This window comes from Oncorhynchus masou, chromosome 9 (genome assembly GCF_036934945.1).
Source record: "Oncorhynchus masou masou isolate Uvic2021 chromosome 9, UVic_Omas_1.1, whole genome shotgun sequence".
In the NCBI taxonomy this organism is placed as follows: domain Eukaryota; kingdom Metazoa; phylum Chordata; class Actinopteri; order Salmoniformes; family Salmonidae; genus Oncorhynchus; species Oncorhynchus masou.
Genome location: NC_088220.1, coordinates 60,322,210 through 60,394,298, shown reverse-complemented (window position 1 = coordinate 60,394,298; position 72,089 = coordinate 60,322,210). Strand labels below are relative to the sequence as shown.

The window sequence follows — 72,089 nt, the reverse complement described above, 5'->3', positions numbered from 1 at the left end:
GGTCACCCTATCCATCTCTTTACTTGAAGATACTTTATTCTCCTTGCTCTGCTTTTCATGTGTTATTCTTAGGGCCATGAGTCTTTCTCAACCACATGACCGAGCCAGGAATAACTCTAGGTCCTAGTAATACTGTTCCACTACTCCACTGTCCATCCAGGCTATGCAGCCAGGAGACCCTCACTATTTTCGTGTCTGGCACTTTTTTTAATGCTCTGCTACAGAAGAGTGTTTTCCCTCCAGCTTCAGTATTGCGCTCATATGAGAGTAGCGAACTCCATAGCCTCTACCTCTGAAATCATAGTTCCATTCTTTCCCCTCCACTGTAAATCCCAGGTGCATTCTACCAGTTCATTTGTCAGCCCTCATATCATAAATATTTAATGTGAGTATTGTACAGGTGCCATTTTTTATGACGGTGGTATTGGCTAGGAAAATAAACATTCCTCCATGCCTGGTTGTGGCTGAAATGGAAAGCTACGTTTGTGTCTACTCATATAGCTCTCTCTCTCTCTCTCTCTCTCTCTCTCTCTCTCTCTCTCTCTCTCTCTCTCTCTCTCTCTCTCCCTCTCTCTCACACACACACACACACACACACACACACACACAAAACAAGCTGTCTCCTACAGTAAGCCACGACCAGTGTTTAACTTGTCCAGGTTCAGTCATGCAACTATGGTGAGAACAAGAGGGAGCAGTGCAGTAGTTATTAATAATGTGCCCCATGTCAGATAATAGAATATTGAAGCTACAGCTTCAGGCCTAGAGAGTTGCTGTGTTTTAACAGAGATGCTCACCTCTCCTCAACAAGCTCCTGGTCTCTGACCCCTCCTGTGGTTTTACTAGCCTTCTCTTTGGTGTGTGTCTCTCTCTGCCAACATCACAGGGTCTCTTGCTGGCTCTCTCACTGTCCTTTGGCTGTCGTTAGGCCAAACACACACACACACACAAAAACACACACATGTATGCACACATACACACATACAGCTCCGTACAACCATACAGAACAGAGATCCTGTTTCAGTTGAGAATCGTCATCACCTCGTACACTCACAGGAGCCAGGGCCAGGCCAGGACAGAGAAGTGTGTGCTTTTGATAAGCATGGCTGGCTGTATTTTCCTTGGCCCAGTCTCTCATAGCTCTCTCCTAGCTGCCCTCTTAGGCACAGAGAAGCCATACTGCAGTAGTAGTAGTTGTACTTTCCTTCCCAGAGAGATCCCCCCCCCTTTTTTGAGATGGAAGGAAGAGAGAACTCTAATCAACTTGTGAGGCTTAACCCCATCTGTAATCTCTTTCTAGCTGCGATCCCGAGCCAACACTTGCAAACGATTACCCTGCCAGTACCCAGGAGGCTCTCTGATTGGCTTGTTTGGTTAGTCTAATCCAGGGAACTGCTACAGTCTCCTCTCCGCGGCTGACTAGTGGCTGGCTCGGGAGTTGGGCTGAACTGAGTGGAGGTTGTCTGTTATGAACCCACCAGTCCCAGCTCTCAGCTCTCTCTGTACTGTAGATGTGAGGTGTATTAGAACCAGACGTTGAGGGGTAGAACATTAGAGTTATAATGTGGTGAGGCAGGGAGGCAGTGAGGCGTACTGTGGGGGGTACACTGCTGCTCCCCAGCCCTCCCTCCCCATCCCCCTCCCTCCCTCCCCATCCTCCCTCTCTCCCTGTCACTGGGCTGTTCAGACAGACGCCACTCCACTCCTGAACCAGCCTGGCTGTCTCTACTGCTGGCATCTCTCCCGGCTAAACGCAGGCAGGACTGGGGAAGTCATCCTCTCCTCCCTCCCCCAGTGCCTCGTTCTATCAGAGGAGGTGGTTTGGCTTGTGCTCTAACTCAGATAAACAACACAGACGAGAAGAAAATACTCCCTCCAACAACACCTGGTGTCCTGTACTGTTACTGTCCTGTACTGTTACTGTTACTGTTACTGTTACTGTACTGTTACTGTTACTGTTACTGTTTATGTTCTGTACTGTCCTGTACTCTACTGTTACTGTTACTGTCTTGTACTGTTACTGTTACTGGTGTGTCCTGTACTGTACTGTACTGTTACTGTTACTGTTACTGTATTGTTACTGTTACTGTACTGTTACTGTTACTGCTACCTATGGTTACTGTTACTGTTACCATCCTGTACTGTACTGTTACTGTTACTGCTACCTATGGTTACGGTTACTGTTACCATCCTGTACTGTACTGTTACTGTTACTGTCCTGTACTGTTACTGTTACTGTCCTGTACTGTTACTGCTACCTACTGTTACTGTTACTGTTACTGTTACTGTTACTGTTAATGTTCTGTACTGTCCTGTACTCTACTGTTACTGTTACTGTCTTGTACTGTTACTGTTACTGGTGTGTCCTGTACTGTACTGTACTGTTACTGTTACTGTATTGTTACTGTTACTGTACTGTTACTGTTACTGCTACCTATGGTTACTGTTACTGTTACCATCCTGTACTGTACTGTTACTGTTACTGTCCTGTACTGTTACTGCTACCTACTGTTACTGTTACTGTTACCATCCTTGTACTGTTACTGTTACTGTCCTGTACTGTTACTGTTACTGTGCTGTTACTGTTGTGTCCTGTACTGTACTGTTTGTTACTGTACTGTTACTGTCCTGTCCTGTCCTGTCCTGTCCTGTTACTCTTACTGCTACTGTCACTGTCCTTTACTGTAGTGTCCTGTACTGTACTGTCCTGTTACTGTTACTGTTACTGTTACTGTGCTGTTACTGTAGTGTCCTGTACTGTACTGTTTGTTACTGTACTGTTACTGTCCTGTCCTGTCCTGTCCTGTCCTGTTACTCTTACTGCTACTGTCACTGTCCTTTACTGCAGTGTCCTGTACTGTCCTGTCCTGTTACTGTTACTGTTACTGTCACTGTTACTGCCCTGTACTGTACTGTAATGTCCTGTACTGTACTGTTACTGTTACTGTTACTGTACTGTCCTGTCCTGTACTGTATTGTTACTGTTACTGTTACTGTACTGTCCTGTACTGTACTGTATTGTTACTGTTACTCTCCTGTATTGTTACTGCCCTGTACTGTTACTGTTACTGTTACTGTACTGTCCTGTACTGTAATGTCCTGTACTGTACTGTTACTGTTACTGTTACTGTACTGTCCTGTCCTGTACTGTACTGTACTGTACTGTACTGTACTTTACTGTTACTGTTACTGTTACTGTACTGTCCTGTACTGTATTGTATTGTTACTGTTACTCTCCTGTATTGTTACTGCCCTGTACTGTATTGTTACTGTTACTGTAACTGTTACTGTCACTGCCCTGTACTGTACTGTACTGTCCTGTCCTGTTACTGTTACTATCACTGTTACTGTTACTGTTACTGCCCTGTACTGTTACTGTCCTGTCCTGTACTGTACTGTACTGTTACTGTCCTGTCATGTTACTGTTACTGGTCTGTCCTGTACTGTACTGTACTGTACTGTACTGTTACTGTTACTGTCACTGTCACTGTCCTGTACTGTTACTGTTACTGTTACTGTCCTGTACTGTTACTGTTACTGCACTGTACTGTTACTGTCCTGTTACTGTACTGTACTGTTACTGTCCTGTACTGTTACTGTTACTGTACTGTACTGTTACTGCACTGTACTGTTACTGTTACTGTTACTGTACTGTACTGTACTGTTACTGTTACTGTACTGTACTGTTACTGCACTGTACTGTTACTGTTACTGTACTGTACTGTTACTGCACTGTACTGTTACTGTTACTGTACTGTTACTGTTACTGTACTGTACTGTTACTGTACTGTACTGTTACTGTCCTGTACTGTTACTGTTACTGTACTGTACTGTTACTGCACTGTACTGTTACTGTTACTGTTACTGTCCTGTACTGTTACTGTTACTGTACTGTACTGTTACTGCACTGTACTGTTACTGTTACTGTTACTGTACTGTACTGTACTGTTACTGTACTGTACTGTTACTGTACTGTACTGTTACTGTCATGTATTGTCCTGTACTGTCCTGTGTGGGTTCTCGTTCATACTAGTGGTACTATCCAAAATTATCCCACAGGGTACATGCTAAAATACATTGGTCTAACTAGAAGGGTAATTTTCCTGAAGTCAAATTGTGTGCTTGCTTCAGCTGTCCAAAAGTAATTTACGGTAGTGGAATAATAGTATTTTTTGAAGTCAACATCCAATGTCCTCCAAAAGTTAGTGAGTATTTTCTTGTCTAGCTCCTAAGATTATTGTGTCTTCATAGGCGTAACAGTGAAAGATCCCCTTAAGACAAACTGTCTAACCCAGACATCCTCTTCTTTTATCTCCCTCTCTGCAGGTGACAGCGACAGACGCGGACGGTGGCTCCTTCGGCTCCATCAGCTACTCTCTGGGGTCAGGCATCAACAGTGCTGTCCCCTCCCAGTTCTCTGTAGGGAAGGAGACAGGACAGATCTGTACCAACGTGGCTCTGGACAGGGATCAGGGACCAACCAGCTACGACTTTACTGTCACAGCCGTGGACGGGGTGAGTCTCCACACATCTCCCACTGTATCTCTCCACCCTCCTAATCTCTCCTTCCCTCTGCACTCTTCCCTCCATTTACCCTCCACTAACCATCTCTCCCTCCACCTTCCTCAACCTCTCCGGAACAAGTCCAGCAGTGGACTTTATTATTTATTATGGAGTTTATTCTTCTCCCCTCCTCCATATCTCTCCACCCTCTTCTCTCTCTAGACCCCCTTCTTGGCTATCTCTCCACCCTCTTCTCTCTCTAGACCCACTTCTTGGCTATCTCTCCACCCTCTTCTCTCTCTAGACCCCCTTCTTGACTATCTCTCCACCCTCTTCTCTCTCTAGACCCCCTTCTTGGCTATCTCTCCACCCTCTTCTCTCTCTAGACCCACTTCTTGGCTATCTCTCCACCCTCTTCTCTCTCTAGACCCCCTTCTTGGCTATCTCTCCACCCTCTTCTCTCTCTAGACCCCCTTCTTGGCTATCTCTCCATCTCTCCACCCTCTTCTCTCTCTAGACCCCACCCTTTCTCTCTCTAGACCCCCTTCTTGGCTATCTCTCCACCCTCTTCTCTCTCTAGACCCACTTCTTGACCCACTTCTTGACTATCTCTCCACCCTCTTCTCTCTCTAGACCCACTTCTTGACTATCTCTCCCCACTTCTTGGCTACCCTCTTCTCTCTCTAGACCCCCTTCTTGGCTATCTCTCCACCCTCTTCTCTCTCTAGACCCCCTTCTTGGCTATCTCTCCACCCTCTTCTCTCTCCCCCTAGATCCCCACCCTTCTTCTCTAGACCCCCTTCTTGCTATCTCTCCACCCTCTTCTCTCTCTAGACCCACTTCTTGGCTATCTCTCCACCCTCTTCTCCTCTAGACCCTTCTTCTATCTCTCCACCCTCTTCTCTCTCTAGACCCACTTCTTGGCTATCTCTCCACCCTCTTCTCTCTCTAGACCCACTTCTTGGCTATCTCTCCACCCTCTTCTCTCTCTAGACCCCCTTCTTGGCTATCTCTCCACCCTCTTCTCTCTCTAGACCCCCTTCTTGGCTATCTCTCCACCCTCTTCTCTCTCTAGACCCCCTTCTTGGCTATCTCTCCACCCTCTTCTCTCTCTAGACCCACTTCTTGGCTATCTCTCCACCCTCTTCTCTCTCTAGACCCACTTCTTGGCTATCTCTCCACCCTCTTCTCTCTCTAGACCCACTTCTTGGCTATCTCTCCACCCTCTTCTCTCTCTAGACCCCCTTCTTGGCTATCTCTCCACCCTCTTCTCTCTCTAGACCCCCTTCTTGGCTATCTCTCCACCCTCTTCTCTCTCTAGACCCCCTTCTTGGCTATCTCTCCACCCTCTTCTCTCTCTAGACCCCCTTCTTGGCTATCTCTCCACCCTCTTCTCTCTCTAGACCCCCTTCTTGGCTATCTCTCCACCCTCTTCTCTCTCTAGACCCCCTTCTTGGCTATCTCTCCACCCTCTTCTCTCTCTAGACCCACTTCTTGACTATCTCTCCACCCTCTTCTCTCTCTAGACCCCCCTCTTCTTGGCTATCTCTCCACCCTCTTCTCTCTCTAGACCCACTTCTTGACTATCTCTCCACCCTCTTCTCTCTCTAGACCCCCTTCTTGGCTATCTCTCCACCCTCTTCTCTCTCTAGACCCACCCTTCTTCTCTAGACCCACTTCTTGCTATCTCTCCACCCTCTTCTCTCTCTTCTTGACCCCACCCTTCTTCTAGACCCACTTCTTGCTATCTCTCCACCCTCTTCTCTCTCTAGACCCCCTTCTTGGCTATCTCTCCACCCTCTTCTCTCTCTAGACCCACTTCTTGACTATCTCTCCACCCTCTTCTCTCTCTAGACCCCCTTCTTGGCTATCTCTCCACCCTCTTCTCTCTCTAGACCCACTTCTTGGCTATCTCTCCACCCTCTTCTCTCTCTAGACCCACTTCTTGGCTATCTCTCCACCCTCTTCTCTCTCTAGACCCACTTCTTGACTATCTCTCCACCCTCTTCTCTCTCTAGACCCACTTCTTGACTATCTCTCCACCCTCTTCTCTCCCACTTCTTGATATCTCTCCACCTCTTCTCTCTCTAGACCCACTTCTTGGCTATCTCTCCACCCTCTTCTCTCTCTAGACCCACTTCTTGACTATCTCTCCACCCTCTTCTCTCTCTAGACCCACTTCTTGGCTATCTCTCCACCCTCTTCTCTCTCTAGACCCACTTCTTGGCTATCTCTCCACCCTCTTCTCTCTCTATACCCACTTCTTGGCTATCTCTCCACCCTCTTCTCTCTCTATACCCACTTCTTGGCTATCTCTCCACCCTCTTCTCTCTATAGACCCACTTCTTGGCTATCTCTCCATCCTCATCCAATGTCTGCATTCCCTATATAGTCCATTCCTTTTCACCAGAGCCCTATGGGAATAGAGTGGCATTCTAATCTCTCCCTGTGAGTACATTAAACTCCTGACAGTGATCTCTTAAAGCAGTGTTTTTCAGAGTGTTTATAACAGCAGGGTTAAAAGAAGAAAAACTCCAGCACACTGGTAATATTAATGCTTCCAACAATTGAATGGATCTTTTTAACCGACATTTCACAGCAGGGTTCACAGCAGACAAATAGCTAGCAGAACCCTGGCTATTAGACGCAGCTATAGAGCCAGCGCCAGGATAGCTAGTAGAGAGGGGAGCAGCTCCCCAGCCAGGCAGAGCAGAACACAGCAGCGCAGCAAATCTGTCATTAGTGCAGCCAAATAAAATAGTCTGAATGAGTCTCCCTGGCAGGGCTGTGCTATGAATGAATCTCCCTGGCAGGACTGTGCTTTGAATGAGTCTCCCTGGCAGGACTGTGCTTTGAATGAGTCTCCCTGGCAGGACTGTGCTTTGAATGAGTCTCCCTGGCAGGACTGTGCTATGAATGAGTCTCCCTGGCAGGACTGTGCTGTGAATGAGTCTCCCTGGCAGGACTGTGCTTTGAATGAGTCTCCCTGGCAGGACTGTGCTATGAATGAGTCTCCCTGGCAGGACTGTGCTTTGAATGAGTCTCCCTGGCAGGACTGTGCTTTGAATGAGTCTCCCTGGCAGGACTGTGCTTTGAATGAGTCTCCCTGGCAGGACTGTGCTATGAATGAATCTCCCTGGCAGGACTGTGCTTTGAATGAGTCTCCCTGGCAGGACTGTGCTTTGAATGAGTCTCCCTGGCAGGACTGTGCTTTGAATGAGTCTCCCTGGCAGGACTGTGCTTTGAATGAGTCTCCCTGGCAGGACTGTGCTGTGAATGAGTCTCCCTGGTAGGATTGTGCTGTGAATGAGTCTCCCTGGCAGGACTGTGCTGTGAATGAGTCTCCCTGGCAGGACTGTGCTGTGAATGAGTCTCCCTGGCAGGACTGTGCTGTGAATGAGTCTCCCTGGCAGGACTGTGCTGTGAATGAGTCTCCCTGGCAGGACTGTGCTGTGAATGAGTCTCCCTGGCAGGACTGTGCTGTGAATGAGTCTCCCTGTCAGGACTGTGCTGTGAATGAGTCTCCCTGGCAGGACTGTGCTGTGAATGAGTCTCCCTGGCAGGACTGTGCTGTGATAGCATCCTGTAGCGCCACACGCCAAATCATACTTAAAAGTAAAAGGGTAGAAATTAATGGAAATCACTGCAGTCATGGTAAAGCAATCAGATAGAGAAGAGAGAGTGATAGAGCGAGAGAGAGAGAGAGAGAGGGAGAGAAAAATGCATACAACGTCTAGCAGACTGGCAGACAGTCAGATAGACAGACATGCAGACAGACAGACAGAAATGCAAGCAGGCAGACAGTCAGTCAGTCAGACACAGACAGACATGCAGACATACAGACATACAGTCAGACAGGCAGAGAGCAGTAATATTTAATAAGTTGGACCGCTGCTCCTCCTCCTCCTTCCCCCACCCTCTCATCAGTCCGGCCAAATGAAAAGCCTGCTCTGTATTCTGTTCAGAACGAGCCGCCAGGGAAACAGAGCTCTCTGCTCTGTGGCAGTAGCGAGCCCTCTCAACCCCCACAGATCCTGACAGATTGCTGTTTCCCTGGGGAAGCTATCAATCTGTATCCCTCCACCAACCTGCCAGGACTAGATTTCAGAGTCAGACGTTTTTAACAGGGTTCCTGCTGATTTGAACTTTCTCCATTAATGTGGTCAAATGTGTTTGTTTACCACTTAGTCCTGCTGATATACAACAGCATGCAAAGTCTAGTAGAACAGAGAGCTTTTTATCCTTAGAAGAGGTGCAAACCCAACACCTAACTCACTACAGCTGGGCTTTGATATAAAGGGGGAAAGGTGCTCAGCTTAAATGAAGCATGTTGAAATAAAAAACTTTCCTACCCCAGGACACTTCATGTGGTGACTGTCCCAGAAAATTCTGGATTTGTCCATTGTTTTATTATTGGTTTCACATAAATCTCCAACAAACCAACACAGAATGTCACTGATACTTCTAACACATTCCAATGAGAGTTGTCTTTTTGATTTATTGTTTGATTTTCCTTTCTGTTCCCCTGCAGGGCGGTCTGAACTCTGTGGCCTACGTCAGGGTGGACCTGCTGGACATCAATGACAACAGACCAGTCTTCTACCCTGTGAGCTACGCCGTCAGCCTTAGCTCCCAGAGTGCACCTGGCACTTCTGTTGTCAAGGTTACGGCCCTTGACCCCGACACTGGGGAGAACGGGAGGGTCACATACCGAACCGTCCCCAGGGGCAACTCCCCCTTCTTCACCCTCAACAAAGACACAGGTTGGTACTTTTACTGTAATACAGATTTAACAACAAAGACACAGGTTGGTACTTTTACTGTAATACAGATTTAACAACAAAGACACAGGTTGGTACTTTTACTGTAATACAGATTTAACAACAAAGACACAGGTTGGTACTTTTGCTGTAATACATCTTTTTAATTAACAAAAAGACACAGGTTGGTGTTTTTACATGTATTACAGCTTTAAAGTGTTCACGGTACAGGCTCCCCAAGGCCCCCCCCCCCCCCCCGCTCAACTCAAAAGGTGGCGCACAGAATGCAAAAATATTCTTAGAAATATTTAACCTCCACACATTAACAAGTCCAATAGCTCAAATGAAAGATAAACACCTTGTTCATCTACCCAGTGCGTCAGATTTCTAAAATGTTTTACGGCGAAAACATAGCACATATTTATGTCAAACCACCACAAAGACACAGACGATATACAGCCATTTTGTCGAACAAAAGATGCAATCACAAACGCAGGATTAAAAGAAAAATAATTCACTAACCTTTTGAAAATCTTCATCAGATGACAGTAATAGGACATGTTACACAGTACATTTATGTTTTTTTCAATAATATGCAATTTATATCCATAAATCTCCGTTTACATTGACGCCATGTTCAGAAAATCCTCAAAAATGTCCGGAGAAATTATAGATAGCTCCTCCAGATAACAGAAATACATATCATAAACTTTGACTAAATATACATGTTCTACATATAGTTACAAAGATACACTGCTTCTTAATGCAACCGCTTTGTCACATTTATTTTTAACATTAAAGAAATCGTTCACTATGCAATAATCTGAGGCGGCGCTCAGACGTAAGCAATATTTCTCCGCTATGTTGGAGTCAACAGAAATACAAAATTACAACATAAATATTCCCTTACCTTTGATGGTCTTCGATCAGAATGTAGTGGAAGGAGTCATACTTCGTTTTGTTTCAAGTCGTGTGTCTTTGTATTAGCATATGCTACCACTTTCAGCTGAAATGCATCCAAAATTACTTCTGGTCCCGAACAGTTGCACATCAAAACTTCAAAATTACATATTATATGTTGACTAAACTGGTCAAACTAAGTGCAGAATCAAGCTTTAGGATGTTATAAATGTACAAAACAATTGGCGATTCAACCGGACAAAAGCAATTCTTCTCAGACAATCTGGAACAGAGGAATGACTGTATTTTCTCGCGACACCCACTCTTTTGCCTCCCAAAGGGTCAAAGCTCGCGGGATTTGCACAATTAAACGCTCTACTGAATGAGGACATCTAGTGGAAGACATAGAAAGTGTTTCCAGATCCATAGCTGGTTGGGAAGGGTGGGGGCGATGACGTCAAAGTTGGCCCAACTTTCATGTTTCCAAAACTAGTTTGGGAGATTGGCTGCCCTGTGAGTTCTGCTATACTTACAGACATAATTCAAACGGTTTTAGAAGCTTTAGAGTGTTTTCTATCCAATAATAATTATTATATGCATATATTAGCAATTTTGGACAGATTATTTTTCAGTTTACTATGGGCACGCAATTCATCCAAAGGGAGCAGTATTGTCCCGAGCCTTAACAGGTTTTAACAACAAAGACACAGGTTGGTGTTTTTACATGTAGTACAGCTTTAACTATGAACAAAGACACAGGTTGGTGTTTTTACATGTAGTACAGCTTTAACAACAAAGACACAGGTTGGTGTTTTTACATGTAGTACAAAGACACAGGTTGGTGTTTTTACTGTTTAACAAAGACACAGGTTGGTGTTTTCACATGTAGTACAGCTTTAACAACAAAGACACAGGTTGGTGTTTTTACATGTAGTACAGCTTTAACAACAAAGACACACGTTGGTGTTTTTACATGTAGTACAGCTTTAACAACAAAGACACACGTTGGTACTGTATTAACTTCTTATATAGTTACAGGTGTATCGAGGAAAAAGGCATTCTTGTATTTTCCACCATGTGTTTAATGGATCTTACAGATGTCAGATGCCAGATGCCAGCGCGCTGGAATTGAATTTTCCTGGAATTAAATAAAGTGTGTATGTTTGTGTGTGTGTGTCCATCCTCATGTCTCTGTGTGTGTATTTGGAGCTGTGTCTGACCTTGACCATTGTGATTTGTGTCCTTTCTCCACCAGGTGTGATCTCCCTGTCCCGGTCGCTGCACGGCAAGGCCAACACGGTGATCCCCATGGTGGTTTCAGCCCAGGACGGAGGGGGTTTGGCAGCACTGGTCAACGCCCGGGTCAACATCAGTGTGGTGGCAGGCCTGGTGGCGCCTCCTGTGTTCGAACACAGCCAGTACAGCTTCACTGTATGTGAAAACGTACTGCGAGGGACTGAGGTTGGCATCGTACAGGCCATCAGTAAGAACGGTGGGTGTGACTTGGATTTGGAACTTCTGATTGCTTAAGGACCGCTAACACCTGTTTGAAAGTATGCATATGCATATGCATGTGTGAGTGTGTGAGTGTGTGTGTGTGTGTGTGTGTGTGTGTGTGTGTGTGTGTGTGTGTGTGTGTGTGTGTGTGTGTGTGTGTGTGTGAGTGTGTGAGTGTGTGAGTGTGTATGTGTGTGTGTGTGTGTGTGTGTGGGCAGCATGTGCTGAAAGGACTCACTGGGGCATTCTGTGCTCCCTCTGTGCTCCCTGTACCAGTTGTTCAAATAGGCAGCGAGCCACTGTACACACCTCGTTTAGAAATCACATTAATCACACATTCCATCCCAGGACATTGTTTTTATAATCATTACTTTGGATATTTAGGACTCTGTCACAGTGTAAAATCCTTGACAAATGACTGAGGGGGAGTATATTGTAACTGAAGTGCTCTCTGCCTAGTCTGGTTCTGGTCTCCTCGTCTGGTCTGGTCTGGTTCTGGCCTCCTCATCTGGTCTGGTTCTTGTCTCCTTGTCTGGTCTGGTCTGGTTCTGGTCTCCTCGTCTGGTTCTGGTCTCCTCATCTGTACTGGTTCTGATCTCCTCGTCTGGTCTGGTTCTGGTCTCCTCGTCTGGTCTGGTTCTGGTCTCCTCATCTTTTCTGGTCTGGTTCTGGCCTCCTCATCTGGCCTGGTTCTGGTCTCCTCATCTGGTCTGGTCTGGTTCTGGCCTCCTCCTCAACACTTATAATACAATATGGCAGACCTTACAGAGAGAAGTCATTTAGTTATGGCTTGAGAAATGACTCGTTAATACGGATGAATAATATTCTGTACATGATGGTTCTGGTCTCTTTGTCTGGTCTGGTTCTGGTCTTCTCGTCTGGTCTGGTTCTGGTCTCCTCGTCTGGACTGGTTCTGGTCTCCTCGTCTGGTCTGGTTCTGTTCTCCTCGTCTAGACTGGTTTTGGTCTCCTCATCTGGACTGGTTCTGGTCTCCTCGTCTGGTCTGGTTCTATTCTACTCGTCTGGTCTGGTTCTATTCTCTTCGTCTGTTCTGGTTCTGGTCTCCTTGTCTGGTCTGGTTCTGGTCTCCTCGTCTGGTCTGGTTCTGGTCTCCTCGTTTGGACTAGTTCTGATCTTCTCGCCTGGACTGCTTCTTGTCTCCTCGTCTGGTCTGGTTCTATTCTCCTCGTCTGGTCTGGTTCTATTCTCGTCTGGTCTGGTTCTATTCTCCTCGTCTGGTCTGGTTCTGGTCTCCTCGTCTGGTCTGGTTCTAGTCTCCTCGTCTGGTCTGGTTCTATTCTCCTCGTCTGGTCTGGTTCTGGTCTCCTCGTCTGGTCTGGTTCTATTCTCCTCGTCTGGTCTGGTTCTATTCTCCTCGTCTGGCCTGGTTCTATTCTCCTCGTCTGGTCTGGTTCTATTCTCCTCGTCTGGTCTGGTTCTATTCTCCTCATCCGTTCTGGTTCTGGTCTCCTCATCAGGACTGATTCTGGTCTCCTCGTCTGATCTGGTTGTATTCTCCTCGTCTGGTCTGGTTCTATTCTCCTCGTTTGTTCTGGTTCTGGTCTCCTCACCTGGACTGCTTCTGGCCTCCTCGTCTGGTTCTATTCTCCTCGTCTGGTCTGGTTCTATTCTCCTCGTCTGGTCTGGTTCTATTTTCCTCGTCTGGTCTGGTTCTGGTCTCCTCGTCTGGTCTGGTTCTATTCTCCTCGTCTGGTCTGGTTCTGTTCTCCTCGTCTGGACTGGTTCTATTCTCCTCGTCTGGTCTGGTTCTGGTCTCCTCGTCTGGTCTGGTTCTATTCTCCTCGTCTGGTCTGGTTCTGGTCTCCTCGTCTGGTCTGGTTCTATTCTCCTCGTCTGGTCTGGTTCTATTCTCCTCGTCTGGTCTGGTTCTATTCTCCTCGTCTGGTCTGGTTCTGGTCTCCTCGTCTGGTCTGGTTCTATTCTCCTCGGGTCTGGTTCTGTTCTCCTCGTCTGGTCTGGTTCTATTCTCCTCGTCTGGTCTGGTTCTGGTCTCCTCGTCTGGTCTGGTTCTATTCTCCTCGTCTGGTCTGGTTCTGGTCTCCTCGTCTGGTCTGGTTCTATTCTCCTCGTCTGGTCTGGTTCTATTCTCCTCGTCTGGTCTGGTTCTATTCTCCTCGTCTGGTCTGGTTCTGGTCTCCTCGTCTGGTCTGGTTCTATTCTCCTCGTCTGGTCTGGTTCTGTTCTCCTCGTCTGGACTGGTTCTATTCTCCTCGTCTGGTCTGGTTCTGGTCTCCTCGTCTGGTCTGGTTCTATTCTCCTCGTCTGGTCTGGTTCTGGTCTCCTCGGTCTGGTTCTTCTCTCGGTTGGTTCTATTCTCCTCGTCTGGTCTGGTTCTATTCTCCTCGTCTGGTCTGGTTCTATTCTCCTCGTCTGGTCTGGTTCTGGTCTCCTCGTCTGGTCTGGTTCTATTCTCCTCGTCTGGTCTGGTTCTGGTCTCCTCGTCTGGTATGGTTCTAGTCTCCTCGTCTGGTCTGGTTCTATTCTCCTCGTCTGGTCTGGTTCTGGTCTCCTTGTCTGGTCTGGTTCTGGTCTCCTCGTCTGGTCTGGTTCTATTCTCCTCGTCTGGTCTGGTTCTGGTCTCCTCGTTTTGTCTGGTTCTATTCTCCTCGTCTGGTCTGGTTCTATTCTCCTCGTCTGGTCTGGTTCTGGTCTCCTCGTCTGGTCTGGTTCTATTCTCCTCGTCTGGTCTGGTTCTGGTCTCCTCGTCTGGTCTGGTTCTATTCTCCTGGTCTGGGTCTGGTTCTATTCTCCTCGGTCTGGTCTGGTTCTATTCTCCTCGTCTGGTTCTGGTCTGGGTTCTATTCTCCTCTGGTCTGGTCTGGTTGGTCTGGTCTCCTCGGTCTGGTTCTATTCTCCTCGTGGGTCTGGTTCTGGTCTAGTCTCCTCGTCTGGTCTGGTTCTATTCTCCTCGCCTGGTCTGGTTCTGGTCTCCTGGGTCTGGTCTCTGCCTGGTCTCCTCGTCTGGTCTGGTTCTGGTCTCCTCGTTTCTGGTTCTATTCTCCTCGTCTGGTCTGGTTTCTCCTCGTCTGGTCTGGTTCTCTCCTCGTCTGGTCTGGTTCTGGTCTCCTCGTCTGGTCTGGTTCTATTCTCCTCATCTGGTCTGGTTCTGGTCTCTATTCTCCTCGTCTGGTCTGGTTCTGGTCTCCTCGTCTGGTCTGGTACTATTCTCCTCGTCTGGTCTGGTTCTATTCTCCTCGTCTGGTCTGGTTCTGGTCTCCTCGTCTGGTCTGGTTCTGGTCTCCTCGTCTGGTCTGGTTCTATTCTCCTCGTCTGGTCTGGTTCTATTCTCCTCGTCTGGTCTGGTTCTGGTCTCCTCGTCTGGTCTGGTTCTATTCTCCTCGTCTGGTCTGGTTCTATTCTCCTCGTCTGGTCTGGTTCTGGTCTCCTCGTTTTGTCTGGTTCAATTCTCCTCGTCTGGTCTGGTTCTATTCTCCTCGTCTGGTCTGGTTCTATTCTCCTCGTCTGGTCTGGTTCTGGTCTCCTCGTCTGGTCTGGTTCTATTCTCCTCGTCTGGTCTGGTTCTATTCTCCTCATCTGGTCTGGTTCTGGTCTCCTCGTCTGGTCTGGTACTATTCTCCTCGTCTGGTCTGGTTCTATTGTCCTCGTCTGGTCTGGTTCTATTCTCCTCGTCTGGTCTGGTTCTGGTCTCCTCGTCTGGTCTGGTTCTATTCTCCTCGTCTGGTCTGGTTCTATTCTCCTCGTCTGGTCTGGTTCTGGTCTCCTCGTCTGGTCTGGTACTATTTTCCTCGTCTGGTCTGGTTCTATTTTCCTCGTCTGGTCTGGTTCTATTCTCCTCGTCTGGACTGGCTCTGGATCTTGTCATCTCACTTCAAAAGATACAAATAAAATAAACTCACACACACAATTGCATCGGTATTCACAAACATGCACTCAAACACTCACACACCCACAAAAATACACACACACACACACACACACACACACACACACACACACACACACACACACACACACACACACACACACACACACACACACACACACACACACACACACACACATTTGTGCTACACACACATCACAACTGCTGCTACCAGACTGTTATTATGATTGATAAATACTGCACAGTTCAAACACTTGCCTCCCTTCCCCAATACACGTAAAATATTGGACTATAAATGGTTCCTTCCGGTATTATACTTATGCTACGATATGTATTCTTTTCTACTGATCCATTTACTTTATGTTCATATTGTTATCTTTTATTATTCCTTATGGTTGTTGCTTTGTGAAATAAAGAACCTGCAAGGAGCCATGTGTATCCTGTACATAAGGGATAATAAAACATTCAACTTCCCCTGTCTGTTCCCAGGCGGCCCCAGTAAGGACATCCTGTACACCATCTCCTCTGGAGACCCTGCTGGCTACTTCACTGTGGACCCAGAGAGTGGTGCCCTGCGGACCAGCCTTCCTCTGGACCACGAGGCCCAGCCCTCTCTAACCCTGGAGCTCCAGGCTCGTAGCGGCAGCCCCCCTGCCTTCGGTCAGACCCACGTCCACATCACCATCCAGGACATCAACGACAACGCTCCTGTCTTCATGCCCTCCTCTTCTGAGTCTCTCCTCCTCCCGGAGCACACAGAGATAGGGACCGTGGTCTACAGAGTCCAGGCCAAAGACCGGGACTCCGGCCTCAACGGCCAGATGACCTTTGATCTTTCCTCCACCGCGACCTCAAGCGGAGGTCAAAGAACCTTTTCCATGGAGCGCAGCACAGGGGAGATCCGGCTGGTTGGTGGGCTGTCATACGACGTAACGCCGCGTTACGACCTGACGGTGACAGCTAAAGATGGCGGCGCGCCGCAGCTGAGCTCTACCATGATGCTGGTGGTGCACGTCCAGGCGGAGAACGACCATGGTCCCGTGTTCGACACCCTGACCTACCGCGTGGAGCTGAGGGAGAACACGCCGCTCAGCACACGCTTCCTACAGGTATGTCCTCTAGATTGTTCAACTAACAGCCAACAAAAATGTCTTCTAACTATCCCTAAACGTAACATCAGCCAGCTGTTATGTATCAACAGAGTTGCAGTTGATCGGTTGTTGATAGTTTGAGTATCTGCAGATCATCTGCATGGGACTATCCAAATAAAGTGGAACCCTTTATTGTCCCCAAGAGGAAAATAGACTTGGAAAAAACTCTGCTGTATGTTAGAAAATGATATTGAGGGCAGGTTTCCCAGACCCAGACTATAGTAATCCTTCCCTGGAGTAACAACAATTTGAATTTCCATTGAAAGCGATTTCTGTTGTCCAAAATAGGCTTCATCTGTATCCTGGAAACCAGCCCAATATCTGCTGCACATCATGTATACTGTTCATCCACAGGTTGAAAGGGGAACATTGTCTTGGACACATTTTTCTGTATATAACAATAGACATAATATCTCACATATCAAATAGAACTGTCAGTTCTGTAATGTTTTGTATGTATTTCTGATGAATTACTTAATTCATCCATCTACAGGTGCGAGCTCTGAGCCTGGACACCACGGGTTCAGGGTCCTCCTCTCCACTGGCGTACTACCTGAGACCTGACGGGGACGCAGCAGGGTTTGGCATTGCGGCAGACAGCGGCTGGCTGTTTGTGAAGAGCGCCCTGGACAGAGAGGTGTGGGACATGTGACAGGAAGATATATAAACTTGTCCAGACCCGCACACTGAATGCTTCTTAGCCACTTTGATTGATATCGATCATGTTGGTCTTATTCATCTGACATTAGACTTCTTTAGAAGCCTGAAAACGTCTGACAAACTTGAATTGAAAGTGTCATGTCCTTTAAAAGTGTGTCCATGACTTTTGCCCAGGTGAAGGATATGTACATGTTGATGGTTCTGGCCACGTCGGGCCATGGGCAGCTGAAGAAGACGGGCAGTGCCACGGTGAGGGTGTCGGTGACTGATGAAAACGACAACTCACCTCGTTTGACACAGGAGAGGGCTTTCCTGGCCGTGAGAGAGAACCTTCCGGCGGGGTCAGGGTTCGGACGGGTTTCGGCTATGGATCGCGACTCAGGGCTCAACGGCAGGCTCAGTTACAGACTCCTACACCCAGACAGAAGCTTCCAGATCAACTCACACACAGGTAGTTCAAAGACTGGTTAATGAATGGACTAAAAAAAGATACACTGAGTGTACAAAACATTAACAACACCTTCGTAATATTGAGCTGCACCCCCCCACACACTTTTTGCCCTCAGAACAGGCTCAATTTGTCAGGGTATGGACTCTACAAGGTGTCGAAAGTGTTCCACAGGGATGCTGGCCCATGTTGACTCCAATGCTTCCCACAGTTGTCAAGTTGGCTCGATGTGGGAGGTGGACCATTCTTGAGACACACGGGAAACTGTTGAGCAGGAAAAACTCAGCGGCGTTGCAGTTCATTACACAAACCGTTGTGCTTGGCACCTTCTACCATATCCCATTCAAAGGCATTTTGTCTTGCCGATTCGCCCTCTGAATGGCACATACACAATCCATGTCTCAATTGTCTCAAGACTTAACACACTCCGTGTATAATAACGTTATATTTACCACAGGAACTTCAGATGTGGCACTCAGAAGACACACAACACCACCATTTACATGACCATTCACCCTCACACATTCTCCTACTGCAGCTCCCTGTGCTGTATGTTCTCTGTGAAAATAAATCAGGTTAGCTGCAGTGTTGAGTGTCCTGCTGGGCCCTAATTGGCCTGCTGTGAGATTGTGTGTAGCCGATCTCGAGATATTTCGAGATAACTCTAACCTTCACTGCAGCTCTTCAGGTTGCTGCCTGTGTGTGTGTGTGTGTGTGTGTGTGTGTGTGTGTGTGTGTGTGTGTGTGTGTGTGTGTGTGTGTGTGTGTGTGTGTGTGTGTGTGTGTGTGTGTGTGTGTGTGTGTGTGTGTGTGTGTGTGTGTGTGTGTGTGTGTGTGTGGGGGTGATCAAAGATGACATGCTCTCCCTTTAATTTCTCATCATTACTTCTCTCCCTCCCGTTTCTCTCACTCTCTCTCTTTCTCCCTCCTTCCTCTCTCCCTGTGTCCTCTCCCTCTCTCCCTCAGGTGAGATCAGTACCCGTGTAGGTCTGGACAGGGAGCAGCAGAGTAGTTACCAGGTGTTGTTGGTGGTCCAGGATGGAGGTACTCCCCCCCGCAGCGCTACAGGGACAGCCTTCATCACCGTCCTGGATGAGAACGACAACACTCCCTTCTTCAGACACAGCCAGCCTGGCAGAGGACTGACCATGCAGGTGATACTGCGTCCCAAATGGCAGCCTATTCCCTATATTGTACACTACCTTTGACCAGGGCCCTTAGGGCATTGGGTCTCACATGATATGTTAGTGGTCAGCGTTGAGAAGGAAACAAGTCACCGTTTTACCCTGTGATTTCATTCCGTAGGTGATGGAGGGCCAGGCATCAGGTCTACTGCTGGGGAAAGTACAGGCCAAGGACCCTGATGAGGGAGAGAACGGCACTGTGTACTACTCCATGTCAGGTGAGAGAGTGATGGAAGAAGGAAGAGAGAGAGGGAGAGAGTAAGGGAGGGATTGTGTGTAAGTTAATGATTGAAGAGTAATTTGCTATTTTCTGCCGTTGAGTGATTATGGCAGGAATGCATTGTTTTCTTCTGGCATTGTTTCCAAAAACAACTCTGTGTAACAATTTGTAGCTGGACTCACTCACTCACTCACTCACTCACTCACTCTGTATCGCTCTCTCTCGGTCTCTGTTTTTCTTTCGCTCTCTTTTTCTCCCTCCCTCCCTCCTCTACAGGTCCCAGAGCAGAGCGTTTCTCTCTGAACCCGACGACAGGTGAACTGCGTTCCTCCTCTCCTCTGAGTCACTCTGACAGAGCTGAGTACAGCTTCACTGTGACCGCCACTGACCGAGGCCAGCCATCTCACAGCGCTACCTGTACACTACACATACAGGTGAGACCCCTAACCCCTAGCCCATAACTCCTTCCCTCTCACAGCGCTACCTGTACACTACACATACAGGTGAGACCCCTAACCCCTAGCCCATAACTCCTTCCCTCTCACAGCGCTACCTGTACACTAAACATACAGGTGAGACCCCTAACGCCTAGCCCATAACTCCTTCCCTCTCACAGCGCTACCTGTACACTACACATACAGGTGAGACCCCTAACCCCTAGCCCATAACTCCTTCCCTCTCACAGCGCTACCTGTACACTACACATACAGGTGAGACCCCTAACCCCCCATAACTCCTTCCCTCTCACAGCCCATAACTCAGGTGAGACTTCCCATAACTCACAGCGCTACCTGTACACTACACATACAGGTGAGACCCCTAACCCCTAGCCCATAACTCCTTCCCTCTCACAGCGCTACCTGTACACTACACATACAGGTGAGACCCCTAACCCCCCCATACAGGTATGAGCCCTACCTCAGACTGCTATCTCCTCTCCCCTACCACCTTTCTTCTCACAGATCTAGCTGTATCCTAATCATAAAGATCAGAAAACTACTAGATTATAGCCAACACCAATCTATCAAATATCCCATATTTAACTAAAGTATTGGGAGAAGTACTACGTCAAGCTTGCTCTAGAAGTCTGGCTCTAGAAGTCTGGCTCTAGAAGTCTGGCTCTAGAAGTCTGGCTCTAGAAGTCTGGCTCTAGAAGTCTGGCCCCTCACAACAAAGTCGTTCCAAATAGATGTGGCAGTCTGATTTCTGACAACCGTCCTTCCTTCCTTCCTTCCTTCCTTCCTTCCTTCCTTCCTTCCTTCCTCACTTCTCCTTCTCTGTGACTTTTCAAAAGAGATGGAAAACTACAGTAGGTATGAATCAAGTGCTCCCATCTGGCCCATGATGATCACCAGCTGTGATTACTCTGATCAAGACCATACTGAATGACTTCAACACTTTTAATACAGTAGCCTCACTTCAATACGACACCGCCTGGGATATGCACCCACATAAAATACACCATTCAAGTTAATTTAATTAATATTTAATATACAACTAAATAGTGACCGGCCAGGCCAGCACAATGGAAGGAACTCTGTCGCTGTAAATCCAATATGCATCCCAAATGACACCCTATTCCCTATATGGTGCACTTCTTTTGACCAGTGCCCTATGTAGGGAATAGGTTGCCATTTGGAATGCAGCCCGGAATCTCTAAGGTTCCAGGAAAATAGAAGGGTCTTGTAATGGCTGCAGTAAAACAGCGTCTCTGTGTTCCTTATTTCTTTTCTTTTTTTCCTTCCCTCATTTCTCCGTGAAGAATGTGAGTAATAATTAGTGTGTAATACGATTTAACATGGCTGTGTTGTTCTTGTCTGTTGACATGTTTCTATCAGAGCCCTCATCCAAGACAAGTACAGCAGTAGGGACAGGATATGATCTCACAAATTCTAACGCTTGTTGACATTCAATTTGGAGTTAATTAATAGATTGTCATATTATGTTTCATAAAGAGCATGGGCTGTTTACTGACTGCCAACATAGTGGTGCTGTATAGTGTACCTATGGTTTATCAAGGTATTGTAGGTTGTAATTGTAATGAATTAAGCATCAACAAGTATTTGCTGAGGAGAAAAATGGATAAGAGTACAAAACTATTTTATTTTCCTTCCTCTCTCTCTTTCTCCTTGTCTTGCTCTCTCTCTCTATTTCTCCTGGTCTAACTCTCTCACTTTCATTCATTTATTCTCTCTCGCTCGCTCTCGCTCTCTCTCGCTCTCTCTCGCTCTCTCTCGCTCTCTCTCGCTCTCTCTCGCTCTCTCTCGCTCTGTCAGATATTTAAACCCTGTGACTCCATCCCCTGCTTTGAGCGAACTGAAAAACAGGCTTATTAGAACAATGTGGTATATGTGTAACTTCTGGTGCCTGTTTCCATACAAAGGGAGCGATGTGTCAAAGCTGAAGTCTTTCATGTTCTTCTGATTGGTCATCAAGGGAGGTGTAAAAACTCAATACTGTAGAGTCCAGCCCACTGCAGTGAGATCTGAAAGCTCACTACAATTTCCTTTTTTGATTATGTTGACTTTTATCCCTTATTATTTTTCCTGGCAGTGACATGCCTATCTGATTAAACGTGATTAGCACTAGCAGGCCTGTTGTGGGAGTTTGTAAAAAACTCTTAAAACGTTCAGTTTCTTTTATTCACAGTGAGAAAAGAGAGTGGGAGGGGGGAAATCTGTTGCAGGTTCACAGCGTCCCATTGAATATTTGGATTCTTTAGCGTTGTTTTGGAAAATGTAGCTCCAACTGCCACAAGGCATGTATAATGGTCTTTATTAGACACATAGCGTGAGTCTGCTGAGTGTTAATGGTCAGCTATCTTATGGATTATCATTCATGTCAATGATTTTCATAGTTGCTCAAAATTTTCCTCAAAGGTTAACAGATTGTTTGAAGATCCCAGTTATATAAATTGATTAGCTAGCTACTAATTTTGTCCTCCAGCCGGCTCTCGCTATTGAACCTGGTGATGAAGTTAGCTACCTACAAACCTTTAACACCAATATATTGATGATATATGCTTACCATATCCCTATGGCTCTGTCTATAGGTCCTGAGTGGTGTATTGAGGATATACGGTATGCTTACCATATCCCTATGGCTCTGTCTATAGGTCCTGAGTGGTGTATTGAGGATATATGGTATGCTTACCATATCCCTATGGCTCTGTCTATAGGTCCTGAGTGGTGTATTGAGGATATACGGTATGCTTACCATATCCCTATGGCTCTGTCTATAGGTCCTGAGTGGTGTATTGAGAATATACAGTATGCTTACCATATCCCTATGGCTCTGTCTATAGGTCCTGAGTGGTGTATTGAGGATATACAATATGCTTACCATATCCCTAATGCTCTGTCTATAGGTCCTGAGTGGTGTATTGAGGATTTACAAAATGCTTACCATATCCCTAATGCTCTGTCTATAGGTCCTGAGTGGTGTATTGAGGATATACAATATGCTTACCAATTCCCTATCTCTCTGTCCACAGGTCCTGAGTGCGAGCAGAGCTCCTTCCAAAGCCAACTCCCTCTCCATATACTTAAACTCCGTCGAGGAGGCCAAACCGGGCTCTGTGATTGGCTCTGTGAAGTCACATGATAGCTTAGAACTCCTTGAGGCTAGTCAGGTGACCTATACGGTGGTGGGCGGGTCAGACCGAGACGGAACGTTCATGGTGGACCGTCAGACAGGTGACGTGTACCTGGCAAGGGAGCTGGACTACGAGCGATCTGCCCGCTACACACTACAGATAGAGGTGGACGACTTCTCCATGACATTACCCAGCAGCCACCTGGTGCAGCTGGACATCGAGGTGAAGGACAGCAACGACCACGCACCCTACTTCCCGGAGGACCCCGTTACCATGGTGATACCTGAGAACATGGAGCCTGGGGCATCCATCTACACCTTCCAGGCCTCGGACCAGGATGGATCAGGACCCAACAGCCTGCTGACCTACTCCATCCTGCACCAGGTAGGGTTTGGGGGTTAGGGTTAGGATTAGCAGGTTAAGGTTAGGAGGTTAGGGGTAGGACCCACAGGTTAGAGAAGCAAAAATCAGTAACAGATACATTGCTGTTTCAAATTTCAGACCGGTGGTGAAAATTGGAGATGTACTCACTGGCAACTAGACCATCTCCTGCCGTTGTGCCCTTGAGCAAGACACTTAACCCCTTAAACTAGTGGTTTAGGGAGTAGAGCAGAATAATTATTTATATCTCTGCAGATGAACTAATAAAGTCATTATCTTCTGTATTCTCTTCTGTTTCAGCACCCTGGACTAATAAAGTTATATTGTATTTGACTCTATTCCAGTACCCTGGACTGAAAACATTATATTCTATTCTACTCTGTTCCAGTACCCTGGACTGATAAAGTTATATTTAATTCTACTGTGTTCCAGTACCCTGACCTCCCTGACATCCTCACCCTTCACCCTTCCACTGGCGTCCTGACCCTGACGCAGGAACTGGACCATGAAGTTACTTCCTCCCTCATCCTGGTCGTACAGGCGACAGACTCCGCCCTGAACGGCAGCCAGCGGCGCTGGGGCTCCGTGACAGCGAGGGTGTTTGTGACAGACGAGAACGACAACGCTCCAGTGTTTAGCTCGCCTTCCGCGGTCAGTGTCATGGAGGACCAGCCTGTGGGCTTCGTGGTTCTCTACGTTGTGGCGCGAGATGCCGACCAGGGGGAGAACAGACGGGTCAGCTACTTCATCGAGACTGGCAATGCTGGAGGGACGTTCAGCCTCAACCCTAATACTGGTGGGTCATATAAAGAACTCCTAGTGTGATGGAAGTGGCTTGGTGAGCCACACTCACAGAAAGGTAACCTAGTCTGAGACCTGAATACTTTTGTCAGCTCCCCAAGCTAATGCCTAGGCTTTAGCTCAGCTGGATAACACAGCCTTGTGGCATGCAGGGGACGAGTTCAAACCCAGTCGGTAACACTGGCACGAGAGCAATCATGTAGTTGCCAGCTGTACTGTAAACACATGGTGTGATGTCAGAAGGCTATTGGTACCATATTACTAGCTTGCATGTGGTTGAGTCTGTGAGAGAGTCTCATAAGGTTCAACCTATAATCAGGCCGCAGCACAGTTAAAACAGTATAAACAGGGAAGTGTGAAGAGATGTCGTGTGAGAGACGAATCAGAGTTAACGAAGTTACCCCAGTACATTGCGTATGCCTGCCTACCTGAGCGCTAAACCCGACCACCACCAACACTGCTGCAGCTGTAACAACCACCACCGCTGTAAGTAACGATCCAGCTATCTGGCTGCAGATACTTTTTCCATAGCAGAAGGCCGCAGCGAGTGTGGCTGGCAGTGAACATACACTGCTAGACACGCAACGGGCAGGGCTGCCGTGCTGCACTGAGATTACACACACACACAAACACACACCAGGCCTGCAATGCATCGCTGAGATTACACACACACACACACACACACACACAAACACACACACACACCAGGCCTGCAATGCATCGCTGAGATTAGGGCTTCCCTCTCCTTCTCGTTACCTGGCCCTGGGAGCAGTGGAAAGAAAGGGCACAGCACTGACTCCATTTCAATGTCATGCTTTAATGAGCCGCAACCGTCAAAGAGAGAGTGAGGCGGGAGGGGAAGGAGGGATGAGGGGGGTTATGTTGGTTCTGTTTTAAGTTTTGGGGTTTGTTGTTTTCTCTCTGTATCTCCGTACTTACTGAGATAACTTGCCCCAGAGCCTTTAGTATTGTCAGAGTTAGTGGCTGGAATAGTTTCAGCCGTTGTGACTCCTCAGTGATCCCGTCCTAAGCCTGGTCACTAATAACACATGGGGAGAGAGAGGGAGAGAGAGAGAGAGAGAGAGAGAGAGAGAGAGAGAGAGAGAGAGAGACATGGAAAACATATTTTGGATGTTTCCAATTCCAGTCTCTTTGGTTTACGTAGTGTTTTATTGTGTATGTATGGTTGTATTAGAGTAGAGCAGTCACAGTTCTGAAGACTGAGGTGAACTAAGGTAAAGATGTTTCCTTGCTCTCACATGTTTCTTCTCATGTTAGACATTCTATTTGTTTCTTCTATGAATAGGATTAGTCTAGGGAACAGTCTCGTCTTACACAAATTGATACAAATTGAAAACTTTCAGGGGCAAATTTTCAGGCCTAGATTAAGCCTACTCCTGGACCAAAACATATCCTAAATAAAGAGGTTTAATCCAGGAGTTGACTGGGATTCATCTGGATCAAAGGGAAACTCAACACACATAGTTTGATGATTAAATATTTCCATTGAGCCCAGAGGTGGAAAGAACCCTTAATAGAGTTAGGAGACACCCATCCTCCACCCAGAAGGATCCACGGTTACCATGATCTGTAGTAGGCTTCTCCTACACAGCTCCCTGTTGTACTGGTGTAATGGGAACCTAACCAAAACAGAATGTGTAGAGATGGGACCGTTTCTCGTGTCATCGTAGACCCTGGCCTGGGCCAGTGGACAGGATAGGACAGGAGCAGACCAGGTGGTCAGAGGATTAACTCACGCCATTAACTGTCATTATACTGACTAATTACCTGCATTGCTGGAACCAGTTCAAGATGGGCAAGGCATGAACGTACACACACACACACACGCACGCACACACGCACGCACGCACACACACACACACACACACACACACACACACACACACATATACTGGAACCAGATCAATATGGCCGCCCTCTCTCTGTGACACACCTGATAGATCTTGACAGCTTCTGTTTTCTCCTCAGCCGACCAGGGGATTCCTTGGTTCCTGATTGGTGGGGCAGTGGGGGAGGGGTGGAGCCAGGGTCAACGCATGTCTCACACACCACAACAAAGACCAGAAGACCAAACGGCAAATAGTGTGCGTGTGTGTGGGTGTTATCAAAGTCTCAAAAGAGGGACTGAGTCACACACACAAACACACACACACACATGCAGTTGTAATCGCTCCTTTAATGGTTCCCAGCAGTCTGAGGTTGGGGTTCTTTGGTGTTTTGTTTCTGCCTTTCATGGGAATAGATCCACACACACAGATGACTGGGTGAACAGGGTGGGTGGGTGTGTGTAAGTAAGTGAAGCTCTTGGCAAGGAGCAGCGCTTGGCCTCCGACAGAGAGGGAGGAATCCCTGGTGAAAGATGAAGCTACCAGAGAAGTGAAGCTAGCAGTGAAAGCTGAAGCTAGCAGAGTTGTGAAGCTAGCAGAGTGTTGGTGCTAGCAGTGAAAGTTGACACTAGTGGAGTGTTGGAGCTAGCAGTGAAAGTTGAAGCTCGCAGAGTGTTGGAGCTAGCAGTGAACGTTGACGCTAGAGGAGTGTTGGAGCTAGCAGTGAAAGTTGAAGCTAGCAGTGTGTTAAAGCTTGCAGTAGAAGTTGAAGCTAGCAGAATTGTGCTGGACCACAGGGACCTTTCACAGGGTGTGACTGCACAATAGGTAGGGAGAGGGACCAGCTGAGTCTGCGTCCCAATAGCACCCTGCATCCCAACTAAGTTCACTACTTTTGACCAGGGCTCTCCCTAGGCTCTCTCTCCATCCTTGAATATGTATCATCTCCTCTCCTCCACCCAGGCTCAATCTCTAGCTCCTCTCCTCTCCTCCACCCTAGGCTTCCTCTCTAACTCCTCTCCTTTCCTCCACCCCAGGCTTCCTCTCTAGCTCCTCTCCTTTCCTCCACCCTAGGCTTCCTCTCTAACTCCTCTCCTTTCCTCCACCCCAGGCTTCCTCTCTAGCTCCTCTCCTCCACCCTAGGCTTCCTCTCTAATTCCTCTCCTCTCCTCCACCCTAGGCTTCCTCTCTAGCTCCTCTCCTCCACCCCAGGATCCTTATCTAACTCCTCTCCTCCACCCCTGGCTCCCTCTCCTCTCCTCCACCCCTGGCTCCCTCTCCTCTCCTCCACCCCAAGCTCCCTCTCTAACCCCTCTTCTCTCCTCCACCCCAGGCTTCCTCTCTAATTCCTCTCCTCTCCTCCACCCCTGGCTCCCTCTCTAACCCCTCTTCTCTCCTCCACCCCAAGCTCCCTCTCTAACCCCTCTCTCTCCTCTCCTCCACCCCAGGCTCCCTCTCTAACCCCTCTCCTCTCCTCCACCCCTGGCTCCCTCTCTAACCCCTCTTCTCTCCTCCACCCCAGGCTTCCTCTCTAGCTCTCCTTTCCTCCACCCCTTCCTCTCTAGCTCCCTCTCTAACCCCTCTCCTCTCCTCCACCCCAGGCTCCCTCTCTAACCCCTCCCTCCTCTCCTCCACCCCTGGCTCCCTCTCTAACCCCTCTCCTCCACCCCCAGGCTCCTCCACCCCTGGCTCCCTCTCTAACCCCTCTTCTCTCCTCCACCCCAAGCTCCCTCTCTAACCCCTCTCCTCTCCTCCACCCCAGGCTCCCTCTCTAACCCCTCTCCTCTCCTCCACCCCTGGCTCCCTCTCTAACCCCTCTTCTCTCCTCCACCCCAAGCTCCCTCTCTAACCCCTCTCCTCTCCTCCACCCCAGGCTCCCTCTCTAACCCCTCTCCTCTCCTCCACCCCTGGCTCCCTCTCTAACCCCTCTCCTCTCCTCCACCCCTGGCTCCCTCTCTAACCCCTCTTCTCTCCTCCACCCCAAGCTCCCTCTCTAACCCCTCTCCTCTCCTCCACCCCAGGCTCCCTCTCTAACCCCTCTTCTCTCCTCCACCCCTGGCTCCCTCTCTAACCCCTCTTCTCTCCTCCACCCCAAGCTCCCTCTCTAACCCCTCTCCTCTCCTCCACCCCAGGCTCCCTCTCTAACCCCTCTCCTCTCCTCCACCCCTCTGGCTCCCTCTCTAACCCCTCTCCTCTCCTCCACCCCTGGCTCCCTCTCTAACCCCTCTTCTCTCCTCCACCCCAAGCTCCCTCTCTAACCCCCTTCTCCTCTCTCCTCCACCCCAGGCTCCCTCTCTAACCCCTCTCCTCTCCTCCACCCCTGGCTCCCTCTCTCCACCCCTCTTCTCTCCTCCACCCCAGGCTCCCTCTCTAACCCCTCTCCTCTCCTCCACCCCTGGCTCCCTCTCTAACCCCTCTTCTCTCCTCCACCCCAAGCTCCCTCTCTAACCCCCCTCTCCTCTCCTCCACCCCCCCAGGCTCCCTCTCTAACCCCTCTCCTCTCCTCCACCCCAGGCTCCCTCTCTAACCCCTCCCCTCTCCTCCACCCCAGGCTCCCTCTCTAACTCCTCTCCACCCCAGGGTCCCTCTCTAGCCCTCTCCACCCCTGGCTCCCTCTCCTCTCCTCCACCCCTGGCTCCCTCTCTAACCCCTCTCCTCTCCTCCACCCCAGGCTCCCTCTCTAACTCCTCTCCTCCACCCCTGGCTCCCTCTCCTCTCCTCCACCCCTGGCTCCCTCTCTAACCCCTCTCCTCTCCTCCACCCCTGGCTCCCTCTCTAACCCCTCTCCTCTCCTCCACCCCTGGCTCCCTCTCTAACCCCCTCTCCTTCTCTCCTCCCTCCCCCCAGCTCCCTCTCTAACCCCTCTCCACCCCAGGCTCCCTCTCCTCCACCCCAGGCTCCCTCTCTAACTCCCTCTCCTCCACCCCTGGCTCCCCCCTCCCCTCTCTCCTCCACCCCTGGCTCCCTCTCTAACCCCTCTCCTCTCCTCCACCCCAAGCTCCCTCTCTAACCCCTCTCCTCTCCTCCACCCCTGGCTCCCTCTCTAACCCCTCTCCTCTCCTCCACCCCTGGCTCCCTCTCTAACCCCTCTCCTCTCACCACCCCAGGATCCTTCTCTTACCCCTCTCCACCACCCCAGGGTCCCTCTCTAACTCCTCTCCTCCACCCCAGGGTCCCTCTCTAACCCCTCTCCTCTCCTCCACCCCAGGGTCCCTTTCTAACCCCTCTCCTCTCCTCCACCCCAGGCTCCCTCTCTTACCCCTCTCCTCTACTTTTCCAGGTTCTCTGTCTATCCTGAAGCCCATCGACCGGGAGGAGCAGGTCCTGTTCAACCTGACCATCGTAGCCCAGGACCACGGGGTACCAGCGCTCTCATCCAGCCAGCTGCTGTCTGTCCAGGTCATCGACGTGAACGACCAGGTGCCCTGGTTCCAGGAGAACCAGTACCAAGCCCAGATTACAGAGAACCAGCCTGCAGGAACCACTGTTCTGGTGGTGTCGGCCTCCGACCTGGACCAAGGTGAGAGATGCTAGGCTTGAGCTCAGTGGGCTAACACAGGAGATTCAGTCGTTACATACATAGTATACAGCACTGACAAGCACATGACTGTAAAAACCTCATCATAAACTATATGTTATGGTGGCTTTCTTTATGACATAGTAATATACAAAGTACACATTGTAACGGTTTTGACTTGAGGTTATTATTTATAGGGGTGCCAGGTAGGTTGTGCCTACCAAAGAAAACATTGGTTTCTCCTTTTGGTTTGGGAGGGAAAGAGTCCCATCTGGTCCGTCAAGTCTACACCAATATAAAGGACTTGTGCAAAAGTCAGGATGGAAATAAAACAAATGACGATTACATGACGATTACATGAAAATACTGAGACAAATACAAAACAACAAAACGGAACGTGAAACCTAAGTACAGCCTATCTGGTGAAACTACACAGAGACAGGAACAATCACCCACGAAATACACAGTGAAACCCAGACTACCTAAATACGTGTTCCCCATCAGAGACAACAAGAATCACCTGACTCTGATTGAGAACCGCCTCAGGCAGCCAAACCTAAACTAAACACACCCCTAATCAACCACAATCCCAATGCCTACAAAAACCCCAATACGACAACACAATAACATAAACCCATGTCACACCCTGGCCTGACCAACTAATTAACTAAAACACAAAATACTAAGACCAAGGCGTGACAGAACCCCCCTAAGGTGCGGACTCCCGGACGCACCTCAAAACCATAGGGAGGGTCCGGTTGGGCGTCTGTCCATGGTGGCGGTTTCGGCTCGGGACGTGGACCCCACTCCATTAATGTCATAGTTCCTCCCCTACGCGTCCTGGGATAATCCACCCTCGCCGCCGACCATGGCCTAGTAGTCCTCACCCAGAACCCCACTGGACTGAGGGGCAGCTCGAGACAGAGGGGCAGCTCGAGACAGAGGGGCAGCTCGGGACAGAAGGGCAGCTCGAGACAGAGGGGCAGCTCGGGACAGAGGGGCAGCTCGGGACAGAGGGGCAGCTCGGGACAGAGGGGCAGTTCGGGACAGAGGGGCAGCTTGGAACAGAGGAAGCCCAGCACTGAGAGGAAGCCCAGCACTGAGAGGAAGCCCAGCCAGGCAGTTGAATCCGGCAGATCCTGGCTGGCTGGCAGTTCTGGCAGATCCTGGCTGACTGGCGGATCTGGAAGAGTCTGGTTGACTCGCAGATCTGGAAGAGTCTGGTTGACTAGCAGATCTGGAGTCTGGTCGACTAGCAGATCTGGAAGATTCTGGTCGACTGGCAGATCTGGAAGAGTCTGGTTGAGTGGCAGATCTGGAAGGGTTTGGTTGACTGGCAGATCTGGAAGAGTCTGGCTGACTGGCAGATCTGGAAGAGTCTGGCTGACTGGCAGATCTGGAAGAGTCTGGTTGACTGGCAGATCTGGAAGAGTCTGGCTGACTGGCAGATCTGGAAGAGTCTGGCTGACTGGCGGATCTGGAAGAGTCTGGCTGACTGGCAGATCTGGAAGAGTCTGGCTGACTGGCAGATCTGGAAGGGTCTGGCTGACTGGCAGATCTGGAAGAGTCTGGCTGACTGGCAGATCTGGAAGAGTCTGGCTGACTGGCAGATCTGGAAGAGTCTGGCTGACTGGCAGATCTGGAAGAGTCTGGCTGACTGGCGGATCTGGAAGAGTCTGGCTGACTGGCGGATCTGGAAGAGTCTGGCAGACTGGCAGATCTGGAAGAGTCTGGCTGACTGGCAGATCTGGAAGAGTCTGGTTGACTGGCAGATCTGGAAGAGCCTGGCAGACTGCTGACTGACGGCTCTGGCTGCTCCATGCTGACTGGCGGCTCTGGCTGCTCCATGCAGATTGACAGCTTTGGCGGCTTCTTGCAGACTGACAGCTCTGACTGTTCCATGCAGAATAACAGCTTTGGCAACTCCTTGCCGACTGGCAGCTCCTTGCAGACTGGCAGCTCCTTGCAGACTGGCAGCTCCATGCAGACTGGCAGCTCCATGCAGACTGGCAGCTCCTTGCAGACTGGCAGCTCCTTGCAGACTGGCAGCTCCTTGCAGACTGGCAGCTCCATGCAGACTGGCAGCTCCATGCAGACTGGCAGCTCCATGCAGACTGGCAGCTCCATGCAGACTGGCAGCTCTGGCTGCTCCAAGCAGACTGACAGCTCTGGCCGCTCCATGCAGACTGGCAGCTCTGGCCGCTCCATGCAGACTGACAGCTCTGACTGCTCCATGCAGGCTGACAGCTCTGACTGCTCCATGCAGGCTGACAGCTCCTTGCAGACTGGCAGCTCCTTGCAGACTGGCAGCTCCTTGCAGACTGGCAGCTCTGGCTGCTTCATGCAGACTGGCAGCTCAGGCTGCTCTGAACAGGCAGGAGGCTCCGGCAGCGCTGTAGAGGAGGAAGGCTCTAGAAGCGCTGAACAGGTGGGAGACTCCGGTAGCGCAGGAGAGGGAGAAAGCGCTGGCTGCGCTGAACAGGCGAGGCGCACTGAAGGCCTGGTGCGTGGTACTGGAATTGGTGGTACTGGATCGAGGACACGCACAGGAAGCCTGGTGCGGGGAGCTGCCACCGGAGGACTGGTGTGTGAAGGTGGCACAAGATGGACTGGACCGTGAAGGTGTACTGGAGAGCCTGAGAGCAGGACTGGCACAGGACGTGCAAGGCTAGGTAGGTACACAGGAGGCCTAGTGCGTGAGGCTGGCACATTTTTCACCAGCCGACTAACACGCACCTCAGGACTAGTATGGAGCGCTGACCCAGGTGCCATTAAATCCCCGACACGCTCCGTCGGACGAATCTTGTACCTAAAGCACCAAACTAGCAACTCCCTCATTACTCTCTCCTCCAATTTCCCCATTAACTCCTTCACAGTCTCTGCTTCGCTCACCTCCAACACCGGTTCTGGTCTCCTCCTTCGCTCCTCACGATAAACAGGGAGAGTTGGCTCAGGTCTGTCTCCTGACTCAGCCACTCTCCCTCTGAGCCCCCCCCCCCAATAATTTTTTGGGGCTGATTCACGGGCTTTCCTCTGCGCCGTCGTGATTGCCTCTCCAACTCCATTCTCCTATAGCCCTCTTCGCACTGCTCCAGCGAATCCCAGGCGGGCTCCGGCACTCTCTTTGGGTCGACCGCCCAGCTGTCTAGTTCATCCCATGTCGTATACTCCATGCTTCTGCTGTCCATAACGACCTCCCTTTGCTGCTCCTGCTGTCGCTGCCTGTTAACACGCTGCTCGGTCCGTGTGTGGTGGGTGATTCTGTAACGGCGTTCTTCGTTTGTCGAAAGAGAGTCGGACCGAAATGAGGCGTGTTGGTTACTCATGTTTTTTAATGAAACAAATGACGATTACATGAAAATACTGAGACAAATACAAAACAACAAAACGGAATGTGAAACCTAAGTACAGCCTATCTGGTGAAACTACACAGAGACGGGAACAATCACCCACGAAATACACAGTGAAACCCAGGCTACCTAAATACGGTTCCCGATCAGAGACAACAAGAATCACCTGACTCTGATTGAGAACCGCCTCAGGCAGCCAAACCTAAACTAAACACACCCCTAATCAAATACAATCCCAATGCCTACAAAAACCCCAATACGACAACACAATAACATAAACCCATGTCACACCCTGGCCTGACCAACTAATTAACTAAAACACAAAATACTAAGACCAAGGCGTGACAATAAACCCTTAAAACATTGGAAAGAACTTCAAAAACAACTATATTATTTTGCGTGGGTTGTATTAGCAACATCAATGAATACACACACATATAATAATATCACAATGAGTTCTGGTTCCTCCAGAAATGTCCTGTTCCTCGGGCCTAAAAAGAGTCCAGCCCGGTAAAGGAGTTCAGGGAACTCAAGTGACTTCTGTAACGCAATGTTTGTCCGTTCATTCAGTGTAGCGTAAACCCAGTATTAATAATACAATCAATATAACAATTATTTTACCACAGAACTTTAAAGCGTATCAACTCTTACTAAGTCCTCAACTACAACTAACTACATAAATCATCACCGTATACATCACATCAAAACAAATGAAATACTGTATACAAAAAGGTGGTAGTCAGTCGGTCTGTCAGACAATCCAATCCGCCAATAGATCTCCAACGGAGGAAGGCCAGGAAGAACGGAGAGGTGTAGTCCACGGACGCAAAGAGTGGATCCGATCCTGGGTAAACTCTCTTAGGCTACAAAACACACGTTCAACGGCAACAAAACAAACGGAATAGAGAAGCTTCGGAACTGAGGGTTGAACACATCCTCATTCACATCGCCACATCACAAAAACCCCACTTTTGCGCAGCTGATGCTGGCTATTTAATTGGGAATTAAAGGGAAAGCACCCTATTGGAAGGAGAAGCACTGAGACGGTTCAGAAATATTCAGGGCCGTCACAACATGATGACACACAAGTTCTTCTACATATTTGCTGTACTGTTTCTTTAAAAAATTGAACTCAGTGTCAGCCTGCAGAGCCTCTTGTTCTAAGTGTTGATCCTCCATGTGTTCAACGCATGTTCACATCATCAGCATCGGCAGTAACAGTTGGTTTTAATTGAAGACCGTGCTGGGGGATGGTGAGTGTGTGTCTGTTTGTGTGAGTGTGTGTGTGTGTGTGTGTTCACATTCCCCTGGAGTTAGTCAAGAACACATAACCCAGAAGGATTATAAAGTTTCTCTCCAGTGTGATTAGTGGGGTAAGGTGATGGTGCCAGAGTCTTTCTCTGTTAGCACGCTATCACACACACACACACACACACACACACACACACACACACACACACACACACACACACACACACACACACACACACACACACACACACACACACACACACACAATCTACCAACCTCCGCCCACCCCGGTGCAGCCCAGCCATCCGCTTACACAGCAAAACCAACTACAAACAAATAAAAACAGGAATGCTGCTGTCTTTGCTCTTTTTGGTGAGAAAAAATTATCGTGTTTTTTTTCGCAAACACTTATTTGCGCATGTTTTCTGTGCCCGGGGGTAGAGAGGGCTCAAAGTATAACATGACTGAATGGAATAGGACTCTGCCGGCCCAGCTCCCTATGAAAGTGATGCCCATTTGACTTACACAGCCGGCTCCAATCCTTCTCCCTACCACTTCCCACTAGCCCTAACCCTTTGATGTTTTCAAACTGTATCTGTAAGATGGAAGCAATATTGTGGAAGCTCCACCACTGCTACAGTGTGTATACCTACCCAGAGCCTTCACATCTTCAGAACATTGAAGGTAAGGGCCAAGGGGATGGTGTAGGCTACTGACAGATAGTATTCAGGTTTGACTTCATATGCTCCTTCTCTCTCTTTCTGTCTTTCTCTCACCAGGTACCAATGGCCAGGTGACATATGGAGGCATCTCTGATGAGGGTTTCAGCATTCACCCAGCTACCGGTGTTATAACCACCACTAAAGCCCTGGACAGAGAGGCACAGGAACAATACACACTGACAGGTAACTGGCTCTGACCATAACATTTTACCCTGTCCCCTGACCCTTAACCCGTAACCCCTCAGCCTAACTCCTGGCTCTAACCCTGGTCCTTAACCCTGAACCTTATCCTAATCCTAACCACTAAAGCCCTGGACAGAGAGGCCCCACAACTGTACACTCTGACAGTTAACTGGCCCTTTATATGGGGAGCCCACAACATTCCAAACTGGCCATGTTTTTATAGTTCTGATTTTATGGGATACATGAGTGGTACAATGGCCATGTTGGTGTTATTTTCTCTGTTTGTCTTAAATCTCTCTAAGAAACACAACATGGTTTAGTTAATAAATACATAACAAACAATTTTAGCCTGCTGAAGCCTTGTTTAATTCCTATTCTCCCCTTTTGTCCAGTGTACGCCCGAGACGGTGGCATGCCTCCTAACTTTGCCCGGGCGTCAGTGAGGATCCGGATGTTGGATGAGAATGACAACGCCCCAACGTTCAGTAGACTGTACTACAGTTTGGAGGTGCCTGAGAACATGGAGGCTGTTGAGCTGTTCACCCTCAGAGCTACGGACCTGGACACTGGGGACAGCGGAGAGATGACCTACAAGATCACAGGTAAGATCCAACTATTTGTAGATCACAGGAATCCAATTGAATTTATCATTTACTGATCCATTGATCACAATTGTGAGATTTACCTTTCATATTCTGCATCTCTTTCCCGCCTCCTCCTCGCTTCCTTTTTCCTCATCTGTTTCTCCCACTTCCTCCCTCCCTCCTCTAGCAGGCGACCCATCAGGTGACTTCCGTGTGGACAGGAAGTCAGGTGTTCTCTCCACCTCCAGACCACTGGACAGGGAACGTAGGGCCAGGTACAGTCTGACAGTGACAGCCCTTGACGGGGGCTCTCCGGCCCTGAGCAGCACGGCCACAGTAGAGGTCACTCTCCTGGACGTCAACGACCACAGCCCCCAGTTCACCAGCCCCAGCTACACCACTGACCTCTCTGAGGATGCTCCTATTGGCTCCCTGGTGCTGGAGGTATCTGCTACTGACCTGGACCAAGGGTCTAACAGCCAGGTACACAGACTGAACTCATAGGCTTGCGTCCCAAATGGCACCCTAGTCCCTACATAGTGTACTACTTTTGATTAGAGCCCTATGACTCCTGAGCCCCCTTAAGGTTTGCCAAATGTAGCATAACACTTTTGCCACCCTTTATGACATTTTGCTAACAAAAGGAAGCCATTTATCTAGACCTTCAAAGGGTTAATGAAGGCTTCATTAAGCATTAAAAGTGATGTTACTTTTTGTAATCTAATCTAATCGACTGTGCTCTGTTCTCATCCCAGGTGCTGTACTTCCTGTCGCGCGGTTCCCAGGGCATGTTCATCATTGACCAGCACACGGGACATGTCATCACCGCCGCGCCACTCGACCGGGAACGAACCGCGTCGTACACTTTCGATGTCTGTGCCACAGACTCGTCCCCCACCAGCCCACGCAACTCCACCGCCACGGTCAATGTGTATGTACAGGACGTGAACGACAACGCTCCATTCTTCATCCAGGATCCCCTGGTTATCAACATCTCTGCCTCCAGGTAGGTAGCCTAGAGGTTAGCGAACAGGAAGTTTGTCAATTCGAATCCCATGTCTGACAAGGAAGAATCTGGTTGGAGTGGGCTTGCATCCGGAGGGTTTATCTGTACTGTTTTGTCTTTCACATGTCTTCTTTGTTGCGTGCCATCACCTGTTGTTGTGTGTCTTAGATGCCATCACCTGCTGGTGTGTGTCTTAGATGCCATCACCTGCTGGTGTGTGTCTTAGATGCCATCACCTGCTGTTGTGTGTCTTAGATGCCATCACCTGCTGTTGTGTGTCTTAGATGCCATCACCTACTGTTGTGTGTCTTAGATGCCATCACCTGCTGTTGTGTGTCTGAGATGCCATCATCTACTGTTGTGTGTCTTAGATGCCATCACCTGCTGTTGTGTGTCTTAGATGCCACCATCTAGTGTTGTGTGTCTTAGATGCCATCACCTGCTGTTGTGTGTCTTAGATGCCACCATCTACTGTTGGGTGTCTTAGATGCCATCACCTGCTGTTGTGCCCAGGTTTTAGTTGGACATCCATGTAGAGGATTTTAAAAATGAGAATGAAATTCTCCTTCTTCTTCTCCAGTGTCTCCTCCCACCGCGTCCTGGCCACCATGCGGGCGGAGGACCGTGACTTTGGGGCCAACGGCTCAGTGTTCTACCGCTTCGCCAGCCCTGTCCGGGGCTTCACCATTAACTCTCTGACCGGGGACATACAGGTGTTGTTTCATTATTCATCAGGGTATTTAAATAACCCCTGCAAGGGATGGCTTGCGTAGGGAGACTTCAGACGAAAATACTTTCTTTCATTCATTCATTCATTCATTCATTCATTCATTCATCCCAGGCTACAGAGAAGCTGCAGGGACTGACCCAGGGCCAGAGGACTCTGATTGTAGAGGCTATGGACCAGGGCAGCCCAGCCCAGTCCTCTCTAGGGGTGGTGGTCATCTACATCAGAGAACAGACCTACAGGGGGATCCGCTTCTCACGCCACGCTAGAGATGTCAGTCTGCAGGAGAACGCTGCCAAAGGTAGGAACAGGCCATGTTTACTTGATTCTGTTTTGTTGTGAGCCTGAGGTGAGCCTGATGTGTGTACACTGTAATTAATGTTTACAACACAATGTGATAGTGAGCTGTGTGTGTTTAGAACACAGTGTGATAGTGAGGTGTGTGTTTAGAACACTGTGATAGTGAGGTGTGTGTGTGTTTAGAACGCAATGTGATAGTGAGGTGTGTGTGTTTAGAACACAGTGTGATAGTGAGGTGTGTGTGTTTAGAACACAGTGTGATAGCGAGATGTGTGTGTTTAGAACACAGTGTGATAGTGAGGTGTGTGTCTTTAGAACACAGTGTGATAGTGAGGTGTGTGTGTTTAGAACACAGTGTCATAGTGAGGTGTGTGTCTTTAGAACACAGTGTGATAGTGAGGTGTGTGTCTTTAGAACACAGTGTGATAGTGAGGTGTGTGTGTTTAGAACACAGTGTGATAGTGAGGTGTGTGTGTTTAGAACACAGTGTGATAGCGAGGTGTGTGTGTTTAGAACACAGTGTGATAGCGAGGTGTGTGTGTTTAGAACACAGTGTGATAGTGAGGTGTGTGTGTTTAGAACACAGTGTGATAGCGAGGTGTGTGTGTTTAGAACACAGCGTGATAGTGAGGTGTGTGTCTTTAGAACACAGAGTGATAGTGAGGTGTGTGTCTTTAGAACACAGTGTGATAGCGAGGTGTGTGTGTTTAGAACACAGTGTGATAGTGAGGTGTGTGTGTATAGAACACAGTGTGATAGTGAGGTGTGTGTGTTTAGAACACAGTGTGATAGTGAGGTGTGTGTGTATAGAACACAGTGTGATAGTGAGGTGTGTGTGTATAGAACACAGGGTGATAGTGAGGTGTGTGTGTTTAGAACACAGTGTGATAGTGAGGTGTGTGTGTATAGAACACAGGGTGATAGTGAGGTGTGTGTCTTTAGAACGCAGGGTGATAGTGAGGTGTGTGTGTTTAGAACACAGGGTGATAGTGAGGTGTGTGTGTTTAGAACACAGGGTGATAGTGAGGTGTGTGTGTATAGAACACAGGGTGATAGCGAGGTGTGTGTGTTTAGAACACAGTGTGATAGTGAGGTGTGTGTGTTTAGAACACAGTGTGATAGTGAGGTGTGTGTGTTTAGAACACAGTGTGATAGTGAGGTGTGTGTGTATAGAACACAGGGTGATAGTGAGGTGTGTGTGTATAGAACACAGGGTGATAGTGAGGTGTGTGTGTATAGAACACAGGGTGATAGTGAGGTGTGTGTGTATAGAACACAGGGTGATAGTGAGGTGTGTGTGTATAGAACACAGGGTGATAGTGAGGTGTGTGTGTATAGAACACAGGGTGATAGTGAGGTGTGTGTGTATAGAACACAGGGTGATAGCGAGGTGTGTGTGTTTAGAACACAGTGTGATAGTGAGGTGTGTGTGTATAGAACACAGGGTGATAGTGAGGTGTGTGTGTATAGAACACAGGGTGATAGTGAGGTGTGTGTGTATAGAACACAGTGTGATAGTGAGGTGTGTGTGTATAGAACACAGGGTGATAGTGAGGTGTGTGTGTTTAGAACACAGGGTGATAGTGAGGTGTGTGTGTATAGAACACAGGGTGATAGTGAGGTGTGTGTGTATAGAACACAGGGTGATAGTGAGGTGTGTGTTGTCCTCCTCCAGGTACCGCCGTGGTGCAGACTCAGGCCCAGTACCCTGATGGATCCCGTAGTGGGATCAGTTACAGCATCTTCAGTGGCAACACCCTACTCTCCTTTGGAATCAGCTCCTCCACTGGTAAGCTGCTGGGGTGGGATATTATATAAAACCCATTTTGACAAAAAGTGCGTTAACACATTTTACACTCCACAAAACCCTCATAAGGAATAGGAGAAGGATGAATATCTATTGCCCAATTGGTTCTCAGCCCCTAGTTATTGTTCTAACCAGGTGAGATATGTCCTAGTTATTGATCTAACCAGGTGAGATCTGTCCTAGTTATTGTTGTAACCAGGTGAGATCTGTCCTTGTTATTGTTCTAACCAGGTGAGATCTGTCCTAGTTATTGTTCTAACCAGGTGAGATCTGTCCTTGTTATTGTTCTAACCAGGTGAGATATGTGCTTGTTATTGTTCTAACCAGGTGAGATCTGGGTACAGAGCTCCATAGGGCTGGATTATGAGGAGTCCCCTAGACTCCGCCTAGTGGTGAAGGCTGAAACTGCATCCTCCAGTTCCTTCATGGCGGTCAACCTGATCCTTCAGGACGTCAATGACAACCTCCCTCGCTTCCAGCTGCAGAACTATGTAGCCTACATACGAGAGGCACAGGGATATAATTTTCCTATCATACAGGTAGGTACACTAACGAGCATGCATGCGCACACACCACACACACACACACACACACACACACACACACACACACACACACACACACACACACACACACACACACACACACACACACACACACACACCTGTATCATGCTTGACTGTGGATGGAGTGTTAGGTTGTGGGCTAGAAGATGCTCAGACAGTAGAGAAGACCTGGAACGTTTCAGTGCTGCTGTGGTAGTTCTGAGAGGTGACAGTCTGTTCCTGTCCCTATAATGCAGTGTGTTTCCAACGTCCCTGTTGAGTATATATACTATGCTGTATGAAACCACGGCCATATAGAACCCTTTTATAAACTCTGGTTCCACTGTTCCAAGTCCCATATTCATTATCAGGTTCTGTTACTGTTCCACAGCTGTTGTAAATCTGTTCTTTGTTTTGATTGATTTCCTCTCTAACCTCTGATCCTGTGACTTCCTGTCTGTCCCCAGGTGTTGGCAGATTATTATTATTTTAGATATTTTTTTGTATTGCTTTCAAAAATAAAACAACATTCAAAACAATGAACAGCAAATGAAGGCTGAACAACAGCCAATGACAGAAAAATCTGTTTCCTACATGTTAAAACAGATTGGAAATGGCTAACCATAAACACAAGTACACTTTGATTTTAAGACAAAAGAAAACCAGTGATATCAGAAGACTGCTTTTTTTGTTTTGATTTTCTTTCTGACTTCCTGTCTGTCCGATGCAGGTGGTGGCTGATGACCTAGACCAGGGCCAGAATGGTCAGGTGACCTACAGCCTGAGGTCGTCGTCTCTCAGCGGCCTGTTCAAGATCGACTCGCTGACCGGAAGCATCACCACCGCCGCTATCATGGACCGAGAGATCTGGACACAAACCAAGTGAGGGGCAGGGCCTTGGGATGTGGTTGTGAGAGTGTGTGAGTGTATGTGTATGTGTGTGTTTGTTCACAATGGGCCTGACATGTGGTTTCCCTCAGTGGGCTAACCTTTGTTTTCAGTCTATAAATACTCTCCCTGACCCTGTACTCTCTCTATGTATTGGAATCTATATTTCTGTCATGCTCTTGGAAATAACAGGTTCTGATGTAAGACAGCAGGAGATGAAAGGTTATGAAACCTGAAACATAAAAGATACGAACTAAACTCCAACTGACAGCTTCTTTTTTCATTTTCATGGTATCAGGCTGGTTGTTACGGCGACGGACCGGGGCACACCACGATTGGCCGGCTCGGCGACCCTCACGGTGATCATCGTGGACCTCAATGACAACAGTCCTACAATCCCTCTGCCGCGTGAGATCAGAGTACCAGAGAGTAAGTCAATGACCCACAGGTCTCAACTGCAGACCCCCCCCCCATCAGACACTTCAGACAGGCTAAAGCAAAACACTCAAAGTATTGAGATGATTTGAAATACTGTATTTGAACCCAACTGACACCCTATTCACTATGTAGGGCACTACTTTTGACCAAGGGGTGTATATATCAAGAATCTCAGACATTTGAGACACAGTCAATTTAACAGTGAACCTTTAGTCCAGAGATCTTATCCCTGATCCTTACTCCTTCTCTCTCTAGCAGCACTCAGCAGTTCTCAGTGATAAAACTGACCTTTTTATGAGTCGTTCTGAAGCCAAGTTCCCCTCTGTTCATATCCTGCTGTACATCTGAAGTCTACTGTTTCTTGCATAAAATATCCAATTCAGAAAGAAAAGAAATCAGAAGTCTGCAATATATTCCTATTAAGCAACGTGATGTAATAGGATATGTTATGAGGTAGGAGCTAGTTCTAGGGCTATAATGTTGTTCCCATATAACAATCTCACAAGCCCTGTTTTCTCTCTCTCAATTCAATAGAAATTCAAGGTGCTTTATTGGCATGGGAAACATATGTTTACATGGGGTGGCAGGGGAGCCTAGTGGTTAGAGCGCTGGACTAGTAACCGGAAGGTTGCAAGTTCAAACCCCCGAGCCAACAAGGTACAATTCTGTCATTCTGCCCCTGAACAGGCAGTTAACCCACTGTTCCTAGGCTGTCATTGAAAATAAGAATTTGTTCTTAACTGACTTGCCTGGTTAAATAAATGTAAAATAAAAATAAACAAACATTGCCAAAGCAAGTGAAATAGATAATAAACACAAGTGAAACAAACAATACCATTTTTATTCTCTCTCTCTCTCCTCCCTTCCATCTCCCTCATTCTCTCTCCCTCCAATTTCCCCTCTCCCTCCAGACACTCTGGTTGGCTCGGTAATAACCCAGGTGACAGGAAATGACGTGGACTCAGGCCCCGCCCTGTCCTACACCCTCCACCTGGACCCGTCCTCCCAGGGCGTATTTGGGATCCACCGCTACGGGGGCGGGGTGTCTCTGACCGCCCCTCTGGACTACGAGGAGAGGACCTGGTACACGCTAACTGTCAGGGCTACTGACTCCAAACACCAGACTGAAGCTAACCTCACCATACTGGTGGAGGATGTCAATGATAACGCTCCTACGTTCACACAGGATCTTTACCAGGTAGTCTATCCTCTAACCGGCCTCCACTAGCCTTTGGAAGATCTGCGTTTGTGTTGGCAGGCATTTGTGTAATGATGCCATAAGAGACAATGAGAATTTGATCAGATTTAGCTGAATAATTTTATGTACATGCAGATCAATAATGATGCCATGTGTGTGTGTATGTATCGATCTATCAACATTTAGTTTACGAAGACAGATACCTGATACCATTAACCATTAACCTGCCTGTCCAACATGCCTTATTATTATTCTGGGTACATCCCTGAATACACCCGGTCATGTTTGTGTTTTCCAGATGACTCTGGCAGAGCACTCCCCAGCTGGCAGTGCAGTTGTCACTGTGACAGCCACGGACCGCGACTCTGGGGAGAACGGCCGCGTCACCTACAGAGTGATGTCATCAACCCGGGACATCTTCTACATCGACCCCAGCAATGGTACCCTGTTCATCACCCAGCAGGCAGAGTTTAACTCTGAAAACCCTTCTATTCTGGTGGTAATAGAGTCCAGAGACATGGGAACACCAGCCCTCTCCTCCATCGCTACTGTACAGGTCCAGGTGACTGACGTCAATGACAACGCGCCCGTCTTCCACCAATCAGAGTACAGAGCCACGGTGTCGGAGGACGGCCTTCCGGGCTCCACCATCCTGACCCTAGAGGCGACCGACGGCGACGCGTCACGCGACAACTGCGGCTTCGACTTCACTATAGCCAGCGGAAACTCAGGCAATGCCTTCCAAATCGAGAGCAGCGTACGCTTCCTGGAAGGACGAGGCTTCCAGACGGTAGGCAGCGTGGTATTGACCGGTGAGGGGCTTGACTTCGAGGCAGTGTCCAGTTACAACCTGACCGTGGTCGTGTCGGACCGTGGCGTGCCCCAGAGAAGCTCGGCTGTCTCTGCGCTGATCAGTGTGACGGATACTAACGACAACCCTCCGGCGTTCAGCAGGGCAGAGTACAGGTAATTTGGTACTTTGTTGTTTGTTAGATCTCCTTAATTCCTCTTTACATGTGTTTGCACTGGGGAACCAAATGTCATGTTTTAATGAAAAGCGATTGATAAAATCCCCTTGAACCCTGCAGTGTGGTGCTGAGTGAAGGAACAGCCGCAGGGACTGAAGTCCTCAGGCTGTCTGCAACAGACCCAGACTCCTCGGCAGTAGGGAAGGTCCAGTACCTGATCAGCTCTGGGGATGAGACGGGTATGTTCCAGGTAGACCGCTGGACCGGAGCCCTGAGGCTGCAGAGACCACTGGAAAATGAGAGACAGGTACCATGGAACTTCTGGCTTGGGATGTGCCCAAAATGGCACCCTATTTCCTATATAGTGCACTACTTTTTTAACAAGTCCTATGGGCCCAGGTCAAAACTAGTGCACTATATAGGAAATAGTTTGACATAGAAATAGATTGGATAAGTCGTTGGTTATCCACCTGTTTGTATATTCTGCTGCTGGCAATTCATTTCCCTTCAGTGATTAAGAAAGTATTAATCTCTCTCTTTATCTCTGCATCTCACTCTCTCTCTCTGCTGTCTCTCTCTCCCCTTGTCCCTCTCTTCCTCCTACTAGGCATCCCATGTGATCATTGTGCAGGCGTCAGATGGACAGGGTCACTATGCGCTGGCTCCAGTCACTGTGGAGGTGAAGGACATTAATGACAACAGACCTTACTTCCCCCTGCCTGTCCTCACCGCCAGCATCAGAGAGAACCAGCCTTACAACACCCTTGTCACCATGCTGCACGCCATCGACCAGGACACGGGAGTCTTTGGACAGCTGAGATACTACATGTTGGACAAGACTGGAGAGGGGAAAGATGCCTTCCTGGTCAACCAGACGTCAGGCGAGGTCCGGACTCGCTTCACTTTCGACTTTGAGAAAGTCAACTTGTTCAACTTTGTAGCTCTGGCCATGGACGCAGGGAACTTCTCTGCCACGGTGACTGTCCAGGTGTACGTGACAGGGGAGGATGAGTACGACCCTGTGTTCTCCGACCCAGAGTTCTCCTTCTTAGTTCCTGAGGGGTCGAAGAAGGGCCAGAGCATTGGTCAGGTGACAGCCAGAGACGAGGACGAGGGAGTGGACGGGATTGTTCTGTACTCCCTAGCTGACCCCTCGCCCTACTTCCAGGTCAATGCATCGACGGGCATGGTTTTCCTGAAGATGGACAGCCACGTCCATCATCTGAGCAGGTCCAAGAGGGAGGTCCGTGTGATGAACCTTGACCTGAAGGCCCACAGCCCTCTGGAGACATCCCGTGTGGCCACCGCTCGCCTCACCGTTGACGTAACACACACCTCCTTTGGCGTGGCATCGGACATGAACCTGCTGCTGGTCAGTGTGATCGCTGTGTCCCTGGGAGCCATCCTCATCCTCATCTTCATCGCCATGGCTCTGTTCTGTGTGAGACTGAGACGCCAGAGGAAGGAACAGCAGAGTCGCTGCAGACCTCCAGCCTCTCCCGGCCACGGCACCATGCTACACAAACTAGAGGAGACTAAAGTCACTGGCACCGACCGGAACGACCGCATCTACCACCAGGCCTTACCAGGGTACACTTCCGACCAAACGGGGAGTGGTGTGGGAGGGCCATACCCCCGCGGGGGCTCCCTGGACCCATCCCACTCCAGCGGGCGTGGCTCGGCGGAGGCGGCGGAAGACGATGAGATCCGGATGATCAACGAGTACCCCCGTGTCTCCTCCATCTCTTCGTCCATGCAGGAACACATCTCAGCCCGCGGGCCAGACTCTGGTATCCAGCAAGACGCTGACCAGCTGTCTGACGTCTCCTGTGAGCCCAACATGGACGCCAACCAGTGGTTCAAGGCCAAGAAGCTGGCCAGTCTCAGTGGGACTCTGCTGGCTGGCCAGGTGCCTGTCTACAGGGAAGATGGAGGAGGTTATCTGGGAGTAGGGAGGGGGCTGAACATCTCCCACCCTAAAGACTATGCCTTCCCAGTGGATGGTAAACCCGCTGTGGACGGCTCCCTCACAGCCATAGTGGCCAGTGACGAGGAGCTGAGGGGTAGTTATAACTGGGACTACCTGCTGGACTGGTGCCCACAGTTCCAGCCATTAGCAAGCGTCTTCACGGAGATAGCGAGGTTAAAGGATGAGACGGCCCCTCCTAACCCTCGCAGACCGCTCCAGCACAAAGCCAAGGTGGACCCCAAACCCCCTCGCATTGACCCCCCGCCCCTAATCACCTCCATAGCCCACCCCGGGGCGAAGACAGTCCCGGTCAAGCCTGCTCCCGTTAAGCCCTCTGTGGGGAGGTCCTCCTTCCCCCATCTGGCCTCCCTACGGAGGTCCCCCATCAGTCACGAGGGCTCCCCCTCCTCAGTAGCCATGTCCCCCAGCTTCTCCCCCTCCCTGTCCCCCCTGGCCGCCCGCTCCCCGGCCATCACACCTTCGGCGTCACCCAGGGCCCCTCAGCCTCCATGATCAGCACCACTGAACACAGCATGGAGCACAGTGAAGAGGCCGAGATGAGGATATAGACTATAGACTCACAGATGAGGATATAGACTCTGTAGACTGAGGAGGATATAGACTCTGTAGACTGAAATTAAGATATAGACTCTATTGACTAACAGATGAGGATATAGACTCTATTGACTCACAGATGAGGATATAGACTATCGACTCAAAGATGTGGATATAGACTCTATTGACTCACAGATGAGGATATAGACTATCACCTCACAGATGAGGATATAGACTCTATTGACTCACAGATGAGAATATAAACTCTATTGACTAACAGATGAGGATATAGACTCTATTGACTAGCAGATGAGGATATAGACTCTATTGACTAACAGATGAGGATATAGACTATTGGCTCACAGATGAGGATATAGACTGTAGACTGAGATGAGGATATAGACTCTGTAGACTCTGAGGTACTAGAGATTGGAAGACTGATACTGAGTTATTGTTCCTCAAAAGACAGAGGTGATGTATCAATTGACACCCTATTTAGGTTGCAGGGTGGTACCCCTCCTAATGTGTAATGGTCACAGTGTCTGGTGTCAATAGACTGGATCGTACAGTGTACCTTCCATTCTGGCCAGAACACAGAGTGTGATTAGTACTGTAGTTAAATAATGAAGTAACTCTCAAATGGACTCTCAAAGGTGGTAGCTGCATCATAAACTAATGGGACTCTCAAACTGAACCAGAATCAAAACTGAGGCGAAAATGGATGTTGCCTTTTCCTCTTCCCTCTATCCAATCAGTGTCAAGAGAACAAAACTACCCAGGATTTGCACATTCTAATGGGGAGCCATGATGTCAATATTCTGTAGAAGATATTTTTATACTGACTTTGGTTTCTGACTACAAATGGCACTAATTCTGTGCCAGAAGGCTGTTATAGCCTCAGAATATATTTCCATATGTGTATATTTCTAGCTATGTAACAGTATGTGTGAACTCTATGTTGGTTCTATTTTATGTACTTAACCATTGTGTTCTTGGAACGAAAAAAAGCTCTATATTTCTATTAGTGTGATTGATTGGGGGATATGCTGTCATTTCTTGTAAATATTTATTACGGAGGAGCAAAAAAAGAGCTTGCGTTGCTGGAAGAACATGATACCAGTATCAATACAGTGTTTGGTCAAGAAGCTTTCAAAAATCATCTGCTGAAGTGTTGGATCCCTCTCATACTAATTCAGTGTGCCATATGTGTGTCTCCCAAATGGCACCTATTGCCTATATGGTGCACTACCTGGTCAAAAGTAGTGCACTATAAAGGGAATAGGGTTCCATTGGGGATGTAAACAGTCTTTTGAGTCTTGTTTGAAAGGATCAGTCATGCATGTTCTCATGTCCTAAACACCTTCCTTTGTTTCTTCCTCTAGTCTAGTTGAGGTGAACTTGACACAGATTGATCGTGTCCTTTTTTTCAGGTGTCTTTGCTGTGATTTTAATCACGATGAGCCGTACAGGTCGACTTGGTATTCTAGTGGCATAGTAAGACCCAGACAAGGGCAGAAACACTCAGACACAGACGGGGGAGGTCAGAAACATCACAGAGACCAGCTGCAATACAACTACAAAGTTGCCAGCAATAGAACAAAGGAAAATAAAACACATGTCATGTATGTCAGCAGACAGGTCTAGTTGTTATTGTAGTGGTAGTGGAACCATCCAGACAGACAGGTCTAGTTGTTATTGTAGTGGTAGTGGAACCATCCAGACAGACAGGTCTAGTTGTTATTGTAGTGGTAGTGGAACCATCCAGACAGACAGGTCTAGTTGTTATTGTAGTGGTAGTGGAACCATCCAGACAGACAGGTCTAGTTGTTATTGTAGTGGTAGTGGAACCATCCAGACAGACAGGTCTAGTTGTTATTGTAGTGGTAGTGGAACCATCCAGACAGACAGGTCTAGTTGTTATTGTAGTGGTAGTGGAACCATCCAGACAGACAGGTCTAGTTGTTATTGTAGTGGTAGTGGAACCATCCGGACAGACAGGTCTAGTTGTTATTGTAGTGGTAGTCGAACCATCCAGACAGACAGGTCTAGTTGTTATTGTAGTGGTAGTGGAACCATCCAGACAGACAGGTCTAGTTGTTATTGTAGTGGCAGTTGAACCATCCAGACAGACAGGTCTAGTTGTTATTGTAGTGGTAGTCGAACCATCCAGACAGACAGGTCTAGTTGTTATTGTAGTGGTAGTGGAACCATCCAGACAGACAGGTCTAGTTGTTATTGTAGTGGTAGTGGAACCATCCAGACAGACAGGTCTAGTTGTTATTGTAGTGGTAGTGGAACCATCCAGACAGACAGGTCTAGTTGTTATTGTAGTGGTAGTGGAACCATCCAGACAGACAGGTCTAGTTGTTATTGTAGTGGTAGTGGAACCATCCAGACAGACAGGTCTAGTTGTTATTGTCGTGGTAGTGGAACCATCCAGACAGACAGGTCTAGTTGTTATTGTAGTGGTAGTGGAACCATCCAGACAGACAGGTCTAGTTGTTATTGTAGTGGTAGTGGAACCATCCAGACAGACAGGTCTAGTTGTTATTGTAGTGGTAGTGGAACCATCCAGACAGACAGGTCTAGTTGTTATTGTAGTGGTAGTGGAACCATCCAGACAGACAGGTCTAGTTGTTATTGTAGTGGTAGTGGAACCATCCAGACAGACAGGTCTAGTTGTTATTGTAGTGGTAGTGGAACCATCCAGACAGACAGGTCTAGTTGTTATTGTAGTGGCAGTTGAACCGTCCAGACAGACAAGTCTAGTTGTTATTGTAGTGGTAGTGGAACCATCCAGACAGACAGGTCTAGTTGTTATTGTTGTGGCAGTCGAACCATCCAGACAGACAGGTCTAGTTGTTATTGTAGTGGCAGTGGAACCATCCAGACAGACAGGTCTAGTTGTTATTGTAGTGGCAGTCGAACCATCCAGACAGACAGGTCTAGTTGTTATTGTAGTGGCAGTTGAACCGTCCAGACAGACAGAAGACAAAACAGCTGACATGAGGTTTGAGTAGGGGATGTGTGTGGCCTGTGAGGTTTGAAACCTCCCCAGGATTTTTTAACAAGTTGGTGCTGCTGAGTACGGTGGGGGATACCAAATAAAGTAAAAAAAACAGGTGATATATATCCAGACAGACAGGTCTATATTGTAGTGGCAGTGGAACCATATATATATATATATATATATCCATATATATAGTGACACAGCCAGTACACATTGTGGCGCAGCGCACCACTTACATTCTTTGTGGACATCCCTGAGGTTTGAGTAGGGGTTGTGTGTATACTTCTTGAGGTTTGAGTAGGGGTTGTGTGTACCTCTTGAGGTTTGAGTAGGGGTTGTGTGTGTCCGTCTGACAGACTGTAGCTCACTAAGTTCATCTTAGTATCGATGGGATTCTCTCCAGCATTCTGAACCAGGAGGAGCTCGTTGTGTTGCACATCGCCAGATTAATCTCTGAAATACTGCTTTTCAAATCACATGCAGGACTGAGACCAGAGCACTAACTAAAATGCTGTTGTTGCTTTTCAGTTTTCTCTTCTTCTCTCTCCTTCTTTGAGCTACAGTATCTTAAGTTATCAGTATTGTTAATTAACAGTATTGTTAGTTTTCACTAATAGTTAGGTGTAACTAGCTAATAACTAGTGTCTGACGATGCACCACTTCTTGGTACCAGAACATAACACCAATTTTGAGTCCCAAATGGCACCCTATTCCCTATATAGTGCACTACTTTTGACCAGGGCCGTATGGGGGTATTTTTCTCCGCAAAAGGAGTGCACTTCCCTATACATTAGTTCACTAAATAAGGAATAGGGTGTCATTTAGGACGCAACCCATGTAGACCTGTGTGACATTTTCCTTAATTTGTCACATTGGAGCTTCTTCCAGCCTGACAGTTTGTGAGTCTTCATGCCATTTTGAATTGTGAACATGTTAGTTGAAGAAACATTACCTTTATTGGCTCTGAGAATCTACAGTAATACCTTGAGACACAGACGCTATGTTCCAAATAGCACTTTATTCCCTATAGTGTGCTATAAAAGTAGTGCACCATGTAGAGAATAGGGTGCCATTTGGGACGCACAAACTCCAACTTAGAAACATTTAAAAAGTGTTTGTTAAGCCATGTTGAAGTGACCCTAAAACACAAGGCTATCTATGTTTGATATTAAGAAGCTGGGATATCATGTTGTTTTGAGCTTTTACTTTGTCCATTCACCAGTTTCTACAGTTTGTTATTTATACAATTTTACATCCTCTTTCTTACCAAACGTAGCCCATAGTATACATGTTCCCCCGAATGTCTACGCATATCATATATCTTTCCTGATGTGCCAGATGTTTTTTCTTCTTGTCAAAGTGCCTGATTAAAGTACTTATGTGAATACAATACAGTGTACTGTCTCTATCTCTCTTTTTCTGATTAACAAAGAGTGGTTGTTAAATATGAGGAGCAACTACATGACTAGATTAGAAAGAAGACCACTAACTGAGCGCTCTAGTGAATGAAGACCAGATGGGATGGGATAGTCGATAATGCATTGTTTATGACCAGGGCTGAATGTAAATGAGTGTGTCCCAAATAGCACCCTATCCCTTAAGTAGTGCACTACTTTTGACCAGGGCCCATAGGGGCCCATCTTTTTCTGGTCTAGTTACACACTAACCTCGTTATTAGGAGCAGTCAGTCCATGGAAATGAAGTGTCAGGGTTCTCCTCCAGACTGCATTCTGTTAGGGGAGGTGTATGGAGGCGAAGTCAACTGCAGGAGAGCGGAGTACATATAACAGGCGCTGTTCTAGCTAATAGGTACAGAATATTTCCTTAGAAAATATTACACCTAGTCTAAGTGTCCCACTGGGTTTAGAATGCTGATTTGCAATAGAGTAGAGAATAGTCTGATAAACGCTATAAGTAAGACGCAGGGAGTTTAAAATGTTTTTTAAAGTATCCCTATTTAGTGTATTAGCTTTTCCAGATCCTTACCAAATAATCTCATAAACTAAACATCTATATTCACATTCAGCTAATCATCACCTGCAGATGAGCCAGGTATGGTGAAGGTTTCTGAGGAGGCAGGTCCTATTTCAAAGACCTTCCATGTGTCACGTTCTGACCATCGTTCATGTGTGTTTTCCTTGTTTTAGTGTTGGTCAGGACGTGAGCTGGGTAGGCATTCTATGTTGTGTGTCTGGTTTGTCCATTTCTATGTTAGGCCTGATATGGTTCTCAATCAGAGGCAGGTGTTAGTCATTGTCTCTGATTGGGAACCATATTTAGGTAGCCTGTTTTGTGTTGGGTTTTGTGGGTAATTGTTCCTGTCTTTGTGTTTGTGGCACAAGATAGGACTGTTTTTTTTTCACGTTTCTTGTTTTGTAAATTGTAGTACTTTCATCTTTATTAAAGATGCACAAAACTAACCACGCTGCATTTTGGTCCGCCTCTCTTTCCCCCACAAGAAAACCATTACACCATGATGCCCAAACACAGTAGTCAGACCAGGCAATGGAGGACCACACCTACTCCAAAGGACCCATCACGTGTCATGACGACTGCACCATCCCCTGAGGTCACTGTCTGTTGCAGATGTTACATTGAAAGATGATGCAGACTCTTGTGTCTTGCATACAAGGTGTTGCCCCCACATCATCAACAACGCCGGTTGTAGACCAAATTCTGTTGAAACAACTGAAACTTCGACGGAACTTTGTTATAGCTGATTTATCAAGACTCTTCAAAAGGTCAGGTCAGTAAAACAGTGAAATTCTGGATAAATGTCATTGCTGAGCACACCAAGGATCTCATTCCATGGCTACCTCGTGAGACGATAAAGGCTACAATGCCGAATGTTTTTCAGGAGAATAATTCAAACACAACTTGTGTTATTGACTGCACAGAAAGTGTTCTCTCTAAAATATCTAGCTGCAACTGCTCCATCGGGAATGGTTATGTTCATTTCAGAGGCTTATGGTGGGAAATGTAGCGATGGGTTCATAACGCAGAACTCAGGGTTTCTCTACAATTTGCGTGCTGGAGATGAGGTGATGGGGGGCCGTGGACTTGCTCGAGGAAGGGAATGTACGCTTGGTCTTACCAACATTTACACACAAGTAATGCCAGTTGACAGATGAGCAGGTCACTCGCGCACGGCGCATTGCTAATGTCTGTATTCGTGTGGAACGAGTAATAAGGCATCTCAAGGTGTACAAGATTCTCTCCTAAACCGTACCTATAACAAAATTGTTATTCTGAGATTGTTATTTTGTTATTCTTATTTCTAGCAAATAGACACAATGTCTAACACAATCAACATGACTAACAACATGCACTGATCGTTTATTTATTCCAAAAATGTACATCACTTTATTCCTATTAATGAACTGCAAAACATTGTCAGCATTTGTAACATTTTGTTATTCCAACTGTTAGCTGTATTTGTTTACTCAGCTCGCACAACTGCCTGTACCAACTTGCCTATTTTAACTGGTTCTGTCCTATGACAGAATGGTACAAATGCTCATTTGCAAATTTTTGGGGGATCTGTGATGTTTCATTTGGGGACTCTTTTCGCTGTGCTGGCTGTTAGACACAGCTTCCTAGCATCATGCAGTAGCTGTGAAGCACTTTGGATCTTGGTTTCTTCCATCAATGTAGCTGCATGTACAGGGGTCATTTGTAGGCCTCATAATATTGTGCACTTCCTACAGGTTAGTGTTGTACTGTTTTCAGTGTGACACTGTGTTTGTGTGGGCTGAATCATGTTGCCTTGGGCCTGCCTTGCTGCTGCTGTCTACATCTGCTCTGTAACTTGGCTGAAGAAGACCATTTGTCTGGAGCCGAAATAGTGGGGCCATTACCGAGGAGTGTATGTGGCTTGTGAACTCTGTGTGGTTCCGAAAAAGTCGGGGGGAGATTGTGGAACGTTGATGGGCCTGGATATGTGTGGTGGGGTCTGAAGTGTTTATGTATGTATGCCAATGTATGTTTCACCTTCCTCAGTCCTACATTCTTCCTCACACCCAAGTTCCACTTCCTTTGCACATCCGTGCATGCCATTCCTGTTTTGCCTTGCCTGAGTGCACTCTCAACCTATATTGAAGAACATATTTTGAGTTATTATCTAACCCAGTGTTTCCCAAACCTCTCCTGGAATACCTGTTGTCCTGCACTTTCATGTCATTTTTGGTTGTTACTTTACTGACCTTCCACAGAATTGCTGCAGCGTGACTACAAGAGCGTCCTGGCCCTGCAATACATTATCAACCCGCTGTCTGTATGACACCTGTCGTTGATGCTAGTACCCACACCTTGTGATGAGATGTGCCCGCTGTCTGTATGACACCTGTCGTTGATGCTAGTACCCACACCTTGTGATGAGATGTGCCCGCTGTCTGTATGACACCTGTCGTTGACGCTAGTACCCACACCTTGTGATGAGATGTGCCCGCTGTCTGTATGACACCTGTCGTTGATGCTAGTACCCACGCCTTGTCCGCTGTCTGTATGACACCTGTCGTTGACGCTAGTACCCACACCTTGTGATGAGATGTGCCCGCTGTCTGTATGACACCTGTCGTTGATGCTAGTACCCACACCTTGTGATGAGATGTGCCCGCTGTCTGTATGACACCTGTCGTTGATGCTAGTACCCACACCTTGTGATGAGATGTGCCCGCTGTCTGTATGACACCTGTCGTTGATGCTAGTACCCACGCCTTGTCCGCTGTCTGTATGACACCTGTCGTTGACGCTAGTACCCACACCTTGTGATGAGATGTGCCCGCTGTCTGTATGACACCTGTCGTTGATGCTAGTACCCACGCCTTGTCCGCTGTCTGTATGACACCTGTCGTTGACGCTAGTACCCACACCTTGTGATGAGATGTGTCCGCTGTCTGTATGACACCTGTCGTTGATGCTAGTACCCACGCCTTGTCCGCTGTCTGTATGACACCTGTCGTTGATGCTAGTACCCACGCCTTGTGATGAGATGTGCCCGCTGTCTGTATGACACCTGTCGTTGATGCTAGTACCCACGCCTTGTCCGCTGTCTGGATGACACCTGTCGTTGATGCTGGTACCCACGCCTTGTGATGAGATGTGTCCGCTGTCTGTATGACACCTGTCGTTGATGCTAGTACCCACGCCTTGTGATGAGATGCGTGCAGGCTCTGACTCGGCTCTATGCGTGCTATATCACCCTACCAACTTTGTTACTGTGTAGGTATTGGTACGCCTCCGAACTTTTTAAGTTGCTCATCGCCTTACCATCGCAAGCTACGGATTCAACAAAGTAAGTACATATGCTACCGTACGTGATACATTTACATTTACATTTAAGTCATTTAGCAGACGCTCTTATCCAGAGCGACTTACAAATTGGTGAATTCACCTTCTGACATCCAGTGGAACAGCCACTTTACAATAGTGCATCTAAATCATTAAGGGGGGGGTGAGAAGGATTACTTATCCTATCCTAGGTATTCCTTGAAGAGGTGGGGTTTCAGGTGTCTCCGGAAGGTGGTGATTGACTCCGCTGTCCTGGCGTCGTGAGGGAGTTTGTTCCACCATTGGGGGGCCAGAGCAGCGAACAGTTTTGACTGGGCTGAGCGGGAACTGTACTTCCTCAATGGTAGGGAGGCGAGCAGGCCAGAGGTGGATGAACGCAGTGCCCTTGCTTGGGTGTAGGGCCTGATCAGAGCCTGGAGGTACTGCGGTGCCGTTCCCCTCACAGCTCCGTAGGCAAGCACCATGGTCTTGTAGCGGATGCGAGCTTCAACTGGAAGCCAGTGGAGAGAGCGGAGGAGCGGGGTGACGTGAGAGAACTTGGGAAGGTTGAACACCAGACGGGCTGCGGCGTTCTGGATGAGTTGTAGGGGTTTAATGGCACAGGCAGGGAGCCCAGCCAACAGCGAGTTGCAGTAATCCAGACGGGAGATGACAAGTGCCTGGATTAGGACCTGCGCCGCTTCCTGTGTGAGGCAGGGTCGTACTCTGCGGATGTTGTAGAGCATGAACCTACAGGAACGGGCCACCGCCATGATGTTGGTTGAGAACGACAGGGTGTTGTCCAGGATCACGCCAAGGTTCTTAGCGCTCTGGGAGGAGGACACAATGGAGTTGTCAACCGTGATGGCGAGATCATGGAACGGGCAGTCCTTCCCCGGGAGGAAGAGCAGCTCCGTCTTGCCGAGGTTCAGCTTGAGGTGGTGATCCGTCATCCACACTGATATGTCTGCCAGACATGCAGAGATGCGATTCGAGGCCACTTCTTCATGTCATCTTCCCAACCATCAATTACGGAGGGTAAAGGTCGGCTGACATTACCATTTTTTATCTCCGTCAGGTTGTGTTACCACATCATTGTTAGTTTGGCAAGCTCTTCATGAATGAATGGATGAAGAAACCGTTTGTTTACTTCGAACCGGAAATAACGCCCATAATTCACGCAAGGCATCATGGGACACGGGAAACTCATGGATATCGTATGTTATTAGATCACGTGTGTCCCAAATGGCACCCTATACACATTGCTGGTCGGTCAAAAGTAGTGCACTAAATAGGGAATAGGGTGCCATTTGGGATGTACACATACTTAGATAATGGAAGGTCAGCTGAGGAGAAGGTCTTCATTTTCTATGCCTGGCCTGTCGTGGGTTCACATTGCGTCACTCTGTGAGAAGGCCTGGTGCTGGCTAAAATTCCTCTAGCCAGGCGCTGGATGGCGAACACTTCCCTATTCAGGCTGATGAAACAGGGCTGAAACCAGTCCGGGCCTAGGCTGCTCTGCTCTGCTACACTCCTGGACATGTAATCCAAACCTTGGTATGCAGCACTGTATTACACACATGCATACACATATGCAGTGTGCAGTAAGTATGCACGTCGTACACACACATACACACACAAACACAGACACACAAGGAACACACACACACACAGTTAGACAGGTTCATTTATACTCCTCACAGGGCACTGTCATACAGTGGGGTTATAGAGGGAGGGGTGACGAAACACTGGACAGGAGTGTAACCATCACAGAGCCTAGCACAACCTGCTGTGAGTGTAACATAGACCCCCCCCCACACACAAACACACACACACACACACACACACACACACACACACACACACAGCTGGACTCCCGTCATGATGCTATAGATGAGTCATAAGTCAGGAGTGTAGTCATCACACACAGTTTAAATGAGAGACTGTGGGCAGAACCAAATGAAAAATATCATATTTACTTCAACAGCACTGTCACTAGAGATGGTAGTTCATATTGGCCGCTCTTTTCACATGTAATAGTAGCCTATATTTTTCTGACGGACATCTTGACTTGAAAAGAAATATTACTTTCACCCCTGTGTCCTCATTCCTTGACCTGCATCCCAAATGGCACCCTATTCTCTATTAAGTGCACAAAATTTGACTAGGGACCATGGGACCTTATTGTTAATATATTGCGCAATAGGCTCTTGTCAAAAGTAGTGCACTAAATATGGAATAGGGTGTCATTTGGGCTGCATCCTAGTTTAGTTCAAATAGACTTCTGTTCTGTTGAACTCAAATCATTGTCTCTTACTTTCTTATTCATTACTTTCAAACACACAGACATTACTCATGTGGTAATTACTCTGATCTTATCGTACCTCTCCTCCTGAGAGATGGAGCTCTTTAAATATGTTTTATGTCTATAGATTCATTAAGACACCTGTGTTCCCACTGAGCTGTTTGAAGCTGTTAGTTTTCAACTGGGTAAAAAGCTGTTGAAATGCTGAAACTCTTGGAATTACTGGAGAACAATATGCCAATATTCCTTTGATCAGTGCCACGTCTTTGATTATGGACATTAGGTTCAAAGTATTTTTCTTGTTCCTTGAAAGATGTTAACTCTGTCACGGTTTTCATATGGTGAAGGAGAGTCGGACCAAACTGCAGCGTGTCTATTGTGATCCATGTTTAATAAAACAAACGGAACACGAATCAATACAAAACACTACAAAACAAATAAACGAAAATGAAAACCGAAACAGCCTAAACTGGTGTCAACTAACACAGCACAAGGACATCAAGACACTAAGGACAATCACCCACGACAAACTCAAAGAATATGGCTGCCTAAATATGGTTCCCAATCAGAGACAACGATAAGCACCTGCCTCTGATTGAGAACCACTCCAGACAGCCATAGACTTTGCTAGATAACCCCACTAGCTACAATCCCAAATACATACACACCAAAACCCCAAGACAAAACACACCACAATACAAAAACTCCATGCCACACCCAGGCCTGACCCAATACATGAAGAAAAACACAAAATACTTAGACCAGGGCGTGACAGAACCCCCCCTAAGGTGCGGACTCCCGAACGCACCTCAAAACAATAGGGAGGGTCCGGGTGGGCGTCTGTCCATGGTGGCGGCTCCGGCGCGGGACGTGGAACCCACCCAGTCAATGTCTTAGTCCCCTCTCCTCGCGTCCCTGGATAGACCACCCTCGCCTCCGACCATGGCCCAGTAGTCCTCACCCAGAATCCCACTGGACTGAGGAGCAGATCGGGACTGAAGGACAGCTCGGGACTGAGGCAGCTCGGGACTGAGAGAAAGCTCGGGACTGAGAGGGAGTGAGGCAAAGCTCGGGAGTGAGAGAAAGCTCGGGAGTGAGAGAAAGCTCGGGAGTGAGACTAGCAGAATGGAGCTGAGTCTGGGCAGATCCTGGCAGCTCGGGAGTGAGAGGAAGCTCAGGGAGTGAGAGGAAGCTCAGGCAGGTTGATGGATCTACCAGATCCTGGCTTGCTGGTGGTTCCGGCAGATCCTGGCTGACTGGCGGATCCTGGCTGACTAGCGGATCTGGAAGAGTCTGGTTGACTGGCAGATCTGGAAGGGTCTGGTTGAATAGCAGATCTGGAAGAGTCTGGCTGACTGGCTGGTTGGATCTGGAAGAGTCTGGTCTGGCTGACTGGCAGAGGAAGAGTCTGGATCTGGAAGAGTCTGGCTGGCTGGAACTGGCAGATCTGGAAGAGTCTGGCAGACTGACTGGCAGATCTGGAAGAGTTTGGTTGAGACTGGCTGGCAGATCTGGAAGGCGGTCTGGCAGACTGGCAGATCTGGCAGTCAGACTGGCCAGACTCTTCCAGATCAGCTGGCAGTCAGCCAGACTCTTGGCAGATCTGCCAGTCAGCCAGACTCTTCCAGATCTGCCAGTCAGCCAGACTCTGCCAGCTCTAGCTGCCCAGAGACAGGCATGGAGTTCTGCCAGTCAGCCAGACTCTTCCAGATCTGCCAGTCTGCCAGACTCTTTTTGCCATTGTGGTGTGTTTTGCCATGTATTTAGGAGCTCCAGATCTGCCAGTCTGCCAGACTCTTCCAGATCTGCCAGTCTCCTTCACCATATGAAAACCGTGACAGCCAGACTCTTCCAGATCTTCCAGTTTCCAGATCTTCAGACCAGACTCTTCCAGATCTGCTAGTCAAGGAGACTCTTCCAGATCTGCTAGTCAAGGAACTAGAGGCCAGACTCTTCCAGATCCGCCCCAAAAATGTATTAGTCAACCAGACTCTTCCAGATCCGCCAGTCAGCCAGGATCTGCCCGGGATTCAACTGCCTGGCTGGGCTTCATCTCCCAGTACTGGGCTTCCTCTCAGTACTGGGCTTCCTCTCAGTGCTGGGCTTTCTCTCAGTACTGGGCTGCCCCTCTCAGTCCCAAGCTGTCCTTCAGTCCCGAGAGCTTCCCCTCAGTCCCGAGCTGCCCCTCAGTCCCGAGCTGCCCCTCAGTCCCGAGCTGCCCCTCAGTCCCGAGCTTCCCCTCAGTGCCCTACAGCTGCTCCTCAGTTCAGTAGGGTTCTGGGTGAGGACTATTAGGCCATGGTCGGCGGCTGAGGGTGGATCATCCCAGGACGCTGAAGGGGAGGAACTATGACATTTATGCCAGAGTGGGGTCCATGTCCCGAGCCGGAACCGCCACCATGGACAGACGCCCACCCGGACCCTCCCTATGGTTTTGAGGTGCGTCCGGGAGTCCGCACCTCTTCCAGATCTGCCAGTCAGGGGGGGGATCTGCCAGTTCTGTCATGCCTTGGTCTTAGTATTTTGTGTTTTCGTTAATTAGTTGGTCAGGCCAGGGTATGACATGGGTTTATGTTGTTGTATTTCGTAGTGGGGTTTTTTAGTTATTGGGATTGCGGCTGAGTAGGGGTGTTGACATAGGTTTGGCTGCCTGAGGCGGTTCTCAATCAGTCAGGTGATTCTCGTTGTCTCTGATTGGGAACCGTATTTAGGTAGCCTGGGTTTCACTTTGTATTTCGTGGGTGATTGTTCCTGTCTCTGTGTAGTTTCACCGGATAGGCTTGTACTTAGGTTTCACGTTCCGTTTTGTTGTTTTGTATTTTGTCTCAGTATTTTCATGTATTCATAATTTGTTTCATTAAACAACATGAGTAACCAACACGCTGCATTTCGGTCCGACTCTCTTGCAACAAACGAAGAACGCCGTTACAGTACATTAGTACCTTTTCCAAAAACAGGAAGACTTGAAACTATTAAAATGAATGACAAGATTTATATTCCTGTTCCAAGATCTACTAATAACTATTACTCCAAATACATTTAAACATTGGGACAAACTCCTGAGTAAATGTACCTAGGGAGGAAGAAAAGCCTGTGTCAACAGCTAAGGGGAGACAGATGGAAATCTGACAAAAAAATAACCAACTATATTTATGAAGACAATTAATACACACACTAGGAAGATAGAAAATACCTGTATAAATAGCATCATAAAGGTCAGGACAAAGATCACCAAAACACAATGCATCGAAACAGACCTGACCTTCCTGCGAGAAATTGTAATGAACAGTGACTTTAAGCTGAGTATGATTGACGACACATTAAAATAGCTGAAAAAGGACTGACCAGGTATTATCAGATGTTCACAGACAAGGGGTACATTTAAGAAGTACAACCTCCAGAGCTCTACATTTGACAGTTACTTACAAGTAAGAAGTTAACTTACTAAATCAGTGGGACGTAATAAAATGCTTAATGATATACATTCTTTAATTAGATATACATGTATAGCAAAGACATACAGTATAACAAGGCAAATGCCAAGAATGTGCTGGGGCACATATATAGAATTATCGAAAAAGAAACAAAAGATGAGAATATTATAGCGGTAACCAATTGGGAAGACGAGCTGCAAACCCAAGAGGACTGGCAGGATATATGGAGAAACACATCCAAGGCAACGAACTCTCTACTCTGGGGAGAATACTCTTGGAGAATTCAGTCAAGATCTTTCATAACTCCTATGATACAATCAAAGAACAACTGTGACACCACCCCAAGTTACTAGCATAACTGAAGAGAGAGCAGGGATAACCACACCCACATACCACAGGAGGCTCATAATCATGTCCGGAACAGAGCAAATGGAATGTCATCAACCACCTGGAAACCATGTGTTTGATGTATTTGACACCATTCCAACTATTCTGCTCCAGTCATTACCACGAGCCATTCTCCCCAATTAAGGTGCCACCAACCTCCTGTATAACATACTATTTTCCTGCCCAGTCCTCAATAATTTCTTGGCTGAAGTATACAATGTATTGGATGACACATTTGAACGTTCACACTCTGTAAATCCAGAACACATACTTCTGGGGAGAATCCCTCATGCACCCCTCAAGTACCTCTTCAGAATTCAGAGAATAACGGCACTTAAACAGATTTCTAGAAACTGGTATAAACCTCCGGCACCACAAATAAGAAATTGGAAAGAAACAATCAATGAAATCGATAGCATGGAAATGATAACTCATAGAATAAGAAACCAAATGACTCTATTTGAGATATGATACAATTGTATTTTTTTACGGACATGATATTATGAAATACTTATAGGCCCTAACAGGAAATAAAATGTACATGTTTTAAATGAACAGGTGTGGGTTGACACGTGTGTGTGTGTGTGTGTGTGTGTGTGTGTGTGTGTGTGTGTGTGTGTGTGTGTGTGTGTGTGTGTGTGTGTGTGTGTGTGTGTGTGTGATGGTGGATGTGTGTGTGCATGTGTGTGTGAATGGGTGCCTGTAATGAGTGTGGAAGTGCAAGTGTGTGTGTACATGAGCGGTGTAGTGTCTGCGTGTGTGTGCATGTGTGTGTGAAAACAACGCAGATAGGGATGCCAGAATGCCAACAACACGCATGAGATATAAATAACAAAAAACAAATACATAAACAAAAATGAAAGCAGTTCAGATACACGTTCACTGCCCAAGCCAATGCCAAACAAAGGGTACCTTGCCTTTTGCTTTAGAATTAGTACACATGACTTTTACCAGAGTACCAATTATATTGTGTTATGAAATGCCTGTTGAGGTTATTTTCTTTTCACACACACACACAAACACACACACACACACACACACACACACACACACACACACACACACACACACACACACACACACACACATTTCCGGATCCGTTCACATCAACTGGTGCAGTCTGACCTCTGTCTCACAGGCTCTGGTCAGTAGAGTGAGCAGTGTGTATTAGTGCTGGACATTGTAACTTTCCCTGGACACAGTGGTGAGACACTTGAAAACTCTCCTCAGTTTAATGATTTATTTTCTCTGCTTTCTTTTAAAACTTTTAAATACTTTTCTTGTGTCCTGTCATAATAAAGCTAGCAATTTTTGTTTTTACCTTTGATCAGTCGTTCCAAGGAGATTTCAGAGCGAGAGAAGAGGGAGGATAGGGGAGAGGAGGGGAGATGACAGTAGGAGAGGAGAGAGGAAAGAAAAAGAGGAGAGGAGACGACAGGAGGAGAGAGGAGAGGCTCTATACAGCCTTGAAGCCATAATGACTATAAGGACTGTGGAAGGAGGATATAATGGTTTTAACATGTCTGCTGTAGAGCAAGCAGGGCTGGCGTGTGGCATTTTTACTGTCTCCTGTTCAAAGGCAGCTAGGCTGCATCCCAAATGGCACCCTATTCCCTACATAGTGTATTACTTTTGACGAGGGCTGGCTCATAGGACTCTGGTGAAAAGTAGTGCATTATGTAAGAAATAGGATGGCATTTTGAAGTGTTCTGTAGTGACACGACCAAGATGGGAGGGCCTTCTGAGGTAGAGCTAACCCCTAGCAACCAATAGAATCGACAATTCTGCTTCTTTTACAATGTAGCCAGTGTTCCCATAGCCATTATGACATATTTCCTTCCAAAGTTCCGTGGCAATTTGAAGGGTCTTAGCTGCAATGGGTGGAGGTGGACTGAAGATCCTGCACCTAAGGGTTCCTCTACAGTGGTTGTTTGTTGAGGAGCTCTGATGCTGTCTGGGGAAGTGGTGGGGGTCTCTGTGCCGTGCATCTACTGTTTGTTTGTTTGTTTGTTTGTTTGTTCCGGGACGTGGTCTAGGGCTGCCTCTCAAATGGCAGCATATGTACTATATAGTGTACTCCTTTTGACAAGATCCCTATTGGCCCAGGTCAAAAGTAGTGCACTACATAGGGAATAGGATGCCATTTTGGGCCATGGTCTAGGCGTCTAGCTGTCTGCACTGTAGGACCTGTAGAGGACAGCTACTATCCATCTCCAACCAGGCCTGATCTGGAGAATATTCTTTCCACTGCAACCAGGATTACCCATAAGCCCCTTATACCTGCAGCTCGCACGCCAACCCCACCCCCCATGCACCCCTCCCCTTCTCTCCCCTTCTTCTCAACACCCCACCCTCAGCGTAACGCCCGGCTCCAGGGATGCTCCCGCCTTGTCTCCCACAATCCTCCTCTCCTCCTTCTCTCCATTCCTCCACAGGGACTTTCTGCTTCTCCCTCCTGTCTTTTACGGCCTCTGTTTTTTCCTGCTCTCTAACTCAAGGTCTTGCCAGGCTACTTGCGTGACTGGAGAGAGTGAAAAAAAAAAAGTTTCACGACCCACTGGCACGCGATCTCCCAAATCTATTTTTGGAGCGTGTTCTTTTCTATTTTTTCTCTCTCTTCGTTTGAAAACCAAAAAAAAGCCACAGGGAGAAAAAGCCAATAGTGGGGTGAAGGCGATCTGTTTCTCATTTGGCCAGGCCCCGCCCTCCCTGCCTCCTGCCCTGCCAGCCTTACAACCACAGCACTGTGGAGAGAGTCAGAGGGAGGGAGAGAGAGGGGGAGAAGCGGGTAGGGTGGAGGGAGGGAGGATGAGAGAGGGGGAGAAGGGGGGTAGAGAGACAGGGTGGGTGGGAAAATATGTGTTTTTCCTGAACATCCATGGGCCAAACTCTGAGGCCGCATCTCAGGACTCGTCACTTAGCAACCGGCCCAGCCTGCTCCTGGTTAGCCAGCCAGTTGCTAGTGTTTCAGGGCTCCTCCAGGCTTTGTATGCGTGTGCGTGTGCGTGCGTGCGTGCGTGCGTGTGTGCGTGTGTGCGTGTGTGTGTGTGTATATAAGTGAGTTTCAGCCCTCCACGCTCTGCTCCGGTTTTGTTTTCATTGCTCTGTCCCCCTTTAAAAATGTGCCTTAAGTTCACCATGATGAAATTCCAACATTTGTGTCCCCCTTTTCATTGACAATTCATTTCCATCGGGCGATGTTTGGTGGAGGCGGTCGGCACAGAGCTGCCGGGGACCTAACAAAGTCCTAGAACAGTGATTAGTAGCTGTAATTGAACACAGGAAAGACTATCTGCTTACCAAATAAGCAATAAACAAACTATAGAAGGGACCTTTTCATTATAGTAGGTTGCTTACCAAGTGGCACCCTATTCCAGAGTGCAGTACTTTTGCCATTTGAGATGTATATACTGTATATTTGCATTCAACAAATGATAGAAGGGCCCATTTCATTGTAGTATGTAGTAGCATACTTAGGTAGCCCCTTTTTCCACCTGTCTTTGTGGGAAGTTGACTTTGTTTAGGGCATATTGTCTTTAGCTTCACGATTTGTTTGTAGTGTTTATTGTTTTTGTTGGCGTCATCTTTAATAAAGAATATGTACGCTCACCACGCTGGACCTTGGTCCTCCTCCTTCAACAGCCGTGACAAGACCTTCACAAGTCTGGTTCATCCCTGGGAGTAATTTTCAAACGCCTGAAGGTACCACGTTCATCTGTACAAACAATAGTACGCAGGTATAAACACCATGGGTTCACGCAGCTGTCATACCGCTCAGGAAGGAGACGCGTTCTGTCTCCCAGAGATGAACGTACTTTGGTACAGAAAGTGCAAATAAATCCCAAAACAACAGCAAAGGACCTTGTGAAGATGCTGGAGGAAACAGACACAAAAATATCTGTCACGTTCTGACCTTAGTTCCTTTTTTTATGACTCTATTTTTGGTTTGGTCAGGGAGTGAGTTGGGTTGGGCATTCTATGTTTTTGTTCTATGTTTGTATTTCTGTGTTTGGCCTGGTATGGTTCCCAATCAGAGGCAGCTGTCTATCGTTGTCTCTGATTGAGAACCATACTTAGGTAGCCTGTTCCCACCTGTGTTTGTGGGTAGTTGTTTCCTGTTTTGTGTTTTGTCACCTGATAGGACTGTTTCATTTTTTTGTTGTTTCACTTTTGTTATTTTGTGTTCAGATTAATAAAGTTAACAAGGACACGTACCATGCTGCATTTTGGTTCGATCCTTCATATTCCTCATCAGATGTGGTCGAGAATCGTTACAGTATCTATATCCCAGTAAAACAAGTCCTTTATCGACATAACCTGAAAGGCCGCTCAGCAAGGAAGAAGCCACTTCTCCAAAACCGCCATAAAAAAAGCCAGACTACGGTTTCCACTTGCACATGGGGACAAAGATCGTACTTTTTGGAGAAATGTCCTCTGGTCTGATGAAACACAAATAGAACTGTTTGGCCATAATGACCATCGTTATGTTTGTAGGAAAATGGGGAGGCTTGCATGTGAAGCACGGGGGGTGGCAGCATCACGTTGTGGTGGTGCTTTGCTGCAGGAGGGAAAGGTGCACTTCACAAAATAGATGACATCATGAGAAAGGAAAAGTATGTGGATATATTGAAGCAACATCTCAAGACATCAGTCAGGAAGGTAAAGCTTGATGGCAAATGGGTCTTCCAACTGGACAATGACCCCAAGCATACTTCCAAAGTTGTGGCAAAATTGCTTAAGGACAACAAAGTCAAGGTATTGGAGTGGCCATCACAAAGCCCTGACCTCAATCCCATAGAAAATCTGTGGGTAGAACTGAAAAAGGGTGTGCGAGCAAGGAGGCCTACAAACCTGACTCAGTTACACCAGCTCTATCAGGGGGATGGGGCCAACATTCACCCAACTTATTGTGGGAATCTTGTATTCTGCTTTGACACAAGTTAAACAATTTAAAGGCAATGCTACCAAATACTAATTGAGTGTATGTAAACTTCTGACCCTCCTGAACCCTCCTGAACCTGAAATAAATAATTCTCTCCACTATTATTCTGACATTTCACATTCTTAAAATAAAGTGGTGATCCTAACTGACCTAAAACAGGGATTTTTTACTAGGATTAAATGTCAGGAATTGTGAATAACTGAGGTTAAATGTATTTGGCAATGGTGTATGTAAACTTCCGATATCAACTGTATGTGTAAAGCCGTTAATATATATTTGTCTAGGCCTCCCGAGTGGTGCAGTGATCTAAGGCTAGAAATGATTGGTTTGAGCACGGCTCTCGACATGCGCCACTCCTGAGTCCATATGGGAGTTGCAGCGATGAGACAAGACTGTAACTACCAACTGGAACCAACAAAATTGTGTACAAAAAAAGGTAAATAATATGTCTCATTTGACTGTATTTAACTGTCATCATAATCCAACACAATAATCCTTTCTGACAGATGATGTGAATGTTTCCCTACCTCAGTTCTCAAATATATTATCCCAAGGCGCTTGAAAACACTTATTTAGTAGATTTAAGCCGTGTCTTATAAATAAAAATCAAATCAAATTTTATTTGTCACATACACATGGTTAGCAGATGTTAATGCGAGTGTAGCAAAATGCTTGTTCTTCTAGTTCCGACAATGCAGTAATAACCAACAAGTAATCTAACTAACAATTCCTAAACTACTGTCTTATACACAGTGTAAGAGGATAAAGAATATGTACATAAGGATATATGAATGAGTGATGGTACAGAGCAGCATAGGCAAGATACAGTAGATGGTATCGAGTAGAGTATATACATATGAGATGAGTATGTAAACAAAGTGGCATAGTTAAAGTGGCTAGTGATACATGTATTACATAAGGATGCAGTCGATGATATAGAGTACAGTATATACGTATGCATATGAGATGAATAATGTAGGGTAAGTAACATTATATAAGGTAGCATTGTTTAAAGTGGCTAGTGATATATTTACATCATTTCCCATCAATTCCCATTATTAAAGTGGCTGGAGTTGAGTCAGTGTCAGTGTCAGTGTGTTGGCAGCAGCCACTCAATGTTAGTGGTTGCTGTTTAACACTCTGATGGCCTTGAGATAGAAGCTGTTTTTAGTCTCTCGGTCCCAGCTTTGATGCACCTGTACTGACCTCGCCTTCTGGATGATAGCGGGGTGAACAGGCAGTGGCTCGGGTGGGTGTTGTCCTTAATGATCTTTATGGCCTTCCTGTAACATCGGGTGGTGTAGGTGTCCTGGAGGGCAGGTAGTTTGCCCCTGGTGATGCGTTGTGCAGACCTCACCACCCTCTGGAGAGCCTTACGGTTGAGGGCGGAGCAGTTGCCGTACCAGGCGGTGATACAGCCCGCCAGGATGCTCTCGATTGTGCATCTGTAGAGGTTTGTGAGTGCTTTTGGTGACAAGCCGAATTTCTTCAGCCTCCTGAGGTTGAAGAGGCGCTGCTGCGCCTTCTTCACGATGCTGTCTGTGTGAGTGGACCAATTCAGTTTGTCTGTGATGTGTATGCCGAGGAACTTAAAACTTGCTACCCTCTCCACTACTGTTCCATGTGGATAGGGGGGTGTTCCCTCTGCTGTTTCATCGCCTTAGTTTTGTTGACGTTGAGTGTGAGGTTATTTTCCTGACACCACACTCCGAGGGCCCTCACCTCCTCCCTGTAGGCCGTCTCGTCGTTGTTGGTAATCAAGCCTACCACTGTTGTGTCGTCCGCAAACTTGATGATTGAGTTGGAGGCGTGCGTGGCCACGCAGTCGTGGGTGAACAGGGAGTACAGGAGAGGGCTCAGAACGCACCCTTGTGGGGCCCCAATGTTGAGGATCAGCGGGGAGGAGATGTTGTTACCTACCCTCACCACCTGGGGGCGGCCCGTCAGGAAGTCCAGTACCCAGTTGCACAGAGCGGGGTCGAGACCCAGGGTCTCGAGCTTGATGACGAGCTTGGAGGGTACTATGGTGTTGAATGCCGAGCTGTAGTCGATGAACAGCATTCACACATAGGTATTCCTCTTGTCCAGATGTGTTAGGGCAGTGTGCAGTGTGGTTGAGATTGCATCGTCTGTGGACCTATTTGGGCGGTAAGCAAATTGGAGTGGGTCTAGGGTATCAGGTAGGGTGGAGGTGATATGGTCCTTGACTAGTCTCTCAAAGCACTTCATGATGACGGAAGTGAGTGCTACGGGGCGGTAGTCGTTTAGCTCAGTTACCTTAGCTTTCTTGGGAACAGGAACAATGGTGGCCCTCTTGAAGCATGTGGGAACAGCAGACAGGTATAGCAATTGATTGAATATGTCCGTAAACACACCAGCCAGCTGGTCTGCGCATGCTCTGAGGGCGCGGCTGGGGATGCCATCTGGGCCTGCAGCCTTGCGAGGGTTAACACGTTTAAATGTTTTACTCACCTCGGCTGCAGTGAAGGAGAGACCGCATGTGTCCGTTGCAGGCCGTGTCAATGGCACTGTATTGTCCTCAAAGCAGGCAAAAAAGTTATTTAGTCTGCCTGGGAGCAAGACATCCTGGTCCGTGACTGGTGCTGGATTTCTTCCTGTAGTCCGTGATTGACTGTAGACCCTGCCACATGCCTCTTGTGTCTGAGCCGTTGAATTGAGATTCTACTTTGTCTCTGTACTGACGCTTAGCTTGTTTGATAGCCTTGCGGAGGGAATAGCTGCACTGTTTGTACTCGGTCATGTTACCAGACACCTTGCCCTGATTAAAAGCAGTGGTTCGCGCTTTCAGTTTCACGCGAATGCTGCCATCAATCCACGGTTTCTGGTTAGGGAATGTTTTAATCGTTGCTATGGGAACGACATCTTCAACGCACGTTCTAATGAACTCGCACACCGAATCAGCGTATTCGTCAATGTTGTTATCTGACGCAATACGAAACATGTCCCAGTCCACGTGATGGAAGCAGTCTTGGAGTGTGGAGTCAGCTTGGTCGGACCAGCGTTGGACAGACCTCAGCGTGGGAGCTTCTTGTTTTAGTTTTTGTCTGTAGGCAGGGATCAGCAAAATGGAGTCGTGGTCAGCTTTTCCGAAAGGGGGGCGGGGCAGGGCCTTATATGCGTCGCGTAAGTTAGAGTAACAGTGATCCAAGGTTTTTCCACCCCTGGTTGCGCAATCGATATGCTGATCAAATTTAGGGAGTCTTGTTTTCAGATTAGCCTTGTTAAAATCCCCAGCAACAATGAATGCAGCCTCCGGATAAATGGCTTCCAGTTTGCAAAGAGTTAAATAAAGTTTGTTCAGAGCCATCGATATGTCTGCTTGGGGGGGGATATATACGGCTGTGATTATAATCGAAGAGAATTCTCTTGGTAGATAATGCGGTCTACATTTGATTGTGAGGAATTCTAAATCAGGTGAACAGAAGGATTTGAGTTCCTGTATGTTTCTTTCATCGCACCATGTCTCGTTAGCCATAAGGCATACGCCCCCACCCCTCTTCTTACCAGAAAGGTGTTTGTTTCTGTCGGCGCGATGCGTGGAGAAACCCGTTGGCTGCACCGCTTCGGATAGCGTCTCTCCAGTGAGCCATGTTTCCGTGAAGCACAGAACGTTACAGTCTCTGATGTCCCTCTGGAATGCTACCCTTGCTCGGATTTCATCAACCTTGTTGTCAAGAGACTGGACATTGGCAAGAAGAATGCTAGGGAGTGGTGCATGGTGTGCCCGTCTCCGGAGTCTGACCAGAAGACCGCCTCGTTTCCCTCTTTTTCGGAGTCGTTTTTTTTGGGTCGCTGCATGCGATCCATTCCGTTGTCCTGTTTGTAAGGCAGAACACAGGATCCGTGTCGCAAAAAACATATTCTTGGTCGTACTGATGGTGAGTTGACGCTGATCTTATATACAGTAGTTCTTCTCGACTGTACGTAATGAAACCTAAGATGACCTGGGGTACTAATGTAAGAAATAACACGTAAAAAAACAAAAAACTGCATAGTTTCCTAGGAACGCGAAGCGAGGCGGCCATCTCTGTCGGTGCCGGAATATTATATAATATAAATATATATAATATAAATGGCACCCAATGCCCTACAATACAGTATATAGTGTGTGGGCCCTGGTCAAAAGTAGTGCGCTACAGTGCATTTGGAAAGTATTCAGACCCCTTGGACTTTTTCCACATTTTGTTACATTACAGCCTTATTCTAAAATTGATTAAATTGTTTTTTCCTCCTCATCAATCTACACACAATAGCAATAATGATGAAGCAAAAACAGGTTTTTAGAAATGTTATCACATTTATAAAAATAAAAAAACGGAAATATCACATTTACAGAAGTATTCAGTACTTTGTTGAAGAACCTTTGGCAGTGATTACAGCCTTGAGTCTTCTTGGGTATGACACTACAAGCTTGGCACACCTGTATTTTGGGAGTTTCTCCCATTCTTCTCTGCAGATCCTCTCAAGCTCTGTCAGGATGGATGGGGAGCGTCACTGCACAGCTGTTTTCACGTCTCTCCAGAGATGTTCGATCAGGTTCAAGTCCAGGCTCTGGCTGGGCCACTCAAAGACATTCAGAGACTTGTCCCAAAGCTACTCCTGCTTTGCCTTAGCTGTGTGCTTAGGGTCGTTGTCCTTTTGGAATGTGAAACTTCGCCCCAGTCTGAGGTCCTGAGCGCTCTGGAGCAGGTTTTCATCAAGGAGCTCTATGTACCTTGCTCCATTTAACTTTCCCTCGATCCTGACAACTCTTCCAGTTCCTGCTGCTGAAAAACACCCCCACAGCCTGATGCTGCCACCACTATGCTTCACCGTAGGAATGGTGCCAGGTTTCCTTCAGACTTAACGATTGGCATTCAGACCAAAGAGTTCAATCTTGGTTTCATCGGACCAGAGAATCTTGTTTCTCATGGTCTGAGAGTCCTTAGGTGCCTTTTGGCAAACTCCAAGCGGGCTGCCATGTGCCTTTTACTGAGGAGTGGCTTCTGTCTGGCCACTCTATCATAAAGGCCTGATTGGTGGAGTGCTGCAGAGATAATTGTCCTTCTGAAAGGTTCTCCCATCTCCACAGAGGAACTCTGGAGCTCTGTCAGCGTGACCATCGGGTTCTTGGTCACCTTTCTGACCAAGGCCCTTCTCCCCCGATTGCTCAGTTTGGAAGTGCCTTGGTGGTTCCAAACTTCTTCCATTTAAGATTGATGGAAGCCACTGTGTTCTTGGGGACCTTCAATGCTGCAGAAATGTTTTGCTACCCTTCCCCAGATCTGTGCTTTGGCACAATCCTGTCTCGGAGCGCTACAGACGATTCCTTTGACCTCATGGCTTTGTTTTTGCTCAGACATGCACTGTCAACTGTGGGACCTTATATAGACAGGTGTGTGCCTTTCCAAATCATGTCCAATCAATTGAATTTACCACAGATGAACTCTAATCAGTTGTGGAAACATCTCAGAGATGATCAATGGAAACAGGATGCGCTTCAGCTCAATTTCGAGTCTCATTGCAAAAATTCTGCTTTTGCTATTATGGGGTATTGTGTGTCGATTGATGAGGAAAAATATATATTTAATCCATTGTAGAGTAAAATGTGGAAAAAGTCAAGGGGTCTGAATACTTTCCAAATGCACTGTATATAGGGAATAGGATGCCATTTGGGATGCAGGCTAGTCAGTAGAGAATCTACTGTTGTAGATTACAGTTGATGAAGTAATTATTTATCAAGGATTTTAGAGTGGTTACTATTACTGCTGACTGTTGTATGTTGCTGGTGGATGATGACAGTGTGCATGTGTATGTGTTTGTGTGCGTGTGTGCTCGTGTGTCCATGTGGGTGCTCTTGCGTGTGTGCGTGTACCAGATCTGCCTGTGTAGTTAGTCAGTCGGAGCTCTATGGCACGATTGGAAATAAAGATCGTTGTGGTCAGAGAGGATGATTGACAGCACTGAACCGTGTTTGTGTGTGTGTGTGTGTGTGTGTGTGTGTGTGTGTGTGTGTGTGTGTGTGTGTGTGTGTGTGTGTGTGTGTGTGTGTGTGTGTGTGTGTGTGTGTGTGTGAACCGCTGCCCTGATGATGTGGTGTTCCCCCGATCAGGGAGACATGCAGATGAGGATGATGAAGATGACGAAGATGATGGTACTCTGAAGAGGCTGTTTTTTTTTAAACCACCATGTCCTTAACTAGCAGACAGACCAACAAGCCAAAACAAAGGAGGAGTCACTGTCCTAGCGTTGGAAGTCAATGAGCTGTGTGTTTATACATCCTGGTTTGGTTATCACAGCCTGCTGCCATGCGTACAAATAAGACTGTATTTATTTACCCAAGCCTAATTAACTATCTTAGTTTCCATCAGTGGTGTCACAAGTTCATATACACTCATATACCAGCAAAAAATAAACAAGTACAGTGAGGGAAAAAAGTATTTAGATAGTTTGACGTTTGAGGGTAGGAAAGTCTGACTTCTTCACTGCAATGGTATATTATTAACCAACTGTTTTCTGTTGTAGGCCCATTATGTGTCTTCTATAATCAACTGTTTTCTGTTGTAGGCCCATTATGTGTCTTCTATAATCAACTGTTTTCTGTTGTAGGCCCATTATGTGCCTTCTATTATCAACTGTTTTCTGTTGTAGGCCCATTATGTGTCTTCTATAATCAACTGTTTTCTATTGTAGGCCCATTATGTGTCTTCTATAATCAACTGTATTCTGTTGTAGGCCCATTATGTGTCTTCTATAATCAACTGTTTTCTATTGTAGGCCCATTATGTGTCTTCTATTATCAACTGTTTTCTGTTGTAGGCCCATTATGTGTCTTCTATAATCAACTGTTTTCTGTTGTAGGCCCATTATGTGTCTTCTATAATCAACTGTTTTCTGTTGTAGGCCCATTATGTGTCTTCTAT

General features: G+C 47.6%; 2 protein-coding genes and 1 pseudogene across 2 annotated transcripts in view; all 3 read left to right on the top strand.

Moving 5' to 3' along the window:
• The window catches only part of LOC135545050 (protocadherin-16-like), a 21,929-nt gene extending 5,417 nt beyond the window's left edge, over positions 1 to 16,512 (top strand). The window contains exons 3-7 of the mRNA XM_064972703.1: positions 4,327 to 4,515; positions 9,035 to 9,266; positions 11,419 to 11,655; positions 16,015 to 16,454; positions 16,486 to 16,512. Coding sequence (XP_064828775.1) covers positions 4,327 to 4,515; positions 9,035 to 9,266; positions 11,419 to 11,655; positions 16,015 to 16,454; positions 16,486 to 16,512 — 1,125 coding nt within the window. The remainder of the gene's footprint in view (positions 1 to 4,326; positions 4,516 to 9,034; positions 9,267 to 11,418; positions 11,656 to 16,014; positions 16,455 to 16,485) is intronic.
• Positions 16,513 to 19,179: 2,667 nt separating this feature from the next.
• LOC135545049 (protocadherin-16-like) lies at positions 19,180 to 23,802 on the top strand. Its single transcript, XM_064972702.1, has 6 exons — positions 19,180 to 19,186; positions 19,465 to 19,622; positions 19,939 to 19,950; positions 22,682 to 23,167; positions 23,597 to 23,763; positions 23,796 to 23,802. The coding sequence occupies exons 1-6, from the start codon at positions 19,180 to 19,182 to the stop codon at positions 23,800 to 23,802; spliced, it is 837 nt and encodes a 278-aa protein (XP_064828774.1).
• Positions 23,803 to 35,621: 11,819 nt separating this feature from the next.
• LOC135545048 (protocadherin-16-like) lies at positions 35,622 to 47,588 on the top strand (annotated as a pseudogene).
• The last annotated feature ends 24,501 nt before the right edge of the window (positions 47,589 to 72,089 follow it).

Coding starts and splice junctions, on each gene's coding strand:
- LOC135545049 (XM_064972702.1), top strand. Junction 23,168..23,596: donor CCTACTCCATCCTGCACCAG/GTAGGGTTTGGG, acceptor ACTGTGTTCCAG/TACCCTGACCTCCCTGACAT.